Source organism: Cucumis melo, chromosome 6 (genome assembly GCF_025177605.1).
Source record: "Cucumis melo cultivar AY chromosome 6, USDA_Cmelo_AY_1.0, whole genome shotgun sequence".
In the NCBI taxonomy this organism is placed as follows: Eukaryota; Viridiplantae; Streptophyta; class Magnoliopsida; order Cucurbitales; family Cucurbitaceae; genus Cucumis; species Cucumis melo.
In genome coordinates, this window is record NC_066862.1 from 32747592 (window position 1) to 32819680 (window position 72089).

At 32.3% G+C, this 72089-nt stretch overlaps 2 protein-coding genes across 2 annotated transcripts; both read right to left on the minus strand.

The window, feature by feature from the left end:
• Positions 1–33581: 33581 nt before the first annotated feature.
• LOC103491100 (GDSL esterase/lipase At5g55050) lies at positions 33582–37840 on the minus strand. The gene is made up of 5 exons (XM_008450931.3): positions 37425–37840; positions 34959–35104; positions 34645–34878; positions 34170–34419; positions 33582–34031 (listed from the first exon to the last, which is right to left on the minus strand). The coding sequence occupies exons 1-5, from the start codon at positions 37675–37677 to the stop codon at positions 33817–33819; spliced, it is 1098 nt and encodes a 365-aa protein (XP_008449153.1). The 5' UTR covers positions 37678–37840; the 3' UTR covers positions 33582–33816.
• An 11272-nt stretch (positions 37841–49112) lies between these two features.
• Positions 49113–52513, minus strand: LOC103504354 (lactoylglutathione lyase-like). Its single transcript, XM_051085681.1, has 7 exons — positions 52389–52513; positions 51679–51743; positions 51260–51474; positions 50725–50772; positions 49985–50095; positions 49743–49897; positions 49113–49368 (listed from the first exon to the last, which is right to left on the minus strand). Coding segments are annotated over exons 3-7 (441 nt in total). The 5' UTR covers positions 51386–51474; positions 51679–51743; positions 52389–52513; the 3' UTR covers positions 49113–49367.
• Positions 52514–72089: the final 19576 nt, after the last annotated feature.

Consider the following 72089-nt stretch of genomic DNA (forward strand, 5'->3'; position numbering starts at 1 on the left):
TGTGGCCTGTACCCTCCATTCAATAAGTGTTCCAGGATTGGTATGCTTCACCATATACAACCACCTGGTAATAATTTGTACGACTCATCCCAATCGCCAAACACTTTAGCTACTGCTTTTTTTTACCATCCCAAGCCCTATGTTAAGAAACATGGTAGCCAAACTTTTCCTTGATCATGGATTGCAGTGACACAATACTTATTGATGGTTTTTCTCTGATAGATTCAAAAAACTCTCGTGCAAGCATTGAAGAATCTAATTGCACATAACTTTGACTAAGTTCTGAGTAAAAGCAAGTATGTTGGTCAGATAACTTTGTGATCTCAAATAAACCATGAGATTTTTTCATTATTGCACGAAGTCTCCATTTGCAATCTTAGTTCGACTTCTTACAACGGATGACCCACTTTGTTGGTGTAGACTCTACTACTTCATATGATGCATGACTCTTAATAGCAAAGCACTTAACCATATGTTGCAGCATTTCTTTATTTTCACAAATCATTCCCGTGTACAATTTGGTGTTGTCGATCACCATTAGAACTATAATTGGATCGTGTTCTTGAATGCCATCTACTGCATTCATGTCTAAATCAGTGAATGTATTGGATGGAACTTCATATTCACAACCATCGAAATCCATCTCTTCAAGTTCGTCATCAGTTTCTGTTCTAAACTCAGTGTATTTGTTGGTAGCTACCATTTCTTCTTCATGGCACACTGGTGGTGCATCTGATTCTGGGTCAACATCAACATATTCTTCAACATATGTCGGTTCTACATTTAAGTTTATGGCCAAATCTACCATACTCACAGTCACATACAGATGCACCATGTTTGGAAACGGCAGTGCAATTGAAAACATGGTGTTCATTTTTTGTTCGTTTAAAATAGGGAATTACATAAACCTTAGGGGGTGTTTGGGGTTAGGGTTTGGGCTGTGGGGTTGGGTTAGCCCAACCCTAACCCCCGTTTGGGCCCAATGTTAAGGAAACCCTAGTGTTAGGGTTTCCTTAACACGATTTCATTTCTCCTTCGAACGCCGATAACGCGTGTTCGTGAATCCGGTTTCCTCCTTCAGCGCAATCCGTCTTCGATTCATTCTCAAACCGATTTCATTTCGTCCTTCAGCGCAATCCGTCTTCGATTTTTCGTTGAAATCGATTTCATCTTCTTCTCAACATCAAATTCCTCGATTCGATTCATCCTCAAACCGATTTCATTTCGTCCTTCAGCGCAATCCGTTTTCGATTTTTCGTTGAAATCGATTTCATCTTCTTCTCAACATCAAATTCCTCGATATTTTTCCTTTTTCTTTGTTTCTGTCATTTCCCGCATGGAAACCACGAACCGTTTCGTCTTCTACCTCATGTCTTCTAGGGTTTCTGTAGATTTTACTAATGTCCGGTCGATTTTTGTTTTTTTCCTTTCATCCTCTAATACACTCGTTCCGAAAGGGTTTCTCCCTCAAGTTTTGTATGGTTTCTGTTCGTAATACTTTGTCCGGTCGATTAGGGTTTTTTCCGTGGAAATCCTTTAATCCATTCGATGGTTTCGTCTTCTCCCTCGATTAAACCATTATGCCCTTGCGTTTTCGCGATGAAACCGGATTTCGTGACGCCGAATCTCTCTCTAAATCTCTCTCATCCGTCTCTCTCACTCCGAAAGGGCTTCTGTGTTCGTTGAAGCCGACGAATTCGTTGGCTCCGAACACGATTTCCTTTTTGGAATCGTGGCTTTTGACTCCTTGAAACCTTCTTGCCGCCGTGGTGTTCTGTATGCTCTCGGGTCCTTCGATTGGCAATAGGACAGATTCTTCACGTACCCATTGGAGCTTGGTAGGGAGGTTTGGAGTTCTCAATCCACTTTTTTTTAAAGCCGATGATGAGTAATAATTTTTGCTGAATTGTTCTCTATTGTTTACCAATGTCTTATGTGTTCTGTATTGTTACCTATGTCTTATGTGTTGTTCTGTATTGTTACCTATGTCTTATGTGTTGTTCTGTATTCTTACCTATGTCTTCTGTGTTGTTCTGTATTGTTACCTATGTCTTCTCTGTTGTTCTGTATTGTTACCTATGTCTTCTGTGTTGTTCTGTATTCTTACCTATGTCTTCTGTGTTGTTCTGTATTGTTACCTATGTCTTCTCTGTTGTTCTGTATTGTTACCTATGTCTTCTGTGTTGTTCTATATTCTTACCTATGTCTTCTGTGTTGTTCTGTATTGTTACCTATGTCTTCTCTGTTGTTCTGTATTGTTTACCTCTATTGTTGTAATACTCTTACAATTGTTGAGTTCATGATGAGTTCAAATTTCTGTACAATTGTTGAGCTCTATTGTTGTAATACTCTTACAATTGTTGTTACCTATGTCTTCTGTATTGTTTTGTCCGGCCATGATGAGTTCAAATTTCTGTAATACTCTTACAATTGTTGTTTTTTGTTTACAATTGTTTTAGTATTAGCTCTCTGTGTACAAATGTTTAATTTCAAATTTGTTACATTAATTTTCAATTCTTCTATTGTTCTGTATATGTATTCTTTCTATAGATTTTTAGTCTATGGATTTTTATGCTCTCTATTGTTCTGTATATGGATTTTTAGTCTATGGATTCTTTCTATCTATTGTTCTGTATATGCTCTCTGTTGTCTCTTCCATGTATTTTTAGTCTATGGATTTGACTTCACATTTCCTTACAAAATTAATTTCACTCTTCTATTCTATTTAATTGTTCTGTTACAAAATATATTTTAATCTTCTCTGTATTCTTTCTGCCCAGTGTTGTCTCTTCTTCCTTTCTGTCCAGTGTTGTCTCTTCTTCCTTTCTGTCCAGTGTTGTCTCTTCCATGTTTTTGTAGGGTATGCTTCTGTTATAGGTTTTAGTATATAGGCTTTGACTATGCTATGCTTTATGTCAGTTGGTCTTTATATTTTTGTTGACCTCCCTCTAAGTCCTATCAACTTGCCCCATCTTTCCCCTATATATTGGCACCTTTCCTCTTTTCATTCACTGCATTCTTCTTCCTCTTTGTATCATCTCTGTGCTTTTAAGTTACATTCTGTAAGTTCTCTTCTTCTTTACTGTTACCATGTGTCTTTTGTACCCTCTATGTGCTTGTAACTTATCTTTTGTATTCATTACCGTTACCATGTACGTTGTCTCTTCCATGTCTTTTTAGTCTATGGTTTTTGCTATATGTTTTCTATACATTTCTGTCCTTTATTTATTTTCCTATAACTATGATGGAATTCCATTCATTTTTTTGGAATGGAATCAAAACTCTGAGGCTACTAAATTAAAATGAATCTTGTTTTTACGGTTTCCCGATTCAATCTTCATTTGGAGTTAAATTTATCGTCCTAAAAAGGTATGTATATTTAATTTTTTTTCATACGTTTTCTATTGTGTTTTAATTAGAAATAATAATCATATTCTTTTCTTATGTAGGACGTTGCGACGAAGGAGTTCGAAATTATTTGAAGAGGTACTCTTGTAATAGCCGTTTGTAGGCTTTGATAATGTATTTTTTTTTTTTCGTTTATTTCCGGTTTTGTATAATTTTATAATAAACATTTTGTATATAGAACATTCGGGTTAATTTGTTACATAATGTATCCTTTTAATTTTCTGTTTTTTAACAATTTTTTTTCTATATAGTAATAAAGTTTGTACAAATGTGTTTGAAGCTTTCAAAATTTAGTACACACGTTCCAACGTTTAATCACATTTTTTTTTTCGTAATTTATTCCAAACCGTTTTAAACATAAATTATAACTTTTATTTTTCTACCAACAAATAATTAAAAAGTGTAATAAAAACTATTGTATATAGAATTCAGAGTTCGTGGCCAAAACTTGTAAGAACTATAAAATGGACATAGTTTGAGAAAATAGAGATAAAAAATATTTTGTATTTTGTTAATTTATATTTCAAGATCAAATGTTGAGATTAGTAATTATGAGGAATATAGAAGTCATAAAAAAATTCCTATACATTCTAAATAATTAGGTTATGTAGCATATTGTGAAATAATTAGGTTAAAAAAAAATATACATTGAAAATACGTTTTTTCCTAAAAAGAAAAAATAAAATACGTTATGTAGCATATTGTGACGTTAAAGAAAGAAAAAATGTTGGTGATTTTCAAACTTTTTTCCCATTTTCGATTATAATGTTCTTAAGCCTCATTTTAATAAATACCAATTTTTATATTTAATTTCAAAGTAATGAAACTTCAATTTTTTATAAAGTTATTTTATTCTCACACATTTGTATGAAATTGTATTTTAACAACAAAGTTATTAATATGTTTTGACCACATACTTTTTTATTTTATTTTTACCTTATTTATGTTTCGTTCAATTTTGTTTTCCAACAAATTTCATTTCTATTTTTAAAATACTTATTTTACAACTAAAATAGATCGTAAAAATTGTTGAAATAACCTTCTTTATTGTTTGGATTTCAATTGTTCAAATAATCTAATTTTTTTGTTCTATGTTTATAGTTTTACTAAATAGGGATATTACTAAGTTTACATATTTTTTTACAATATATCGATATTGTACTAATTTTAAATAGTACATGTTTTTAGGGAACTTTACATACATTGTAATGGATGAACAAACACTTATTGGAGTTCTAACTGCATTCACGTTGGCCCAACGTCAGATTTTACTAACGTTGGAGCTATTAATGAACAACAATAAGCGTCTCCCACATACACCGCCCGATACACGCCATAGAATTAGGGAGCTTGCTTACTTTCGCATGATACACGAGTCAGATCTTGTGTGTCGGCAAAGCACGCGGATGGATAGGCGAACATTCGCAATTCTATGCCATTTACTTAGAAATGTCGCTGGTCTTTCTTCAACTGAAATTGTCGATGTTGAGGAAATGGTAGCAATGTTCTTGCACGTCCTCGCTCATGACGTGAAGAACCGCGTCATACAACGAGAATTTGTACGCTCCGGTGAGACAGTATCTCGACATTTCAACATCGTATTGTTGGCTGTTCTTCGACTGTACGAGGAGTTGATAAAAAGACCTGTTCCGGTAACAAGTAACTGCAATGATCAACGTTGGAAGTGTTTCGAGGTGGGCATCCTACAAGTTCACTATAATTGACCTTTAGGTACATCGCAGTTAATTCATTGTGTTCCTTTCAACCTGCAGAACTGCCTTGGCGCGTTAGACGGGACGTACATAAAGGTGAACGTCCCCGCAGGAGATCGGCCTACTTTCAGAACGCGTAAGGGGGAAATTGCCACAAACGTTCTTGGGGTCTGTGACACGAAAGGGGATTTCGTTTATGTCCTCGCCGGTTGGGAAGGATCTGCAGCAGACTCGCGGATCCTACGTGATGCGATTTCACGAGAAAATGGACTACAAGTGCCAAAGGGTATATCATGTTTATAATAAAACACCGTCGCTTCTTACTTACCTATTTAAAGTTCATAAACAAACCATTTAATAACAGGATATTATTATCTGTGCGATGCTGGATATCCAAACGCGGAGGGGTTTCTCGCCCCGTACAGAGGCCAGCGGTACCATTTGCAAGAGTGGCGTGGTGCTGCAAATGCGCCAACAAATGCAAAGGAGTACTTCAACATGAAGCACTCCTCGGCAAGGAATGTTATTGAGCGCGCGTTCGGTGTTCTAAAGGGTCGTTGGGCCATTCTTCGTGGAAAGTCGTATTATCCCCTGCAAGTCCAGTGTCGCACCATTCTAGCATGTGCGTTGCTTCACAATTTGATCAACAGGGAAATGACATATTGCGACGACGTTGAGGACGAGGACGAGGGGGACTCCACGTACGCAACGACCACCGCTTCAGAAGACATTCAGTACATTGAGACAACAAACGAGTGGTCTCAGTGGCGCGACAACCTAGCCGCATCGATGTTCACCGATTGGCAGTTCCGTAACGCTTAGCTAAGACATATTTAGATAACAAGTTTTTTATGACTTCGTCGCAATTCTATCGTCTCTAACATGTACTGTAAAAACTAATATGGGCTGTTGCATATGTATTGTACGCGTGCCATAATTTGTATCATGCCTATTTTACTTTGGAGTTTAATGGTGAAATTACTTATGTACTGCATGTATTTTTTCTAATTTCTGATTCTCAGTATGTCAACCTCAAATCGTGCACCGAGACATGTTTGGACGAGGGAGGAGGAGGGGACTCTTGTCGAATGTTTAATGGAGCTAGTGTCAATGGGGGGCTGGAAATCAGATAATGGTACATTTCGCCCAGGATACCTTGCGCAGTTGGTACGCATGATGGCAGAGAAACTACCTGGATGTCAGGTACGAGCAACAACTGTAATTGATTGTAGGATCAAGACACTTAAGCGAACGTTCCAGGCCATTGCCGAAATGCGGGGCCCAGCGTGCAGTGGCTTTGGGTGGAACGATGAAGAGAAATGCATCGTTGCGGAGAAGGAATTATTCGATAATTGGGTTAGGGTATGGAATATAATTTAAACGTCACACAACGTTAACAATTTACATTTAGTAAACAATTTTTAAATTAGTACTCATACGTCATATTTTTTTTCTGCCCGCAGTCGCATCCTGCAGCGAAAGGACTCCTGAACAAACCATTCCCGTATTACGACGAGCTTACATATGTATTTGGTCGGGATAGGGCGACCGGTCGGTTCGCTGAGACATTCGCGGACGTGGGGTCTAACGAGCCAGGTGGCGGATATGACAGATTTGATATGGGGGATGGAAACGAGGACTTCCCGCCCGTGTACAGCCAGGGAGTTGACATCTCGCAGGACGATGTACGTGCATCCCGACCTTCTCGCGCTTCAGATGGTAGGACCGGATCAAGTGGATCGAAGAGGAAGAGGGGAAGTCAGCGAGACTTCGAGCTTGAAGCGATACATGTGGCGCTCGACCAAACAAACGAGCAACTCAGGGAGATTGCGCAGTGGCCAGCACGCAACCTTGCAAATGACAACCACGTGCGCACGGAATTTTTCCGCATATTGCGTGAGATGCCAGAACTTACGAGTTTGGATAGGGCGTTATTGCAAAGGCATCTTTTGTCTCGTATGGACGACCTCTGGGGTTTCGTACTCATGCCTGAGGATGAAAGGGAGGGCTTCTGTAGAGTCCTCCTACGAGACATAGAGAGATAGTTTCTGTTTGTAGTGACCTGTGTTGCTTATTATTTCGTTACGTATTTTTCTGTATCATGTATTCGATGGTTTATGCATTTTGTATTGTCAAGAACTTCTTTTGTTCATTCCTAATGTTTATTTTAAATGAAAGAAACTAGTCAGAATTTTCGAAAAGCGTTATAACGGCTATTTATATAGGTTTAAAATTGGATGACTTCGCTATCGGCCATTCGAAATATTGAATAATTTTTTTTATCTTTATAAGAAATTAATTGTAATAAATTTATCACAATATGTTCAGAAATTAATTTTAATTTGGCAACTGTATATATTAATTTAATAACATTACACATACAATAAATAAAATAGGAGAATAATACGGATTCGAGGATTTCGTAAAAAAATATGCAATAATTTTTTTATGATATTTACAATTGAATTTAAAAATATTATACAACATAAAAAATTAATTAACCCACCCCATTTAACAATTTTTCCAAATAAAATTTATCACAAAATCCACATAAACCTACCCACTTAACCCTTCCCTCAAACACATTTTATCATAAAATTCCCATAAAACTACCCACCTAACCCTTCCCCCAAACACATTTTATCATAAAATCCCCATTAAACTACCCACCTAACCCTTCCCCCAAACACATCTTATCATAAAATCCCCATTAATCCTCCCCACCTAACCCTTCCCCCAAACACATTTTATCATAAAATCCCCATTAACTCTTCCCACCTAACCCTTCCCCCAAACACATATTATCATAAAACTACCTTTTTAAACCCTTCCCCCAAACAAGGGTTATGATAAAACTAGGTTTAACTTAACACTAGTTTTATCTTAACACTAACCCTTCCCTAAATCAACCCTTCCCCCAAACGCACCCTTACTGTTCCGGATGTGGTTAAATTATGGTGCCTATATATTATCTCTATCTGGCTTGAACTCATATCTACACCAAGTGATAATCCTACCATTTGGAGGAATTATTCGAACACAATTCTACTATTCAAATTTATGCTAAAATTTACACATGGAGGTTGATCGTAATCAACCCCATCAACACTGTCAATCATATGACCATTTGTAAACAACAAAAATGACACATATTTGTTTGTCATTTTCTATATAGAAATAAAGACAAACAATAAAAATAATTAATTATTATAAAAAAAATACAATATCATAATATAAATTGAACCTAAACATAATATACATATGATAATTAGAAAAAAAAACAGTTGTATACAATATCATAATACAAATTAAACCTAAACATAATATACATATGATAATTAGAAAATAAAACTTACATATGATAATTATAAAAAAAACAGTTATATACAATATCATAATATAAATTAAACCGAAACATAATATACATATGATAATTAGAAAAAAAAACAATTATATATAACATTATATTACAAATTAAACCTAAACATAATATACATATGATAATTAAAAAAACAGTTATATACAATATCATAATATAAATTAAACTTAAACATACATATTAAATACAATAATATATTCAAATAAAAGTTACATTTACAAATAAATTTCATACCTAGATTTGTGGAAGAGGAAGATAATGAAAGATATGATGGAGAATGAAATATATTGATAAGATGATTTTTTTTTAGAATACACGAGAGGAGGTTGAGTGGAGAAGAAAAGAGGAGAAATTTTTTGTGAAGGAAGAATAGAGGATATGTGAAGGAGAAGAAGAAAGATCACATATTTAAAAGGGTTGCAAAATGATCTCCACCTTTCCTTTTTCTGGCGTACTATCCATCTCCACCCCTCCTTTATCCATCTCCACCGCTCCTTTTTCTCTTTTTCTGGCACGCGTCAGTGTCACGGGACTAAAAGGGCGATTTTTTTTTTTTTTTTTAAACACAAAAGGGTGAGTCTGAAGACTTGCCCAAATTTCTCATTTTTTTTCTTTTATGAGGGTGAGTTTATTTTCTTTTCTTTTTTTCTTTTAAAATACATGAGGGCGAGTTTAAAACTCGCCCTCCTAAAAAAATTAAAAAAAAAATAAAAAACCTTAAACAACATTATTTTGGTAATAAGTTTGAAAACAAACTTATTTTGGTAATAAGTTTTAAAAAGGACAATACTTTGGTTATTAATTCGATAAGATTCATTATTATTATTATTATTATTATTATTATTATTATTATTATAAATAAGCCCCTCGTTCTGTGTGCCTTCATCTTCTTTATTTCTTTCTTCTCCAAACCCTAGCTGGCTCTCCAACCACCGTTGCCAGCTACGTTCTTGTTCGACTCCATCTCACGCTCAGGTCAACAATCGATCATCGCTTCCAGTCGTCCTCTAGCATTTGTCTGCCGTACAGTCCACCGCGCCAATCGTTTTCCCCGCAAAGCTTGTCTCTTCACGTCGCTTGGCTCCATCCATCGTTCACATCATTAAGTCGCACAAGTTGTCCGAACCAAGTCGTTCTTCACGTTGAGCCACCCACCAACCGTTCGAGTCGTTTCTTCGTGAATCGCGCAAATCAAGATACACGTAGACGAGCGAGCCAAATCTGGTCAGTGAGCCACTCTCCCATCCGAGCCACTATCCCATATGAGTCTCCTTGTAAGCTGCGACCCGGGCTGCCACTCCCTTCAGCCGTGCGCGCCCAGCCAAGCCTTTAGTCGAGCCATCCAACAATTTCTTTTACACTTATTTTAACCTATTTGGACCTATTTTGGTAAGTTTAAACGGGTTTCGGATAATACCCATTATATGGAAATTTTAGACTCTAATTAATTTAATTTGGATTTAATTTAGAATTTTCCCTTTAAGGTTCAATTGGATAACACTTTGGAAAAATAATATGTGGAATTCTTCCAATAAGGTTTCAACCTTAACTCTGAGATTTTTATTTTGGACAGCTTCGACTGTGCTAGATAGAGAATAAACATTTAGCAAATTTTGAGGTAAGAGACTCTACTACTAGACCTTCGAATTAAATTTAAGAAACTGCATGTATTTATGATTATGCATTAGTGGTAATTAAGATGAACGTTCTGAAAAATTGTATGTCATATATGAAATGTAGATATTATATGTATACTTATTTAAAAACATATATAACATATTTAGCATAAATAAAACGTAAAACATATCAAGTGTAAAACCCGAAGGCTGATTTATTATTTTTTTTAATATAAATTAATTTTAGATTATAATATTACTATATGGTATGGATTTCGTGACAAACACAAAAATGGAAGAGTATAAATCCACTTCTTTTGAACTAATCATATCTAGAAAGATAATTTAAAATATTTCAATTAGATAAGGAAATATTAAATATTATATATATATATATATATATATATATATATATATATATATATATATATATATATATATATATATATATATATATATATATATATATAGATATACATATACATATATACATACAATTGGAAGTAATAAGTGTTTTTCAGAACTACAACTTTTCCTATGAAATAATCACTATGTAGTGCATATCTAACCATTTACATCAAAAATCGATTATCAAAACCTATATCTCTCAAATTGGTCGCACTTAAATCTATTTTGGATTTAATTTTGTTAATTATAATAGTGTTTGGTTAGTGTGATTCATACTCCACCAAGAGGTTGTAATTGTCTTCTTGTATGTATAGATATTCACAAATTAATTATGACTTTGACACTAAATTTAGTTATGTTATTGACATTAAAAATTAGTCATGACACTAACACTCAAATTTATTTTATGTTTAAATGGTTATGATGACGCATCTATGTGTAAATTGAAATCATGTGTTATTTCTGCATCCCTCGATAGCTTCATGTAACCATCTTCTCATCATAGAATTTCTCATGAATTTTTTAAGATGTAATAGTGGGGGCGTATACCCAACCACGATCATGTCGTGGTTCTTCCTCTCGAATGGTTTACGATACATTCCATAAAATCAATTGTAAATTCTAAATCAAATCAATTAGTATATATAATGTTAACTTATCTCGCTGTAAATTACAAAATCAACGTGGTCGATTTTGACTAAGACAAGCAAAGGTTGACATTTTAACATAGGGATAAAGATCTACTCGTTTTCGCAAATAGAAACTCACAATTTTTAGTCCTTTTTTATTCCAATTTCTAGAAGTTTAGGCGAAGATAGTTTTCACACGAGATTTCTAGAGAAATTTAATTCGTGGAATTGAACTTTGTATATTGATTGATATGTTGTGTTGTGGATACAATCTCTAGTATTTACTCCTTTGATTCTTTCTCTCGAATACAAAAATAAAATTTAGAACTTTGTGGTCTTCGATCTTGAAGAAATTGTAGTTGGAAGTCAATTCGAGCTTGAATCTTCTAGAATTCAAGGAAAATTTGATCTTCCAAGTTTTCGATCTTTCAGAAAGATGATCTCGGAGTTGATAATAACTTGCATGTCTTGAGAGCCTTCAGAGATTTTTGTCTTCAATTTTTCAGAGTTCCGATTATTCCTTCAACCCTAGAGCTTTAAATGAATGGTAGATGTCTCTATTTATAGAGAAATTTTATGGGCTTTAGGTGGGCTTGGGCTTGGACCCATTTGCTTGGTGGGTTTGGGCTTGGGCCCACTTGTTTGACGGGCTCGATCCATTATTTCTTGGCTTAATTAGATTGGGTACGAGAAAACTTAATTATCCAAACCCAAATGAATTATAATTATCACAATCTTTACTGTGATGACGTGGCGGAATTTAATTGACCAAAATTTATTGCTCAACAAATGCCCCTTTTCGAGATTTGTACACATGCATGAGTGGGTGAATTTCGAAAACAATAATCTAAGAAAAAAATACAAGTGATTTGCTCTTGATTTTGGCTCCCATTAAAATGTCAAATTAATCAATATGCATTTGGATATGAGTGATTAAAATGTTATATGAAATTTGGTTAAATTTTTTATATTCCCAATTTTTTAAAAAAATAATAATTGGAAGATTGAAGCTTAAAAGTAATGAAATTGAAATATTGTCAATTCATGAATGTAAGCCATTGTTATTATTATTATATTTTTTAAGTTATATCACAATTTTTTTTTTACTTTTTTACTTTTTTTTTAAAATCTGTTTAGATTAAAAAAAATGCAAAGCTATTTATCTTTTTATATATATTTTTATTCTTGAAATAATTTTTTTCATGTTAGTTTCTCTCCTTAACAGAATACTCAAATATCTTCCTCTTTTAAAGATTTATTTATTTATTATATATATATAAAACAATCTCATCTTTCTCTGTATCTTAACAACTTGAACTTCAAATAACCTCAAATTTCAACAATATTCTAGATATGATTTATTTTTACTCCTTATAAATACTTGAAGCTAAAATGCAAAGAGGAAGAACATTCATTATTTAAAGGAAGAAGGGAACATTCATTATTTAAAGGAAGAAGGGGATCTTTTTTTTTTGGTCATTGCATTATCAGATTTTTTTTCTCCATTCCACTACAACGCGGCACACCCTCTGTCAGTCTTCACCGCCGCCGCACCATCATACGAAGACTGATTGTTTGTTCGTTGTTTTTTTTTTTTTGAATAAGTTGCTATCGAAAAAAATACAAAAGAGAAGGAGAGCAAAGAAAAAAAAATGGGATGGGAAGAAGAAAGAAAAAGTATATACAGAACAGAAGTAGAGGAGAAAAAAATAATGGGAAGGGAAGAAGAAAGAAAAGAAAGAAGAGAAAAAGAGGAAGAAGAAAGAAAAGAAAGAAGAGAAAAAGAGGAAGAAGAAGAAGCACATAAGAAAGAAAAGAGAAGAAAAAGGGAGAAAAGAAAGAAGAGAGAAGAGAAGGAAAAAAATAGGAGGGGTGGGGGCGGCGGCATGACCCTTTAGGTTTTTTTTTTTTTAAATCTATTTGAAATATTGTTTACTTATTTATTGATTTATAATTCTTTTCCTTTTCTTTTTTATTGATTTTTTTTGTTTTCTATTTTTTTTTTATGTTTTCTAAAACAAAGTCTTTTTATTTTTTTTGTTAATCTCTTCTTTTTCTTTCTTTTTTTCTTTTGGTTTTTTTATTTATATATTATATATTATTTTTGTTATTTTCTTTTTTTTTTCCTTATCTTCCATAAATACTTATTTATTACTATTTTTTTAAAATTAGTTTCTTCCCTTTTTTTGTTGACTTTTCTTTTTGTTTGCTATTCTTTTCTCTCTCTCTCTTTTTTTATCTCTAGCTTACTTATATTTTTTTATAGCTTACTTAGATTTTTTTAGGTTCGCATCAACTTGAAGCTCTATCAAAGGTTGTTCCTTTTTTTTGTTTATTATTAATGACTTTTTTTTTAATATTTTTTTTGGAGGTCCCATGTGAGTATATATGAAGTTACGATCTCCTCGATGTCCTGTTTCTTTGATTGTCTGACGTCCTACTGTTTCATCGACGCCTGGGGTTGGTTTATGATAGACGATGCAACTCTATCATGACGGCCTACTGCTTCATCGACGCTTGGGGTTTGTTCAGGATAAACGATGCAACTCTATCATGACGCCCTACTGCTTGATCGACGCCTGAGGTTTGCTCATGATAGATGATGTAACTCTATCATGATGTCCTACTGCTTCATCGTCGCCTGGGATTTGTTCGTGATAGTCGATGCAACTCTATCATGACGCTTTGTTGCTTCCTCGACGCCTGAGATTTGTTTGTGATAAATGATGCAACTCTATCATGACGCTTTGCTGCTTCATCGATGCCTGGGGTTTGTTCGTGATAGACGATGCAACTCTATCATGACGCCCTGCTGCTTCATCGATGCTTGGAGTTTGTTCGTGATAGACGATGCAACTCTATCATGACGCCATGTTGCTTCATCGACGTTTGGGGTTTGTTCGTGATGAACGATGTAACTCTATCATGACGCCTTACTATTTTGTCGACGTCTGGGATTTGTTCATGATAGACGATGCAACTCTATCATGAGGCTCTATTGATTCGTCAACTTCTGTGGTTTGTTCATGATAGACGATGCAACTCTATCATGACACCCTGCTGCTTTGTCTACTTTGCTTTCATATATTCTTTGTTCCAAGATAATGTCATCGGCACTAACTTGCTTCTGGTGATCTACTTTTGTAGAACGATGGTTTACTTCACAGAGCGATTCTTGTCCAGAGTTCGACACCTCGTAATACTTTCTGATAGAAATCAACCTAGAGAAGATGGACTTAGTCTCCTTGTAGAGAAGCCATGTGTTGGCTCTTTTGCATATCATTGGCCACGCTTAGACAACAACTTAATTCTTCCCAGATTATCTGTTGAGATACCTTTGTCTGAGGGAAAAAACGCATGGATCTTACAGTATTCTATCCATAACGAGGCTTCTAATTCTGACAGAGCTCTTACTCTTGGACAACGTTTAATTGAAGGCCAAACACATTGGGGTATTGTGACCAAGGTCCCTAGAGAGTTCTGCTTTACTGACTGCTATTGAGAGTGGTTAGAGCTTGTAGTTGGTCGAAATACGCGACTTCTTTACAATACTCATTTATATGGTGCCATAACAGCTTCTTTGTACACTTATGATCGTAACAGTGATGTTGTACGAGCATTTTGTGAAGCATGGTGTCCTTCGACTAATACTCTTCATATTATGGCGGACGAGTTATCCATTTCTTTGTGGGACCTATGGTCCTTTGAGGGTCTTCCCATTAATGGAGATTTCTACGAGGAAAGGATCCCTTCCTTTAAAGAATTAACCTCCACATCGCGGGATAAGACGAAGTGTCTCCCGACGACCTGTCAATATCTTTTTCAAGCGTATTACTCAATAGGTTGTACACAGAGGAATGTCTGCTCGACATCTTCTAAGAATGACTCCCAAGTGACTATTAGCTCCTGGATTTCGTTCTGGTATCTTGGGTCTAGAAGCTATAATAAGCCAACAACGCAGAAGCAAAAGAAGGTGTCGCGTTCCAAATCTACTCAAAACCCTGATGGTTCGAAGATCCAAGCTCGTGAATGGTCTTGTAGGGAGAGCATGTTATTTGCAGAACTTGAAATCAGGGCATTTGAAGGATGAAATGTATTTAGCTGCCTTCTTATCTTGCTGGTTGTGTCTTTTCGTATTTCCCCAAAAATGATCATTTATTCGTCCTGGAGTATTTAGAACTGAAAGCCTAATGGCCGCTGGCACTATTTATAGTCTTGCAGTTCCAGTTTTGGCGAACATATACCATGGGCTAGATTTGATAACCAAAACCTCCAATCCAATAGGACGCATAGACTTTCACTTTCGCATGCATTACGTCCATGGCTGGTTAGCCCATTATTTTGGCACGCATTATCCACTTCCCACGAAAGTTCGCAGCCTCAAGATGACTAACTTTTCAGGTAAAGACGAGTCTATTTATTTTGGCGAATATGAGACACGAGAATTGATCCATAATGGTGCAAGAATTCAGTGGCACGCTAACCTCCAGAACAAGAATGAAATGAACGCATGGTTGATACCCATGATTCATCGTTTCTGCAAACTTCATATTTCGTAAGCATGCGTTCCTGCTACTTGTCCTCTTGTTATAAAAATACTAGGATCATAACATCATACAATCCGTATCGATTTTGACGACAATTTGGCTTTTACTAGGATATCCCTAATGATATAAAGGGCATGCCACCTTCGATCACACTGGATAATATATTATATTACTGGAGAATATGTACGAGGCGTAACACTTTATCTCAGCTATACTTGCCCGTCCATTCGCTAGAGCCTTACAAGCATATGACGCAACGATTTACAGACTGGTGGACCACGAGGCACGAGACCTATTTTGAGGATAATAGATACCATTTAGTGAGTAATGTCATTCCTCCCCCTTCACAGCCCAAACTACCCAAGAACCGAGGGAGCAACCTGGGTGGTAAAGAAATTCTCTTGGTTGAGGCGATAGCTCCTACTCTTGAGGAGGAGGTAAATGAGCATAAAGATGAGAGCAATAGCAGAAAAAATGATCATCATTGGAAGAGACATTTGAAGAAAGCGAAGGTATCAAGTGATAATCCCGACGGAAGGGGTTTAAGTGCTTTGGGAGTCCCTGATGTTCCACTACTGGTTTGCACATTTTCCCTTTTTAATTTTTTTTTTGTTTTGTTCATTTTCTTCACAAGTGACTTATTAATTGTTTACTTCTGCAGTCACCCTTGAACGATCATCTTGAAGGACTTATAGAGCTAGGTAGTGATAAATCTTTGATGGGACCTCACGCAGTTGATTCGACCTTTGAGAAAGTTGGTACCTTGAAAACTCCCGTCAATAAACCAGGCGAATAGTCCTTACGTCCATCTGCTCTTCTCGAGGAGATTCGTCGAGGTAAGATGACAGTGGGAGGAAAAGACCTTGAGAGCCCTTCATCCAAAGGAGGTGCCTATCCTAAAGCACCCTTACAAAAAGTCAGCTCGACACATGCTCCCCTTAAGTTTTCTGAATTGCCATTAGGCGCTTCTAATAAATAGACTACGAGAAACTCTAAGCCTTCTCAGTGGGTTGATGAAAAGGTGGTTTCAAACTTCTTTCAGTAAACAGTCTTATATATGTGGGAGGATATTCAAGATAAGATCATGCGAATTCCTTTTGAATATATCTCAAGACTTAGGTCAGAAATAGCGACGGTTCTCTCGGAGATTGAGAAGATCCATGCAGATGGCCTGACTTCTCTTGAAGAGTATCTAAATAATTACCTTAAGAGGGTAGACAATTTCAACGATGTGCAATCTTCATATTCTGCACAGTTGTTGTCAACAGATAAAGCTCGTCAATTAAATGAGAAGACATCTACGATCAAGGAAGTTTTGACTTTGATTGAACAACTACGAGGGGATGCCAAAGTTATTCAGGAAAGAACTGTAGAGTTATCTTTAGAAAAGAAGGAATTGGAGAAGAGACTTCAGAGCATAAATGCTGAGTTTGAACAACTGTCGATCTTATCTTGTGAAAAAGCGAAGGCCATAGACCAACAAGAACTAGAAATTGTCAAGCTCCAGGATGAAGTCAATACCCTTGGAAAGCACCTATACTATTACTGAAGAAGCGATTGAGGCACTATCTACGGTTCACAAGAGCACGGAAGCCGTATGAAAAGAATTTAAGGACATCAAGTGGAAGCTTTGATTTATGCCCCCTTTGCCCCATTTGTGCCATTTTCTTTTGCTGCAATCCTTGTAGATGTAAAAGAAAATTGTTGAATGATAATGCAGACAATGAAACGTGATTTTTTTTACATGTGACTGATAAAGTGAACTTTAAGCTACCTACGTACCCTTTTTATAATATAGGGATCAAGTCATAACGTAGTTCAAAATTTATTTTATTTTATTTTTATTTTTTTACATAACTGGATTAGGCATAAAACTTCTCGAGAAATTTACCGTTGATTGGACCAATTCGTAATCCGTCTTGATCGATGATTTTGTATGCTCTATTTGTGAAAACTTCTTTGACAAATGTAGGGTTCGTCCCATTTAGGTATGAACGTATTTCCCGTATGCCTTGTCATGATGATAGGTCTTCTAGCAAGCACTAAATCACCAACTTGAAATGATTGGGGCCTTACATGTTTGTCAAAGGCTTTTGACATTCGTGCTTGATAACATTGGAGTGCTTGTTGAGCTTTCGGTCTCTTTTCGTCAAGTGCTTCTAACTCTTGAAGGCGTAATTTAACATTGTCTTCAGTAGTTAGCCCTTCTTGAATTGCCATTCTTAAGGAAGGAATTTCTCTTTCTAGTGGGAGTATTGCTTCAACACCATAAGCCAAAGAAGGTGTAACACTTGTAGGAGTACGATGGATAGTTCTTTAGGCCCACAATGCTTCCCCAATCTCTTCTTGCCAATCTCTTTTTGTCTTGGAGACCACCTTTTTCAGTAGACTGCATAAAGTTTTGTTGAATGCTTCTGCCAATCCATTTGCTGCGATATTGTACATAGAAGACTTGTATTGTTTGAAGTTAAAATTTTCACATAGCTTGTCCATCAAAGTGTTAGCGAATTGTCTTCCATTATCAGTTATGATACGATGAGGAATACCATATTTGTAAATGATGTGTGTCCGAACAAAATTTACAATGTTTTCCTTTTTTACTTCTCTTAATGGCACGACTTCAGCCCATTTAGAAAAATAATCAGTTCCTGCAAGGATATATAAATGACCAGCCGATGATTTAGGCGTGATAGGTCCAACCAGGTCGAGTCCCCAAGCTTTAAAAGACCATGAAGCTATTGTTGGATGAAGCGGCTATGGTGGTTGATGTATAAAATTTGCATGGAATTAACAAGCCTTACAATACTTCGTAAAATGCATCGAGTCGTGGATCATGGTAGGCCGGTAGTAACCCATTTTTTTCAACTGGTATTGAAGCTTTGGACCAGATTGGTGGGCACCACAAATACCTGAATGAGCTTCATCTAAGTCCTTTGTCGATTCCTCTTTTCCTAGGCATCGCAAAAGAAGTCCTTCATATAAGCGTCGATAAAGTGTGTCTTTGTAATAAATAAATCGCGCAGCTCTTCTACGTATTTCAGCTCGATGTCGAGGATCGGTGGGAAGTTTTCCATGCTTCAAATAGTCTATAATGGGCTGACGCTAATCTTCTTCATCAATTGCATACACAGATATCATATTAGCATCTTCGTATTGACTTTCAATTGAGGGCACAATCCATTTTGGGCAAAGGAAAATGTTTATTGGTATGTCTTCTAAGACTGTTAAAGTAGTGGCCAAGTTTGCAAGCACACCAGCTTTCTTATTTTCTGATCTAGGTATATGCTCTAATATTATGTCGTCGAATTTGTCCATCAATCTTCTAGCATAAATAAAGTAGGGCTTCAAGTCTTGATGCTTTACCTCATATTGATAGGAGAGCTGATTTATGATTAACTTCAAATTGCTAAATATTTCTATGTACTTTATCCCAAATTCTGAAGCCATTTGCAGGCTAATGATTAGAGCTTGGTAACCAGCAACATTATTTGAGCACAACTCATCGAGTGTGAAGCTATATGACAACATATGTTTTTCAGGAGAGATGAAGACAATGCCGACACCAGCTCCACTTCTTCATGCCACACCATCAAAGAACATGATCCAAGGCTCCATGCTTTTAACAAACAATACTTCTTCATCAGGTAAGTCGTCACATAATTTCCAAATTGATGGAACTGGATGATCAGCCAGGAAATCTGCCAATGCTTGGCCCTTTCCTTCTTTTTGGGGGATATATACAATATCATATTGTTGGAGTATAATAGCCCACTTCACATGGCGTTCTGAGATGACTGGCAGATAAGATATATTTGACAGGATCAGCCTTTTCCACCAAATGTATAGTGAAGACTTGCATATAATGTCTCATTTTATCTATTGCAAAGAAGAGGGCGAGACACATTTTCTCAATTGGAGAATAATTTAATTCAGCTCCCGTAAGAGTTCTACTTAGATAGTAGAGTGCACATTCCTTATCCTTATCATTTTCTTGTGCAAGTAATGCCCCGAGCGAAGTCTCTTGAACCGCAATATACAATGTCAATGGTTTTCCAACTGCAGGTGCACTTAAGATCGAAGAGTTGAGCAAATACTTCTTTATGCTATCAAATGCATTTTGGCATGACTGGTCCCAATCAAAGACTGCATCCTTCATCATCAGTCTCTGGAATGGTTGACATCGACCTGTAAGATTAGATATAAACCTTCTAATGTAAGCCAAACAATCTTGCAATCGTCTCAATTCGTGTAGGTTCTTCGAACTTGGCATCTTTTGGATAGCATCAATTTTAGAGTGATCAACTTCGATGCCACGATGTCTCAATATAAATCCCAAAAACTTCCCTGAAATTACACCGAATGCACACTTGAGAGGGTTCATTCTTAGTTGATATTTCCTAAGGCGATCAAGTACAAGCTTCAGGTCTTTCAAGTGATCACATTTCTTCTTGGACTTGACTATGAGATCGTCAACATAGCATTCAACGTGTTTATGCAGTATATTATCAAAGATCCTTTGCATAGCGCGCTGGTATGTAGCACCTGCATTTTTCAATCCGAAAGGCATTACCTTATAACAGTATATACCTTCTAGAGTTCAAAATGTTGTTTTCTTCTCGTCATCTAGAGCCATTCTAATCTGGTTATATCCTGACGACCCATCCATGAAAGATAAGCTTCATGCCCTGCAGTTGCGTCTATCATGATTTCCATGATAGGCAAAGGAAAGTCATCTTTTGGGCATGCATTATTTAGGTTGCGAAAATCGAAACAAACACGTAGTTTGCCATTCTTCTTTCTTACTAGAACAATATTAGCTATCCATGTTGGGTACTTGACTTCACGAATAAATTCAGCCTCAATGAGCTTATTTACCTCTTCCTCGATTTGAGAAATGAGCTTTGGTCGAAATCGTCGTTGGGCTTGCTTGACTGGCTGATGCTCTGATTTGATCGCTAAGCGATGAATAGCCACCTTTGGATCGAGTCTAGGCATTTCCTTATATGACAATGCAAAGACATCTTTATATGCTTTGAGTAAGTTCATATACTCATTTTCATCATCGTTAGAAAGTTGGGCGCTTATGAAAGTTGGACAAGGTTCTTCTTTCGTACCAATATTGACTTCTTTTAACTCATCAATCATTAATTTGACCCCCATCCTCAAGTGATAACGGAGTAACTTCAGCATCCTCTTCAAATATATCATGATCAGATGTCTCTTCTATTGTAACATGGCAACAACCTGCCACATCTACTTTATCTTCTGGTTCATTATCTTCAAGTTGAGTAAAAACAACATCATGTCGCTTTACTTTCAATGAACCCTCCGTATTTACTAAGATGAACATCTTTCTTTTCATTCTTGACGAAACTGCACTGCGAATTTCCTCGTCCCTTGTCACTAGGCCAGATTTACTTGGGACGGATCTGAAGGCTTTCTTTTGGCCTCTTGTTACCGACAGGCTTAACCTTTTGAAGGTAGATTTTTTTGTGGTCAGAGTTGGACTAATAGATTGTACCTTCTTTGCAGTTGTGTTTAGCTTTTGAAAGGCAGAAAGTCGAGTGGAGCCGCAGGTTGAAGCTTGATTTTTGTCTTCCGCTGTCAATGTACTCACCCTCTGAAAGACTGAAGGACGTGTAGCAGAAAAAGTAATGTGATCAAAAACTGAACTTCTTTGACTTCTATCTTTTTCGCCTTCTTTAGAATCTTTGTTTTCTTCAACTGTAATGTGGCATGTATTAGCAACTTTTACTTTTCCTTTACCAGCTATTCGAACTGGTTCAGAAGACTGATATCCAACTCCAGCTCTGGAATTAGGTATAAAATATCCTTGTTTCTGAAGCTTCTTTTGAGTAGGGGAAAGCCCAGGCCTTTTGTTAAATATTTTCATGCTTTTAAGCTTAGTACGAGTTGTAAAGTCGTAACCGCCTTTGCCATCAACTTATATGCCTTTGGGTCGAATCCCTCCACTGTTCGTCTTTCTGGAAGGTATTCCTCTAAGCCCTTTTTCTTAATTTTTTTTGCTTCTCCTTTTTCTATCTTGGTAAGCGACGGGATGAAATTTTTCTTTAATATCTTGGTGTTTTCGACTGTCAGGTTTTTCGAACATTCTGCAAATGGTAATTCTTCCTTCTTACGTTGGGACAAAGGAATATAACGTAAAATAAGGGGATTTAAGACTTCTTTTTGTAAGATTGCTTTTTTTTCAGTCTCTGGCGCCCTTGACTTAGTTTGGGTCATTGGTTCATCATTTGTTGACCATTGAGTGCATCCCCTTTATTTGATTTCTTCGTTGTGATCATTTCTTACTCGTTCTTAAAAGTGCCCTTAGTCACTAGAACTTCAGTTGATATGACTTCACTCACGTCTTCACTTTTTGTATAAAATTTTGCATCAGCAAAGTGAGACTCAGCCTTTGTAAATGGCTTAGTGTCAACATCAACCTTCCTAATTCCCTGTTTATAAAATTTAAAGCATTGGTGGAGCGTGGATGTTACTATTCCATTTTCATGTATCCACGGACGCCTTAATAACATTTTATAAGTAGTCCTCGAATCGATCACATGAAATATTGTGCTTGCCTGCAAATCCCCTATGACGATCTCCAAACGAACAGTGCCTATTGCCTGTTGTGCTCCTTGATTAAAGCCTTGAATCACCAGTTTACTATTTGATAACACTTCCACTGAGATACGTAATTGATTCATTGTTGACCTAGGTATAATGTTGACGGCGGAACCATTATCTATGAGAATTTGATTAAGCTTTTGCTCCCAAACGTATCCTAACACATATAAAGGTCTATTATCAAGCTTTGACCCAAGTAGAAAATCTTCATCATTGAATGATATCGACATACAACAGGAATCACACGCCTTCGTTGGTGATGTAACAATAGTCGAGACATCATCATTTTTTAATATCTCGATGATTGTATCCTTAACTTCTCGCGATAGTGTCAACAAATCATTTATGCCTAAAGGAAGAAAATCCTCTGGCTTGGGTGTCTCCTCCATCGCATTTGAGGGAAAAACATCATCCTCCATCATACTAATAGTATGGCACGATACTATTTCCATTGAAAAGTTTTCAGGAAATAAGTCCTTTAGAGTTATCGGTCGTCATGGTCGAGAAAGCCCCTCGCTTTCTTTAATAATCGGTAGAAGCTTTCTCAGGTTCTTTCTTGTGTTTCTTCTTTGAGACTTACCCTTGCTCCTGTATTTTCGGTACGGACGGGATTCTTTTTGGGAAAAACTTTGCTTTCGCTTTTTTCGATGCGTTACAGCGTCAATCCCTCTTCAACATTATCTACTTGTTTTTCTTCTTCCTTGGGGCAAACAGTCTGGAAGTCATTATTTTGTAAATCCTCAGGTGAAGAATATATAACAACAGGTTCCAACGATCTAAATTGGATTAGACTCCCTATAACAGACAATCGACTATCTGGCTATATGATTACTGCGGCATGATTTGTTTGTACCACATCATCAAGATCTAGCTCGATCTTTTTGTCCATAGCTAACTTTAGAATCAACTCCTTTAACACAAAACATTTTTCGCTGCTTGGTTGCAGTTAACTCTATCATGCTAACAATACATGGGTGCTGTAGAAACGATTGAGAAAGTCCCTTTCAAGCTGCTCTCAACTATTAATGGATTCAGGCTCCAAGTCGGTGTACCACTCGAAGGTGTTTTCTTTGAGAGTTCTAACAAACTGCTTGACTAACAAATCTCCTCGTGTACCAGCAGTTTCACAAGTTTCGATGAAATGAGCAACATGTTTTGGGTTGCCCTTTCCATTGAATTATTGAAACTTTGGTGGCTGGTATCCATGTGGCATCCTCATATTGTCAATCCTTTTCGTATATGGTTTGAAATATAAAGAGAAGGTTTGAGCAGGTCCACCGTATTGAGTTTTGATGGAGTTTGCAATCATCTCTTGTAGCTGCTGGATAGACAACGATGCGATTGAGGAAGAATTTTGTGGTTGACTTTCTTGCATAATTGCCTTCCCTTTGTTAACATTTTTTATAGTGTGTGTGTGACTTGATTTAGTAGCGTCACGACTTTCAATGTGATTCTTCATCGATGCAATCTCAAAATCCCTTTCTTCAGCCGCCTTAATGAGCATATTAACATTTTTTTCGAGCTCTGTCATTCTGTCTTCGCTTGTATCCACATCAGTCACCATAACTGACATTATATTTGGTTACGGCACCTCATTGTTTGAGCGCTCAGACGATGAGTTGTGTTCGTCAATTGTAGGATTCTCTTTGATTACAATTCCACCTTTTGGTGGCTAGGAGATTTGCTCCCAAATATTCTTTGTGACTTCAAAAGGAGGCATATCTTCAGATGACTGAACCTTCCTTAAGTGGCTACGAGTGTTTGGCCGCTTGTCGATGTCACTGAGAGCTTTGGAAGTGTTGCCTTGAGATGTCATGATTTTTTTGGATGTTCTTAAAAAAGAGAAAGATTGGGCGTGCCAAATAGTTTACACGAGATTTTTGGAGAAATTTAATTCGTGGAAGTAAACTTTGTATATTGATTGATATGTGGTGTTGTGGATACAATTTCTAGTATTTACTCCTTTGATTCTTTCTCTTGAATACAAAAATAAAATTTAGAATTTCGTGGCCTTCGATCTTTAAGAAGTTGTAGTTGCAAGTCAATTCAATCTTGAATCTTCTGGAATTCAAGGAAAGTTTGATCTTTCAAGTCTTCGATCTTTCAGAAAGATGATATCGGGGTTGATAATAACTTGCATGTCTTGAGAGCCTTCAGAAGTTTTTGTCTTCAATTTTTCAGAGTTTCGATTCTTCCTTCAACCTTAGAGCTTTAAATGAATGGTAGATGTCTTTATTTATACAGAAATTTTATGGGCTTTAGGTGGGCTTGAACCCATTTTCTTGTTAGGCTTGGGCTTGGGCCTATCTATCTATTGGACTTGGGCTTGGCCCCTTTCCTTGTTGGGCTTGAGCTTGGGTCCATTTCCTGGCGGCTTGGGCTTGGACCCATTTGCTTGATAGGTTCGGGCTCGGGCCCACTTGTTTGACGAGCTCGGTCCATTATTTCTTGGCCTAATTTATATTTAGGGCTTAATTAAATTGGGTACAAGAAAACTTAATTATCCAAACCCAATCGAATTATAATTATCACAATGTTTATTGTGATGATGTGACAAAATTTAATTGACCAAAATTTATTGCTCAATAGATAGTATCTCAAATCTTGTGCTCGGATTAGTTTTTATTTGAAAAAGTATAGTAAATACAATCATTTACAAAATAAACTAAAAGTATAGCACAATAATAAAATGTTTAAAATAACAAACATTAACTAATCAAATGTTATACTTTTTTAAAATGTCCAAGTCTGTCCTTAAATGATTATTATCACTAATAAAAGTTATCACTGATGGTCCATATCAATCGTACTAAGTGATATATAATACATGCATTTCTCAAATTGAAAGATATCACTGATAACATATATAAGTGATATCAACTTACAAAAACTAACCAATTGCTATCATTGATCGTTGGTATCAATTTCTATCAATGACACTTTTAAATTTGAGGAAAAAAAAGCACTCAGAGTGGTGGAAAGTAGATAGTAATCATTAACAGTAACTATTAGTGATAACAATTGATAACAACTATTAATATCTTGAGAAATCCAAAATGGTGGATGCATGTAGATTTTTTAGGCAAACGGTTTATAGTAATTTTACTTATAGATAAACCTAAATACCCTTAAGAGGATTGCAACTAATTTTATTAAATCTTTTGTTTCTTTCTTTATAGAGAATTGAGATTTAGTTAGTAGAATCTTTGTCTTTAAAGTTATTTGCACAAATTTGTTATCAACTAACAATTTTTTGAAGATTTCATATTTAACCCTTATGGCTATTCAAATATGGGGTATCTTCATCTACAAATTTCAATAAAAAAATCAATTCTTCGCACATATCCATTTACAAATTTCAATAAAAACTCGATTCCTCACACAATTCTTTTAAGAACTTTGAGATTTATCGTCGCAAGACAAATGTTGTTTATGGAGAGCAAAAATTATTTGGATGAGACTTATTATTCTAGTAGAATTTTTGGGATGCAATTTGTCAAACAATATTGAGTATCTAGTGTATCTACACAATACAACTTATCAAATATCACTAAAAGCTAAGTAATTCAGTCAAGAACATTTCTATCACAATTGATTTTGTTAAGACTCTCTTAGCTTGAAAACAAACAAATATAGGTATTGTTAGAAGGTAAGGTCGATCAGAATTATTGCTGTGCCGTGACGAACCACTGTCCTGAAAGTAATTTCGGCTGACCGTGGTGTTAATCGTTATGCCGTTTGCTCCCCAAGGTTAACACAGCTTCCCTGGTACGAACGTGCACCCGTAGCTGCCAAAGAATAAAAAGTAAATTGTGTGTTTTGATGGATGAGTGCGTTGAAATGTCTTACACGTGTCCCTTAGCTGCCAAAGAATAAAAAATAAGATTATATTCCCATCTTTCGCACAAGCGCGATTGCCAAATCACGTGTGTGACAGGGTTATGCTATCACCACTAAACTTGGTTTGTAGTCCTCTTGAAAGATAGAAGTTTATATTTCCTCATCCTACTTCAAGATTTATCCATGTGGGACAAACTTGATGGTTTTGCTATTTGGGCCAAGCCCAATAAGTCATTTCCAATAGGTATTTGTTTAGCTTAATTTTTTTTATACTCAAATATTTTGTGTTAGTAGGTTTTGATGGTGAGAATTAAAGTAATTTTATTTTAATTTTTTTAAATAATTAGATTTTTAGATATTGTTAGAATCCTGTTTCTTTACGAAAATTAATTTTTAAATAGTTAATAGAATCTTAGTTTGTTTAAAATCTTTAAAACATTTTTTGTAAACAAACCTTTTATTATATTTTTTAGTTTTCCTTTAAAAATCTTTGAAAAAAATTATGTTCATGTTCTCAAATGGATCTTTTATTATAAAAAGAAAATATTTAATGTGTAATCTTTTGTAAAGTGATCGAAAGACTATGGAAGAAACAAATCAAAATTCTTTGACACTTGTTTTAGTTATTGCGTATTTTTTTGTGTAGTTGTATCAAATTGTTTTAGTTACAATGTATTTTTTGGAGTTCCATCAAATTGTTTTATATTTTTTTTTATAGTTATTAAATTTTGTAGTTTTGTGGAATAAGGTAAATAAAAATTGTATATCTTTATTTAGTTATGGTGTATTTTTTTTTTTTGTAGAAGAACTAAATTTGTATAATTAATTTTCTATTACTGTCTCCGATTAAGTAGAATGAAGAAAAAGTTAAATAAAAACTTGTTAATAATGACTCAATTAGAATAATTTATTATTGATTTTTTAAGTTATTTTCTTATATTTATAAATTAGTTAGATTTACGTGTTAAATGTCATTTCCATCTTTTACTAATTAGTATTGTAGGCTTGTAGGGTATATTTTCCTCTTTTCCTAATTGATGTTTTCTATTTTTAAAATTTAATTTGCTATTTTTACTATTTTGAAACTTTTTTGTTATTTTCTCAAATGAACTTCTAAACTAATAATATCCTATTAGATTCACGTGAGAGAAGATAGTTGATCCAAAGGTTTTAGTGATTAGCGCAATGATTCTATTGTCATAGTTGCTACTTGTTTACATGCTAATAATCAAATTTAATTCTCTTACCTTTCTTTAGACAGCTTGTTAGCATGTGTATTTGAAACTTTCATCTTAATATATATATATATATATATATATAATTGCAAGATATTTTAAAAAAACAAAAACAAAAACAGACTTATACTTACATCACAGAAAACTTCTTAACATGTTACCCTACCTTAAATCACATTGTTGGAAATTCAACCAAAGTCTCACATCGATTAGATATACAAGAGAATAATCACGTAATGATACATAAAACAAGACCACGATGGTGTATGCTCAAAGTAGACGATATCATACCGGTTCATTGTCCTAACACACCAGTAACAAATCAATTTTTAGATTGTATGCAGAAAGTATACAATGAATTGTTAGTCATTTTAAGATCTAAGTTATTGGGAGACAAATTTTAAAAGCAAAAATCACTTGGTAGTTGTATAGGTTGATGTAAATATATCTATATTTACCATAGGACACACATACTTGAAATGAAAAAGATATTCATTGTTAAGAGGGTTGTTGGGGATTCTTCCATCTAAGTTAAAAGGGTCAATTTTTCATTGAAATAATAATAAACCACTTTTAGTTAAATGAGCTTGCTTGAAAATATCCATGAATACCTTGGGGCATAGTTAGACTGAAAAAAAGGAAAAAAAAAAAAAAAAAAAAACAAATGCTCACACTTTCACCCTTACGATCTTGTTGGCTATAAATACCTTCTTAAACCCATACTAACTAAATCTCTTATTCTAACTCCTAGCTTAACATTTTCAGTCTTAAGTTTTCAAACTTTCATGCCAAACTTTTCTAATTAGATATGTCATCTCTCTACCTAAATTAAATACTTTTTTACTTCACCTGTAGGATCTAATCAAACTTGAAAGAAAGATTAAGAGAGAGAAACACAAAAAATGTTAAGATCACACTATCATGGACAAAGGTATCATTCTAACTCATATATTATTATGAAAATTATCTAATTCAACAATTTTATTTTTTATCGATTTATACAATCCTTTTGAGTATTATTGTATAGTTAGGCAAGTCTTACCTGATGACTTGTTGACCTTAAAGGAGTTATTTAATTGGAGAACTAAAATGTAATCATGATTATACTGGGACTCTGAGTTGTATGGAGATGTGTGAGGAATTGAGAGCAAAATGAAAATCAATCGTGAAGTATGAAGATGATAAAAGATGGAGGATTGGATTGAAAAACGTGAAAACATAATAAGTTTTGTATTATTAGAAGATATTTCAGATCCACAAATCTATCCTTAATTTTCTCCCCTCTAATTAGGCCTCTAATTGTAAATTGATTTGATTGTATTTTACCATATTTATATTCTTGTAACTTGTGTAAATATTGATATATATTAATGAAAAGAATCATTAAGCAATACAAAATTATCTTTATTTCTTAGAATTTTCATGTTATCAGAGAAACCTTCAAATTAATTTTTTTTACATATCTCACATCTTCAATGGCCACATCTAGCTCTCAATCTGATCTCACTCCTACCAATCCCCTATGAACCCCATTCCCACAAAATCCTCACCTTCAAGAAACATATATGTTCCCACCTTCACTCTCTTCTTGCTGTCCAACATTTGTAATCTCATGTCAATTCGTCTTAACTCTATCAATTATGTCCTCTAGAAGTACCAAGTCTCCTCTATACTCAAAGCTCATTCCCATTTTTTGTCATATGACGATTCCCTTCCCTGTCCTACAAAACATCTACCATCATGCACCAATTGTTGAAACTACTCATGCAATCAACCCTGAACCTCTATAATGGCATTCTCGTGACCAAGCCCTCATCACTTTAATAAATACTACATTGCCATCCTCTGCCCTTGCTCATGTCATTAGCTCAGCCTCTTCCAAAGATTTGTGGCTTTCTCTAGAAAAACGGTACTCCTTCAGCACTAGATCCAACATCCTTGACTTAAGATCTACCCTCTATATCATAAAAAAAAAAAAAAAACTCCTTCTTAAACCATTGAACAATATACCTCTCCCATTAAAGCACTTGTTGACAAGCTTGCTACCGCCTCTAACTCGGTAGAAGATGAAGAAATTTTGGTTCACAATTTAATTGATCTCCCCGTTGCCTTTAATGCTTTCGCACCTCCATTCAACTCGCAGTGACACTATCTCCTTTGAAGAACTTCATACCTTGCTCATCGCAAAAGAATCAACCATTACCAAGAATTTTGCCATTGAAAACATTCTCATAGCCATGGCTACTTTCCAGCCATCCCAAAATCGCGTAGATATGGAGGCAACGCACAGACACAACCATTTTGGCCCAATTACAGTTTCGGCCCATTTCACCCAGCCTCTAATTTCGGCCCAATCAATCCTCATCAATGTGGTCTTATTGGATCTGCACCTGCATCTAGACTTGGTTTTAGGCTTGGAACATTTTTTGGGCCTCTAGGCCGCATATCTTGTCAAATATACCAAAAACAAAGACATGAAGCTCTCAATTGCTATCATCACATGAACTTCTCTTATCAAGACCGTCATCCACCCTCTTAATTAGCTGCAATGGCTGTAAACTCTATGAATTCTCAATCTTCTAGTGAAAATACTAATAATTTATGGTTATTTGGCGGTGGATGTAACATTCATATGGCAAATGAATTCTCAACTTATCCAACAATTATAATGGCGAGAAAATTGTCATAGTGGGAAATGACCAAATTTTAAATATTCAAAATACTAGTAGTGGTAAATTCTAAAATCCCTCTCATACCTTTAATCTTTCCAAAATACTTCATGCTCCAAAACTTGTTACAAATCTCTTATACCTGTTCATAAATTTTATCTTGACAATAATTACATTTTTATCTTTGATACTGACTGGTTACTTATTCAGGATAAAGTCACTGGCCGAACTCTATATACTGGTGAAAGCATCGATGGTCTCTATTCCATTCCCAACACTTCTACTTTATCCACTTCTACCATGCACTCCCAAACTTATAATTTTCATGCAAAACACGAGGGTTCATCATTATGGCACTTTCGTTTTGGTCATCTCGATTCAAAGATTCTTAGCTCTTTTTCTTTTTTTTTTTTTATCTCGTATTGGTCTATCTGTGTCTTCTTCTCTTTTTACTTGCAAATGCATTAGTTGTTTAAAAGCAAAAATGACAAAATTACCTTTTTCCTATGTCTTTACCTACTTCTCTTACTCACTTGAACTTGTTCACATCGATGTATAGGGACTTTCTCCAATAATTTCTTCTAATGGAAACCGAGATTATGTTAGTTTTATTGACAATTTAGCAAATTTACTTAACTTTTTCCTATTGCATACAAAAAATATGTTCCCTCTATTATTAAAAAAATCCATTTTATGAAAAATCAACCCTCTCAAAAATTGAAAATTTTTCGATCGGATGGTGGTGGCGAATTTTGCAACACTTCTCTAAAATCCTTCTTTGTTTCCAAAGGTATTTCTCACCAAAAATCATGCGCTTATACACCTGAGCAAAATGGCATAGTCGAACGTAAACATTGTCACATAATTGAAACTGCAGTATCTCTACTTTTTCATTCCTCTGTTTCCCTAGAATTTTGGCCTTACGCTTTCTCCACTGCAATTTTTCTTATTAATCGAATGTCTTCTTCCTCATAAAATATTTTCACCATTTGAAATGCTTTTTGGTTACACTCCTAATTTGCATAATTTAAAAGTTTTTGGGTGTGCATGTTATATTCCCTTCTCAAGTCTTACACCAAAAATAAACTTGAACAAAAAACTACACAACACATATTTTTAGGTTATCCTCACAATTTTAAAGGTTATATTTGTTATAATCTATTAACCAAACAAATTGTTTCACGACGCGTTATCTTTCATGAAACAATTTTTCCTATGAAAACTCCCCAACTCCTTCCTCCATCCAAACCCCAACCCATTTCTAATCCAAGCTTACTACTCTCCTTACTAAACATTCCACATCATATACCCTCAAATTCTGCCTCCATTCCCAATATACAATCTCCACCTCCCAACCCTCCCATTATTGACACTACTTGCTCATCTTTTATGGATATTAATGCCACTTGTGAGTCATTATATGCTTCTTCTACCGTAGATACAGGAAATAAGATAGATGCCGCCGCACTTAACATACTAGTTCCACCTTCTCCTTGTAACACTCATGCTATGCAATCTTGAGCAAAATCAGGTATTTTTAAACCAAAAGCATTTCATATCACAACTACTCTCCCAACTCCCACATCATGCACTAAAGCCTCCAAGTATCCCGAATGGTGAACTGCAATTATGAGGAATTTAATGCTCTCCAAGCACAAAGTACCTGGTCATTAGTACCCCGACTTCAATCTATGAATGTTGTTGGATGTAATGGGTTTTCTGCACAAAATATAATCCTGATGACTCTATTGCTCATCACAAAGCACGACTAGTTGCTAAGGGTTATCATTAGGTGCAAGGTTTTGATTTTGATGAAACTTTTAGTCCTGTTGTCAAGAAACCCCCTATACGAATTATTCTTGCTCTTGCTGCTCAATACTATTGGTCCTTAACCCAGTTAGACGTAAAAAAAATGTCTTTCTTCATGATATTCTCCAGGAAACAGTTTACATGTCTCAACCTATTGCCTTTCAGGACAAAACATGTTTAAATCACGTGTGTCTCCTTCACAAGAGTCTTTATGGCCTCAAACAGGCCCCTCATGCTTGGTTTGATAGTTTTACATCTTATTTATTTACTATAAGTTTTGTTGCTTCTGCTGCTGATTCCTCATTATTCATTCGATCAGTCGGATCTTCACTCACTTACTTACTTTTGTATGTAGATGACATCACTGTCACTGGACCTGACTCTTCGTATATTTCTCTTCTCAAACAATAATTGACTCTTGAATTCCAAATATCTAATCTTGATCCTTTATAGTACTTTCTTGGTCTCGAAATACATTCCTCTACTGATGGCATTTTTGTTAACGAAGCCAAATATCTCACCGACCTTCTTCAAACCTCCAAAATTTCTTCTACAAAATCTTGTGTCACACCAATGTCTACTTTTATTGATCTTTATACCACTGCACCACCATTTAATGATTCATCCTTATATCACAAACTTGTTGGTTTCTTACAATACCTTACTTTTACTCGCTTTGATATTTGCATTCTTCGTAAATTGAGTTAGTCAATTCATGCACAAACCAACTGTGATTCACTCCTCGATAGTTAAACAATCCTAAGATATCTATGTGGTATTCCGACCCTTGGAAATTTTTTTTGCAATGGTTCGATATCTCTACAGACCTTTTGTGACTCTAATTGGGCTGGTGACACTTCTAATCGACGTTCCACCTTCAGATTCATTACCTTCCTTGGTTCTAATCTAATCTCTTGGTCTTCTAAAAAGTAACCTACAGTCTCATGTTCCTTCAAAGAAGCAGAAATATTGCTCACTCACCACTACTACAACGATCTTTACTGCATCCGCCAACTTCTCTATGATATCCGCGTTCCACTTAAGTCCTCACCAACATTATAGTGTGACAATGTTTCAACTATCTCTCTGGCTCATAATCCTATGTTTCATGCTTGAACAAAACACGTTGAGATTAATTATCATTTTGTTCAGGAAAAAGTTCTTCGCAAAGACATCTCAATTTGTTACATCTCTTCCAAAAAACAACTTGCTGATATACTCACAAAGCCACTCTTGTCTCCAACATTTCTCCAACTTCGAGACAAACTACTAACTAAATCTGAATCATCCATTTGAGGGAGGATATTAGAAGATATTTCATATGCATAAATCTCTCCTAAACTTCTCCCTTTTAATTAGGCCTCTCATTATAAATCGATTTGATTATATTTACATTCTTGTAACTTGTATAATTACTGATACATATCTATGAAAAGAATCATCAAGCAATACAAAAGTATCTTTATCTCTTAGATTTAATCATGTATTACAAATTAGGTCCAACATGCCCAATTCAAACATTAGTTTTGGATTACATTACATTTCCAAACCCATTTCAATACAACCCCAAACAATCCAATGAGTTTTGGATAACCAATATTTATATCTTAAGTAAAATTTCATTTGTTTTTTCTATCAACAAAACAAATACCACAAAAACCATTCACATCTCTTTCAATTACTTCATCTCACAAAGTCGAAAGTTCAAATTCTCTCCCTTTGTTTTATTTAAAAAACTAACAATAAATTATACAACCACGACTTTCTATTGTCCTTCGTAACAAAACAATACATAAGAAATAAGATAAGACATGTATAATTGTCTCAAGATCACACTCTCTTAATTTTCTTTCTCTATTGGAGTGATTAAAAAGAGATTGAAAAGCTGAACCGACCGACCAAAATCGATTGTACGTGTGAGAGGGCATTTGTGTTCAAAGAGCAATGAGTTGGTTGAGATTGAGTGGGTATGTAAATGGACCATCAAATATGTAATTAGCAAACATGCGATGAGCTTCTTGGGTAGGATGATAAAGATCCCAAAAGAGATGATTGTTTCTATTTGAGCAAAATTTCGCTATTGGTAAACAAGGAACATCTGCATTCAAATTCCCAAGCCCACAACATGCACTTTTTATCTCTGTGAATCCTGATCATCACACAATAACATCAAACATATATATAATTAGCATTTTGTATGCATGTAAACAGAAGATCAGAAAGTGTGTATGATGTTATTATTGTTGCAATAAAAAACCTATAGAAATAGAGAAGAATGGGGTTTTACCATAAGAAGATGGTGAATGAACAAAGTTGGACATGACTTGATATACATCAAAGAAGGAGAATGAAATGTCATTGAGCTCCATTTTTAGTGTCTCCAACTTTGATTTTAGAGCAGTGTTGTAAATTGCTGCCCAATTATTGACTTCTTCATCACATTCTCCTGTTTTGCTTCTCTTCCTTTGCGATGGTGCACATCCCACTAATCCAATTCCACCCACCACATATTTTCTTGCTCCATATCCATGTAATCTCTGCCATAATTAATTCCATTATTCCGATCAAAACTTTTCATTCTAATTCTACCCTAGAGAGTCATTATTTGAACTTTTTTGTTGTGTCTCATCGTAGTGAAACGATGGCCACTCAAATTTTATCTTATTTTCCTCTTATCACAATAATAATTGTTTCGTTTGAAAAGAAAAAAGAAAATGCCATTTAATAATTAACCATAAAATAAACATTAGATTAGATTATACCTTAAGCTGAGAGTGAAGAGTGGAGGCCATGAGGTCAAGGTATTGCTGTGGTGAATATTTTTGACGGAGATCGGACGACTCATGATAGCCGAAAATGTCATTACTTCCAATCACAACCGTAAAAAGAGATTTTGATAGGTGCGCTGCCGCTCCCGACGACCCCAGCTCTCCTACTAGATGTTTATAAACCCTCGAATATAACTCTATTTGTTGGTCCATTGCCACCGATTGTTTCTAAATAAATTCACAAAAAAATCAAACTCATTTATTTTTTCTTTTTGATTTTAAATATATAGATGTGTGTGTGTACTTACAAAAAGATTATTTGTTTCGTTAAAAATTCCAGCTCCTCCAGAAGCAAAGCTGACGCCTGTTTTAAATGGTGTTGTGTTGACGGTCTTTCTAAACTTTGATATCAGAGACAAATATGGTGGTGAGGTCGCCAACCCCACTCTTTCAGCTGCTCAACGTTATTATTTCATTTATTACACATCAGTTTCAATAATCATTCAAACCAAAATGATTGAGAGAAAAAAAAAAAAAAGATTTGTATTTTTAGTCAACGATATAATAAATTTTTTAACATTTTGCTTATTCTTTAGAAAGAAAGAGAGAAAAACTTAATAAGCTATAGGCTAGATAATGTTGATTTTAACTCGATGATGAGCAGATATAGACATAGATTGTGATTCAAAAACTAACCAAAACTGGCGTAGTTTTTTTCTAAAATGTGCCTTCAACTAATTCAACGATAAAACTTAAAATTCAAATATTATGTGTGTATAATTATTAAGTAAATAGATGAAAATATGTGACAATGAGAGAATAGAAAATCTCCGTTTAATTATGGGAACCTTTTTCTCCTTATTTGAAATTGATTAGTCGTTCTTTTCTCTCATAGTTACAAGAGGATGTTTGGTGATTCATAATCAAATATATTTATAATGCAATATAATCTATGTTTTGGGTTCGATGTATAATATAAGATTCATTTATTTTCTATAGTTTTCGATCATTTTTTATTAAAATTTTATTCTTATTGTTTTTACTGTTCACAATTTTATTTTCATTTTCCCTTCAATTACTTATTCTTTCAAACAAACGGTATCCTACATAGAATAGTATCAATTAATTTATTTTATAAATAAAGAAAAAAAAATGGTATGAACATAAAGAATAAACAGAGAGCTTAGTAGAGAATTTAATTTCTTTAATATAATGTCAGAATCATACGTTCGTTGGGTAAACGAACCAATGACACGTGTGATCCCCGTAGAAAAAGAGAGAACGCAAGTTATCTCCTAATACAAAACTTAGAAAGGGGTGAAATTTTCTTGTAATAAAATTTATAATCTTCATTAAACATTCTAAATAATTAACAAATATTTATTTAAGGAGGTGTTTGGCCAAACAAAAAACAAAAGAAGAGAAATTAGTAAACCCAACTCTTTGGGTTATGCACAAAGTTTGTTACGATTGAATTTTACGTTTGAATTTTTTTAATATTTTTTGAGTGTATGGTAAAATAAATCACTAAACTCTATTTAATTTGTTTATCTTGTTATTTAGAAGTAAACACATGATCTATATATATATATATTAATTAATCATGATATTTGTATTATTAATTTTTAAATTAGCGGTTTAATTTAAACTAATAATAAGAATATATATATATGTGTGTGTGTAATGTACATGTGTCCATATAAACATGATTTATTTTATAATATAATACCAAATTATGAAACCTATCCATTTAAACATTATTTAGTCAATATAATATTAAATTATCCATCTTTTTTTCTATAGTTGCACACATTAATAATAGATATCAATTCTCTCTCTCTCTTTTTTTTTTTCTTTTTCCTGAAAGGAATCCTAATGGCATATATATTTTTGGTTTTTCTAATTTTCTAAAAGACTGAAATGGCATAATTTAATTGGTCAACACTTTTCTAGTAATAACTTTGAAGAACTTAAAATATTCTACCCGAAATAACACGAAAATGAAAAAAGAAACAAAGAAAAAAAAACCAATGTGTTGATATGTAAATGAATATATATATATATAGATAAGAAATAATTGGAAAATGATTTTAAACTATATTTTACAAAACTAAACAAAGTTAAATAAATTGAAAGAAACAAAAATAATTAATTAAAGCTACCGGAACAACGAAACAAATATAATCAAGTTGAATTAAATGCAACCAAATATTATCTTGGATTTAAGCTCATAGAAGTTCATTTCATAATTTTACTATATATAAAAAAAAAGATTATAAAAGATCATATATGTGGTGAAAAGAAAAACTAAATCAATATGGATCTTTTTCTCCCTTTTATCTAAAGTAAATTATCGTTGTATCTAAAAAAAAATTAAAGTTGATTAGTCCTTAGAATAGATTTAATACACTAAATGCAATAATATTTTTCCTCACTTGCCAACTTAAAAATTATTTTAAAGTCTAACAAATAAAGTTTAATATTAATTTAGAGGGAGTAGTAATTAACATGTTAAAGAGATTAAAATCATCATTTAATCAAAAAGCTTAAATTAAAACTGGAATTCAGCAAGTAACTTAACTAATACATGAATGTTAGATGATATAATAATATTAAATTTATTTTCACTAATCAACTAATTTAACATAAAAAACCACAAGTTTTATAAAATCTATCATAATGATTAGATATGAGGTCATTTTTCTACATTTTTTGATGTGAGATTCACGACAACGGCGGACGAGCAAATTTAAGATTTAAGCAGTGGAACTTACCAACAAAATCGGCAGCATTCTTGCCATTAGAGAACCTTCCGGTAGGCTTTTTGGTGGGAAAGTCAAGACCATTGTGGGGAAAATTGGCTTTGGCTAATGAAAGCTTCAAGTGGTTGTTATTTCCAACATCCACTAATGAGTCTCCAAACACATAGATTGCAGGAACCAAGGAAGAATTTGAAACCCCCATCAAAATTGAGAAGAAGAAGAAGAAGAGGAAGAAGAGGAAGGATAATAGAACTTGGGAGCCCATTTTTTGGTTCTTGGGGGGGTTCCTCAATGGAATATGAAATGGAATGTAAGAGAATTTATAGAGGCAAAGTGGAGTGGAGAGAGAGGGGAATTTAAATTTTAGTGTGAAAACTAGAAGGAAGAAGTGCTTTGAAGGTGTTTTCCTGGGGACCCATTTTGGGAAATCGTGTGTTTGATGTATTTGTTGGTTAGTGATTATTTATTTGACTAATTTAAGTTGTCACACCTACGCGTTTATTGGGTTTTATTCTCAAATTTCATTTATTATGAGTCAAACATAAAGGATATGAAGAAACTCCAACTAAAAATAATATATGTATTCCAACTATACAATGATTATTATTCATTTTTCAATAATGGAAAAATAGCTTTTGGTAGTGTTGCAGCAAATGGATATGAATAAAGTATGATCATGCCAATTCCATCTCTATGTGACAATAGTCATGAATAATTTGTAATTTAAAGAATATGTGACATGCAAAACAAAGAGAATAATCCACAAACTAGTGTGCTACTTTGGCACAATGTCCTTTGATGTCTAAATGAGCTTTTGGTAGTCGTTATTGAGAATCTCACGTTGAAAAAATAAAAATGATTTAAAGTTATTTAAACTATTTATAAGATAGATATTGAGTTACTCTCCTCATTGTTAATTAATATTGGTTTTGAGATAGAATCTCATGCTATTAAATATGGTATCAGAATCTATAAAGTTCAAATTGTGATCAGATCAAGATGGATGAACTTAAAAGCGACATGTCTTTTTAAGCGGACATGCTTTGAATAAAATTAAGGAGGACTCAAACTTCTTAGAAAATAGATGAGAATAGAACCTCAATACTATCAAATATTAGAAGTCATAACAATGCATTTAATTTTTTTTTTTTTTTTATGAAATTAAAGTGTCCATATCACGGTTTCTAAATCTTATTAGATCAATACTAAAACCAAATGGGTTAGGACATGAAATTAGCATGTCATGTTCGTCAAATACGAAGACTTAGCCTTGCTCAAGGTCGAAGGAGGTCAATTTGGACATCAAAAACGGCTATGCTTGGCCTTCTTGTTCAAATATAATCTATCCATAAAGTTTGCATCTATGTAACGTCTATCTATTTATGATTTCCCATCAAATCTCGGATATGCCCTTAGAAATTAAGGAATGGAAGAGGAGGGGAAGTAATTTTACAAATGTTATAAGATTCGCCTCAAAATGCTTTTAAAAATCCATGTGAGGGTCACGTTTACAAAAGGCTGTAATTTGTGTAGTGGTGTGTTAAAATAATAAATACAAAAGCAAAGTGTAGGTAGTAAAGATACAACAAAAGATGGGTCGAAAATCGAAATGGAACATGGGATAGTGCTACCTTTCTGTTATATATATATATATATGTGTGTGTGAGAATGTTTCATTTATCTTTTAAGCCTATAAAAATAAAGAATATGGATTAAATAACATTAAAAATTATTGTATACGAAGAAGAATGGTTGAAATATTTATAAAATATAATAAAATTTTATATTCTATCAATGATAAACAATTGATATACATCAATGTCGTCATTGATAGACACTAATAAACTTCCTTCAATTTATTAGTGTCTATTATTGATAAAATATAAAATTTTGTTATATTTTATAAATATTTTTTATTCATTTTTGTATATTTGAAATATTCTCTTAAAATATTGATATATTACTTGTCACATGGATTGTGATCCTACTTTATTACTATTATTATTAACATTTTGATATGTTGACTTTTAAATTCGATTAACATGTTAAGTGGATGTCTAAGTTAAACATAATTTAAGCCCAGCACAAATGTCTAGAATGCTTAATTTTAATTTATATAAAGAAATAGGAGTGATCCCGTCTAGAACATAAATTTTGTAATAAAATTGATCAAAATCTAGAAGATGTATTTTTGTTATAGTTTTTTTTTTTAATACACTAAAATGAATGATACAAATTAAAGACCACTGGATTATTAACATATTCGTATGTTGTTTAAGTTAGGTAGTGTATTAATTATTACTTTTAAACTTTTTTTTCTTAATAAATTAGTAAATGCAATTAATGGATGAATCAATAGTTATGATTGTATTAAAAAAGTAATTATATATATGATTAAGCTATGTGGGTCAATCAAGTCAATTCTAGAAAACTATGTAGGTCAATAAACGTTACTATATATAAAATTATCGATTATGAGTATAATTAATCATTATCTATTTTAGTTATAAGCTTACACACACACACACACACATATATATAAGAAAACCATTTCTTTAATCCAACGGTTCAAAGTGAAGATTAATCATTCAAACAAGAAAAAAAAAAAGATTTTGGTCTTCTTTATATCAATTTTATAATTTTTAGTTTTATGTTTTTCTTTTTTGGGTAATTTAGCCTATAACATCTCTTTCCTTTTATTTTATTTTTTGTGTTTTTTTTTTGTCTATTTTTATCTTATTATTTGAAAAAAGTTAAGCCAAATGATTATAGAAATTATTCTAACTTTTAAAAATGAAAAATAAAGGGTTAAAAGTTTACGATAGTTTAATGTCTACCTGAAAATTAGCTAATTAAATGGTTTAGGTTTTTAGAGTCATTAATTATTAATTTATAACATGTGACACTTTGAAAATTAATAAGCTACTTAAATTTTTTTTTAATGTAATTTAAATCATAGGTAAGTAAATCGTACATCACCATGAGTTAATAATTAATTACATATAATATGGTGATGTACGAGGAATAGGATTATACATTAATAGTATATATATACGATTCAATATTGAATTGTATATATACACTATTAATGTTTAAATTCTGTTCCTCGTACAAATTAAGAACCTAACCTAAACACATATATCATCAACCACTTTGGTGTGCTAGTTGTGTGCCATTGAACCTCATGTATACGAGCTAATATACATGAATTTGGGGTCAAAACTTTTTGAATAACTATAAAAGTAGGTTAAATTTTGTGTCACTTACAAACCCATAACAGCTATGGTGTATTGTATTAGAATTACTTAAAAAAAATTAAATAGATTTTGCAATGCAAATGTGAGTATATATATATACTATGTAAGCAACTTTTAGTCCGGTATCGATTAGTTAAATTTCTTTGCCAATTCAGTTAATTTTAGTTGCTACTCACACAACTCCTTATCCAATTGTGTTTTGAGGTTAGACCCTTCCATAAATTACCAACTTTGAACAATCTTCTATTTGAAGTAAAAAGTTAAACTTTAATCATAGTTTGGATTCATGTCCACGTATCATCAAACTTGTTTGTTGTCACATGTATAATCACAACACCAAATACTGAATGATTGATCATAAAAGCTCTGCTTTTTTTTTTTCTTTTTTTTTTTTTTCCATTTTTCTGTCAACTAAAACGAATTAAATTTGTTGAACAAAAGCTTTTGTACAATGGTAGTGAGTATGGAGGAAATAAGATCCCACGCGTTTGTAAAGCCAGCTAAGAGTTGACTTTTATTTCTTCACAATCGACTAAAACCAATATCCTAAAAATACAAAAACAAAAGACTAATTTTACTAAAATGGACCCCAATTCTTGTGAAAATCCAAATATAAATATTATCCACTTTTATCAATTTTATTCCTTAACTTTCCAAAATGTCCACTCAAATATCACCACATAATATTGGATATATAGATAAATTTAAATGCTGTTTTATTTTATTTTATTTTATGAGTTTTATATTTGTTGCATTTTAGACTGATTTTTTTTTAAAAAAAATATACAATTTTGATGTCTAAACAGTTAAAAGGTCTATTTTAGTTGTTTTAGAAATTAATCATTTTCCTCCTTATTATGTCACATTTTTCTCTAATGTTTGTTTCCATCTTATATGGGTTGAAATCATGCTTTTATATATATATATATATATATATATATATATATATATATATATATATATATATATATATATAATCGTACTAGTTTACATAATAAATCAATACCATGTTTTTGGTTTATTAAAAAAAAATTAATAAAGGTAATGATCAAAAGAGGTATTTTTAAGTTAGTGAAATAGATAATTTTTTTTAAAGATTTAATTAAAACGAAAATAGATAAATTAAAAATTTATGGACTAAAAATAAAATTAATATCAAAGTTCGCCATGGACATCTTACTGTGTTTATTTCATAATAATGTAAGATGTTCGGATATCTGAAGGTTCTCATAGGATTCCTTTGATGCCCGTTATAATAAGAGCATCTAGAGTGTTTTGGATGCTTTCCTAGATTTCCATATCAAGGGCATCCACATTTTACTTTTTAACATTCTTTTTTCTTTCATATAAATATAAAATTCCATCATCTTTTATTTAAATTTTATAATTTTATTTTCTTAAAACACTACAAAAATATAGGGGTCTGCCGACGCAAAGATGTGTAGGCTGATGTTAGATCTACATCGGGGGCGGCTATGCCGACGCATAAATGGACGTCGGCAAGAGCGTTGTGAGAGACGCGTCATCAAGGGCATTTCCAACGCGCAAACGGGACGACGTCGACAAAGAGTTACTATCGACACATTGTTCACCGATATGGACAACACATCGACAATGGAGAACTACCGACATTTGTTAACAGCGTCGCAAATACCTTACTGCTGATGTCATCTAGTACACAACATCAATAGTGTTATCTGATTTAAATTCATTCTAAAAACACAATTAACGTAAAATTAATAACAAAGTATTAAAACTCCAAATTGAATTACAATTAACGTAAAATTAAAAAGAAATTATTATACCAAATCGGATTTATATTAATATTAATTCAAATATTAAAAAAGTACACATTTGTAAGTTCTGAAATTATATGAATAGTAAAAAGTAAAAATGAAAACTTAAAACATAATTCTAAGCGTTGACGTCAGTTTCTCAACTTTTGCACATTATCTCATCATGACTGTAGCTAGTATGATCATAGAGACATAAGCAAAATGTGAAAAGAGGAAAGTGGAACATTATTAAGAGGTCCGTCGAGAGAAATATGAGGTTGCTTGAAATGGAAACAACCCTTACTCTAGTAGTTCCAGAAAATTGATTGGGAAAAGATGAGCAATAAATGACAAGATCAATAACAGATTAGTAAGCCATAGAAAGTTTCTCACTTGCATATTAAGTAAATGTGATTGATAGCTTTTTTAACAATCAATCATATTTACATAATATACAAATGAGGAACTTTCTGTGGCTTACCTGTTTGGTTCTCGATCTTGTTATTTTCTGCTTCTCTTTTCTTAATCAATTTTCTGAACCACCAGAGTAAAGGTTATTTTTGTTTGAAGCAAGCTTGTATTTTTCTCGATGTAGCTCGTAATAATGTTTAACTTTCCTCTTTGCACATTCTGCCCATGTCTCTATAATCATACTAGCTACAGTCCATGTTGAACTCTTAACTACTACTATTTGACTTTCTTTAAGCTTCTCTATTGCACATAAACTTCTTTATAGACTTCTCATATTATTCCTTTTCTTTCTTTGCTGCTTCAATATAGTAGATTGTAATTATGAAATACACAACAAATTTGATATCAAACATACATACAATATACATTCATTCATTAGTAAAAGTACATCCCACTCTAAAGGTAATTTTTTCTTCTTTACAATTAGTAACTTTATCGTTATTCACCTAAGCATGCAATCATATTAGTATTATGTATGTGGCTATCACTTTTTCACTTTTAGATGTCAGACTAAATTAATATCTAAATACATGGCTGGCAGAATGTGATATTGACAACTTCAATCTTACATCCTAACAACATTAAATTTAAATGCAATACTAAAACTACAACTAAATCAAAATCTAAAACTTAAAACTAATTTGAAATCTAAATACTAAAACTAATTAACTAAAACAAAAGTAAAACAAAGCAAACCACTTATTGGAATGAAGAGCGGCGACGACAGATGATGAAGAACAGAATGGAGCGAGCGAGGGGCAATTGCTCTCCTTCTTGACCTCTCTCAACTCTCTCAGTTCTGTGAATTACAAATCGTGAAGTTGGTTTTTTATAGAGGAACTCCCGATGTTTCACTTATGATGTGGGCATAGGATCCCCAACTCGTAATGCAATCACTTATGGCGTCGTGAGAATCCTGTCAAAGCAGTCAAAACGTCACACATCTCGCGACGTTACCTATCCTACATCAGCAGAGGTTCGACCTCTCATGATGCCATGCAATCTAGCGCCTTGATATAGTTGTTATAATTTTTTAAATGTTCAACCTTTGCCGACGCAGTCAAAGCAATGTCGACAAAAGGTCGACCTCTCACGACACCTGCATGCAACGTCGGTAGTTATGGGAGCAACGGTGACGCGTACATGCATGACGTTGTGAAAATTATATATTATTATTAATTAAATGTTTTTGTGACGTGTCTTCGCGCGGCATCGTGGAAGCCCCACCTTTTGTCGACGTTATTTGTGCGACGTCACCAGAGCTCCATACTACCGAAACTTTCTTCGATGTCGCGAAAAGGTTCTTCTTATGACGTCCCTTTTTCGGCATTGGAAGACCTTTGATTTTTTGTAGTGTACGTGAAATATACCATACTTGAAGACAACAAATTTCATAGTAAAAATATACTGTAAGGTAACTATGATTACATATAACACAAAATAAAACAAATCTTGTCCCTAAATGAGAACATAAGTCTTCAAATTTCGATTATCAAAACATATAAGAATTTAATTGCAAAATAAAGAAGGTTAAATTTAATATTAATAAACTATAGTATAACTCGCAAAGTAGTTATGCTTCCATGACTCCTAGATATATAAAATACGCTGGAATTTAATGACTTCGAGACAAAACAACATATACCAAAGAGAAAAATTGAAAAGACATAATCTTCCATTATAAGAATGGAGAAAAATAAAAACTTTGCTAAAATTTTGAATTTTATTTAAGAAATATGAAGTTTGATGGTTCTGACCTTATTTATTTAAGACATTTTATTTAAGAAATTTAAAAATAACCTTAGTTATAAGGTGTTTATAAAGTTTATTAATGAAATATTTTGAAAATAAAAGTGATTGTGTATTTTTTTTTACCTTATTTTGAAAATCCAAAATTTATGTATTTTGAAAAAAAAAAAATCCAAGATGGTGCTTCCTCTAATAGTTTGCCATTTTCAAATATAATAAAAATTCATCAATGTATGTGTGGTAGAATTTAAGCAATGTCGAACATTTATCTTATTTGATTGAAATAATCTAAAAATTATGTATTTTTTAAAAAAGAATAAAATAATCCAAGATGTTGCTTCCATTATTGGTTTGCTACTTCCAAATATAATATTAAATTTATTAAATGTATATTTTGTAGAATTTATAAAAATAAAGAACAAAACTTGTATGTATTTTTGTCAAAGTAAAACTATCCAATTCTATTCAAATATACATTTAAAAATAATAATAAAAAGGAATCTAATCTAAAATATATATATTATGCATTTACTTTATTATATAATTCCAAACTCTAATTTAAAAATATATAATATATATTATTTAATTATAAATTATCAAATTGAGAATCTGGAAGATATATTTGTCATTATTACAGAAAAGTTGTTGCAGTCTCATCGAACAATAAAATCTCAAATTTAGTTAAGATTTATTAGAGTTGAAGCTGGTTTATAAAATACATTCAAATGCACCATATTTGTATCGTAAAACTATTTTCATTTGATTCAATTAAAAGTCTTCGAATTTACCAAATTAAAATACAAATATTTTTAATAATATTATTAATAAATAGAAAGAAAAAAAAAAAAAGAAGAAGATGAATAAATGATTTTTAGATTGAGTCAAATACGATTGATTTGTAGAGGTGGGAAGGGTTAGTTGAGAGTTCATACGTGTGGCAAACAATTTCAAAACGGAAACAAACAAAAGTGTAAATCGATGCAATCATAAAATATTGAAAGTTTGGGTTCAAATTAATATAATTATTAGTTTAGAGTTTAAATTGATACAATCCTCAAAATGCAGAGGAACAAATTGATATTTTTCTTAAAAATTACTTTGAATGGTTACTGAACACTTAAATTTTTTTTTTAAAATAACGTATTTTCAAAATTAAACACTTGAAAAAGTTAATTAAGCTAAATACTCTAGAGTCTCGATCTATGTTTCATGAAGTAGAAATTAATATATAAAAAAAGAAGAAGATAAGAGTAAGTGTAGTACTTTGATTAAATAAATGTTGCATGATTGTAAAAATGAACGAACAATTAAATATTATTTTGAAGAAAATAATCCAATTGGACTCAATAGTAGCATTTTGAACATCTTTAATTTACTCTGTGTATTAAATTAATAAAAAAGAATGGAGATGCGGGGTATCGATCCCCGTACCTCTCGCATGCTAAGCGAGCGCTCTACCATCGGAGCTACATCCCCTTGGTTGGAGAATTGAAGAGACACAATGATATTTCAAATATAATTTCTTCTATATTAAAAAAGGTTATAAGAGTGGAATTTTTTTCACTTCCCACTTTGCTCCTGCTATATTAAAACTGTAAACCACATAAAAAGAAGAAAATAAAAACAAAAAGGTATAGAAAAAAGTTGTGTGGTAGAGAAGAAAAGGCCGAAATGGATGATTTTTGAATGTGAAATCACAAAATTGGAAATGTGGAATATTGATAGCCATTATTGTAGTCGACGCCACCTTCCCCAACTTTCCTATTCCCACTTTATTTTCATTATTTCTCTTTGCCTCTTCAACAAAATACCAACCAATATATTGGGATCCGAAGAAAAAGAAAAAAGGTTCAGCTATTATTGTGCAAATTGTTTAATTAGTTGTTCTATTCATGGTAATCCATTTTTACAACATTACATTGCATGATTAAATAATAACCCAAGATTATAACATAATAATAACCCAAGATTAAAGCATATGCAGCAAAATTAATAAATCATTTAACCCAAGTACTCTTTTTCATCGACTCTTTCTCTATCTAAGGGTGTTTATGTTTAACCTCGGGGAGCAATGAATGTGAGACGATTAGTATTTCACAATTGTTTTCAAAGCAATAATCATTCCACAACATAATAATTGATTTTTTTGATAATTTGTCCGTAGAAATTCAAAGGTTTTCTTTCCTAGTTTAATTACCTAATTATCGAAGAATATTTGAGTGCATCTTCGGTATCATCCATTTTTAATTTATGCATCCTTTCTCACTACTTACATAAATAACTATTTAACACAAACAAAATTTACCAAATGAAAAATTATCATCTTGCTGTTTAGTGAGATACACAAAAGATAAATAATGTAAGGGATGCTCCTAATTATTTTGTTAGACTATTTAAGATTAGTTAGATATGCATTCACGCATATTAATACTAAATTGAAAACATGATGATAATGCAAACTTACCTGTAATAATGGAGGTTGAGATCTCTGCAATGTAATGTTAACTCACTTAGAATTAAGAGATTGAGTTACAAAGGATCATGATCTTGAAAAATATTGGTTTTCTCAATTAGAGAATTATAAAAAGAGATTAAATAAAAGATTAAATGTCACCTCTATTTTTTTTGAATTAACAAGAGTAATAGAAAACAATATTCTAAGATTGGCCACAACTAAATACCATACATTTAATATATTATTATCTGGGGAACTTTAAAATCCACCTAACATGGGTTTTCTAATATCCTATAAAAATGTGGGATTTTTAGGTCTCAAAAGCAGAAATATACGTTAATTAGTTTGTAAATTAATATAAAATATTTATTACTATTAATTTTAGAGGTGTTTTTACAAATGGAACAAAGTGGCAAAATATTTATAATGTGTATAGAAGAATTCTGAAAACGGAAAAAGCCCACAAATCAACTATGTAAAATACAAAAAAATGTCTCGTCAACAACGTGTGTGTGGTACACGATCGTATAGATTTGACTATTGTTTGGTGCGATCGTTTAGATTTGGTCATTTAATTTGACAATTATCTTTTTAATTCTATAGTTTAATTTGGTTATACGATCGTTTAATTTGTTACATTTAAAATTGGTTACACGATTGTTTAGATTTGGTAGGGTAGGCAAATCGTTTTTCTTTTGGTATATGATGGTTTAGATTTGGCTAAACGATTTAATTTTTTTTTGTACGTGATTGTTTACTTTTTTTACACGATCGTTTAAATTTGCCTATACGATCATTTATTTTTTCAATATTCTTTAGTACACGATCGTGTAGATTTGGATAAACGATTTTTTTTAATTATTTTGGTATGCGATCGTTTAGATTTATCTACATGATCATTTATTTTTTTGCATGATCGTTTACTTTTTTTACACGATCGTTTACATTTGGCTATTTCAATCTAAATGATTTTTTTCATTATTCTTTATACACGATCTTTTAGATTCTACTATTTTTTGTACAAAGAAAGACGAATGAAAGAAATCGCAGAGAAAAAAAGAAAAGGAAAAGAAGAAATACGATTGAAAGATTAAACAACGTATAAAAAGAAGAGAATAAGAAGAAAGACGATGGAAAGAAATAACAGCGAAAAAAAAGAAGAGGAAAAGAAGAAAGACGACAAAAAAATGACAGCAAGGAAGAGAAGAAAGACACAAGGACAAACTTGAAATATTTAAAGAATAACTTATTTTATAGACTTTGTTACACAGCCGCAAATAATTTGATAATTTGATGTTTTGTTAAGAAATTTTTTGTTAATTTTAATTAATTATTAAATATAAATATATTATTGGTTTATACTTAATGAATTTCAACTGATATTATTGCCCTATATATTTTATACTATCTTAACTATCTAATATAAATTATCGTTAATTATTAACTTTCTAATTAATTTATATTAATTTAAATATTTTTAGTAATTAATTCAATTGTGTTTAGTTAAAAATTTAAAAGTTGCTAAAAGTAGCAAAATATTTTTAATTTATAAAATATAATAAAATTCATCTCATATATTTATGTTATTTTTAGATTTTTTAAATAGTTTTAATATTTTACTAAATAATTTCTCTAAAATATATTCTTTTAATTTTTATTTTATAACTAAGTAACTAATTACCATAACAATAAATTATTTAGGTTACATTTACTTTAACTCTAGCATTTAGTTGAGTAATTATTTTATTTTATTTTTACAAATTATTCAATTAAATAAATATTTAACTTTCAAACATTAATTATCCTACACATCCAAAACGTTAATCATTTCAAATATTTAAAATCTAAATATTTAAATTGTAGATATTTAATATTTACACTCATGAAACAATATCTGCGATCCAAACCGTCCTTTACAATATATAAATCGCATTACCTAAGAAAAAACTATAAGAGTTTAACCTTGGTCATTATAAAATGAAAAAGAAAATAATAAAAGAATAACATCAACTTTATTTTATTTTATTTATTCAACAATAATCCTAATTAATCAAGAATTGAAAAGCTTAAATATTACCATGAAAGTTAAAAATGGAGAAGATGGAACAATAATATATATTAAACATTAATTGCATCAAAAGAAGAAGCTCTTAAATCTCATAATGTCCTCTAAATTTGAACATTATTTTCTTCTTTTTCCCTTCTTTCTAAAGGGTTCCTCTTTGGTAATCTTTATTGTCCACCATAATCTGGAAAAAAAAAAAAAAAGCCATTGAAACACACAGATTGAGAATCATTACCTTTTAGGTTAAAATAATATTCTGATAATTACATGCTTATTGTTGAACTTTTTTATAATTTTTATTCTATTTATCAACATTTTCACTATAAATTTTGAAAACTACATATTACATTATTTCTTACATGAAGATTATTATAATGATTTAGGTCAATTTCAATTAATTTTTTTTGATGGATTTAAAATGAACAAATCTCAAAATAGATATTAAGGACAAGATGATATATTATTTTGGTTATTAATTGATTAATATTTTTGAAAGGAATAATTTGTTTTTAAAGAAAGGAAAGGAATTATGAAAAAGAATAAATATATAAGAATTACCATTCTCCAAGAATCAGGGTCACACTAAATCCAGTCATTTTGACATTAATGGTTGGCACCAAAACAGGCTCCATTATTATGTTCCCACCAAGCTCTTTTATTACCAATTTGGCTGCTTCATTACTCTTCTTTACATTGTCTGTACTAATGTATAGCTGATAATAAAAACACCAATATAATTGGGATAAGAATTATAAGAAAAGAAAGGAACAGAAAAGAAGGGAAAGAAAAGGGTTTATTACCATTGAATAGCCATCTCCTCCATCATCACGAGATATGTTATTTCTTGTTTCCAATTTAAGCACTGTTGTCTCACTTTCATTTCTTCCATATCCCATCATACCCCATCTTAACTGCCATATTAATTATCAATTATTAATAACAAAACCCATATGCTTTTAAGAATTAATTATATCTTCTACCGTGAGTATGATAGACCGAAAACAATCCATTAGAGATGAGGAGAGGTTTGGTTGGTGTCGGGTTTGGAAAAAATCCAAAACCTACCACACATTTTAAAAGAATTTCAAACGTACAAACCGACTTAAACCAACTGATTGACTAACCAACTATTGATTTGAACATTGATTAAAGTAGTCGTCAGTTCGATGTTAGTTTATGGTTGAAAAACTAACTCCGACCGATCGATACTCACCCCACATGTTATTACAATTTTAGCATTGACAATCACAATAGCACATGAACTCATTTTTAATAATAATATATAGTATGTAATATATTACCAACTCAAACGTTATAATTCAATTGATTAAGATATTTGTTAAAACACATTTATGATTCATTAACTAACAATTTAGTTTTCTAAAACTTTAGTCGGTAATAAATTAGTAATATATTATTATTAATTTTTTTTGTAATAGCAATTTGTATATTTTATACATGCAATTAACTTAAATGGTAAAAAGAAAAGAAAAAAAATGAAATATTAGAAGTTAAGAGAAAAGTAAAAAATGAAATATACCTGTGCTTGTGAATTGTTTTGGCTCTTGAAGAGTTTCATCCCTAATGCCTACAAATCCAAAGTTTAGCCGATTAAACATTTTCCATTATATGCTTCATAATCCAAATAGCCCAATATCTTATTTTTACAACTTCCATGAACTAATTTCAACATGTTTTTCTTTTTTTTTTTGTTAATTATATATAGAACACTATAAAGGTAAAAATAAAGAAAAATAAAATATTTTTTTATTCAAAAACAAGTTTGTGTGTATATATAGTACAACAAATTAAAAGATAATCATGGAAATTATCTCCTAAATGCATAATCGTTAGAAAGTATTTACAGAATATTACTACAATAATCATGGTTAGATGTTGGCAATTTACAAACAATTATCTCGTAAAGTTTACCGTATAAATTTATATTATTTTTCTATTTTATTTTTTGTAAATTACTTGTTCTCTTACCAATATAATAAATTTTTTTAAAAAATCAAACTCCTTAATTTTACTATATATATATGTATATATATTATAATATATATATCGTGTACCTTTGAATAGAAGTTGGTAGAGATATTCAAATCTTGTACACGAAGCATTATTTGAGAGAGAGGATCAATGGGAGCTGAGATGCATTGGATGAACTTAAATTTATATCCATTTTCATCTTCCACCATTCCACTCCACTTATAGTTTGGTTAACTTTTTCAGGTTCTTGAATTACCACTGCTCCATTTCTTCGAGCTTGTTCCACAGACTTGTAGACCTAAATTCAAGTTTACAATATCCATTATTACAATTTAATATATTATATTAAATTTACTTGATCCCTATCTATAACTTTTCAGTACGATCAATATGTGATTTGAGAATCATTTATTTAATTTATCTTAAATTTTTGAGTCATTAGGTGATTTTTTTTAATACATGCAACGAGCATATAAACTATATTTTAAAAGACAATACTCACATCTTGAGTGGAAATTCCAAAGTATCCAAACTCTGTGCCAATAAATACATTGTTGGATTCATCCCCTGCAAGAAATAATGAAATATAATTTGGCTTGCGTAAGAAAATATACCATACTAAAATGTCTTTGATTTAGAGTTGTTTTGGGATAGTTTCAAATACATCAATCAATAATTAATCATTGTCAAACAAATTTCTTAAATCAAATTATTTCTTAAATCAAATTAATTTTGAAAAGTCCTAAAAATATTTAAAAGTATGTTTGAGAGTGATTTTGAAAGTTGATGACTATCATTTTTCAAAATCTTATTTTTTTTTAGACAAATATTGAATTTGATTTCACAAATAGTTAAAATTATTTGGTTGGAAAATAATTGTAGTAGAGAATTAACTGCGATAATTTCTCAAAATTTTATTGGAATTTTACTAGATAAATTTCTCAAATAAAAAATAGTCAATTTAAGAAAATTGGGTAATTAATTCTAAAATCACTCTTAGACCAAAAATAAATATTAAAAAATCATTTCTAAATGTTCGTAGCCATACATGAAAATCTATTTCTCAAAATTAATGGTTTCTAAATATCTCTTTTTTCTTTAATCATTATTTCAATCATCCTTTCACAACGTACACTAAAATATGTTTTAAAAAACAATTTTAACTATTTGAAAAGGACACTCCAAACGTACACACTAACAGTTTTTACTTACGTTGTCTCATTTCTAATAAAAAGTGAGTGTTTTCAGGTCCAAATCCAACAAGGGCATCTTCATATCCTCTATCATTAAACTTCCTTCTCTTCAAAAGCTTCATTCCAAAGCCTTGTGTGTAAGTTCTACATTTTTAAATTTTTTTCTATCAGCCATGAAAATCGACGAGCTAAGATAAACACAATTTCAAATTACATCAAAATCAAAATCATGTGTCATATTTGATAGAGTTGTTAAGATTGGAGACATGAATGACAGCACGAAGAAAACGACGATGATCCTTCTTCACCCATTCTAACACGTTTTCATTTAGGTTACGAGCTGCAAAACTCGTTTTGATGATCTGTAATTCATGTTGTAGAATAACTTTTCACATCATGTTAGATATTGGCACAAATTAGAAAAGCTCAAGAGATTGAAGTTGAGGGGTGGTTTGATAATGTTCATGTTTCCTTGTTTGTATTTTGTAGAAATAAATGTGTTTAGTAACTATTATTACTTTCTTGCTTTCTTGTTTCACAGTTATTATCGTAGTACAAATTTCATTTCTTGTTTGTATTTTGTAGTTGCTTTCTTATTTCACCGTTATTATCTTATTTTGAAGAAAAAGCGGTTATTAAGGTATTTGGCATACAAATTTCATTTATTTTTATTTTCACAGTATAAACAAATTCTTCCATTTGGTTGGGACTGTAATTTATTAAAAAAGAAACAATTAAATAATTTTTTTTGTTAAAAAAAAGATTTGAAATATTATGAAAGGCAACTTTATTTTCAATTTTAAGAAAGAAAAAAGAGAGAGATAAAAATGAAAAAACAGGAAAAAATGAAGTTAAAACTTGAAAAAGATAGCGTACCAAAGAGAAGATGAGAAGAGAGCAAAGAATTGAGGATAGTCCCAACTTGTTAGCCATTAATTCTTGAAAGTTGAAAGGAGATTAGGTATGAATGAATGTTGAATAATAATGTAATGAAATGGCAATGGTAGCATCCTCTATTTATATTGAAACTTATAATAATAATAATGTAATGAATGTTGAATAATAATGTAATGAAAATAGATTTACTGAGTATCAAAATGGTTTTATACCCATTAATATTTCAAATTTTCTCATAATATTAAATTTTAAAAAACAAAAGAAAGATCAAGACCAATTTGAATAAAATGATATGAATCTCGATTCTCATCATCCGGGGCAAGATTTTACCAATAAATTAAAGCATGAAATTAAGCTATAGTTTGGATATAAAGTACTCCAAAAGATTAACCTTTTATGTAAATTATGTCGATGGTTGATCTATAGGTCCCATACCGTTTCTAAGGAACAAATTAGAAATAAAGCTTCAATTTTAAAACTTAAAATACTATTTCAAAACATTAAAGGCCAAATGAAAACCAAATCCAAAATCTTAATTATTAATTGAATAAGTTATCAAAATATAAAATAAAATTTGTTTTAAACTGTATAACTGTTGATATTTATAAAATATATTATATTAACAAAATGTCATTGTCACGACGTGACGCGACCCGGAGCGATCAACGTTTTCAGTTATTTAATCTTAATAAATAATAGGTTCGAAATCGCCACCAATCATATTATGGTCTGATTGGTTACCAAAAACATTCATCTACGTAAATTTAGATTTAGGTTCGGAGATCAGTTGTGTGTAGGGAAGAGGTATTAACACTCTACAATATTTATAAAAATGGTTACCAAAATTTATCTTTTAAACTAAATTATATAGGTTCACAAAACAAAGTTTTCTATTTGGGGTTTTTAAATGTCCCATGGTTATCAATTCACATTTAAAAAAAACTAAGCATGATTGATAATTATATGTGTGGCATGAGAGCCATTAGAAAATTGAAATTTATTTTTTGTTTCAAAAGATGATTTTTATTTACTTCAAGAATATCAAAATATCAAACTTTAATATTTTGATCTCCATCATAGGCATTTAATGATAAACGTGAGGTATCTAAAGAAATAATAAATTAAAAAAAAAACACTACTTGACCCTATTTTAAAATATAAAATTGTTGATATATTTTGTTTAAAAAAATTAACTAATTAATTTTTTAAAAACTAGAAATTTTATGTATTTATGGAATTTAAACCATAAAATCCATAAATGAACATTGCATCCTTCCTGTCTCAAATTTTTATATTCATACGACAAAAAATAAATGAATTTTTCATACATTTTGCAATTGAAAAATTAACAACAACAACAACAACAACAACAACAACAACAACAACAACAACAACAACAACAACAACAACAACAACAACAACAACAACAACAACAACAACAACAACAACAACAACAACAACAACAACAACAACAACAACAACAACAACAACAACAACAACAACAACAACAACAACAACAACAACAACAACAACAACAACAACAACAACAACAACAACAACAACAACAACAACAACAACAACAACAACAACAACAACAACAACAACAACAACAACAACAACAACAACAACAACAACAACAACAACAACAACAACAACAACAACAACAACAACAACAACAACAACAACAACAACAACAACAACAACAACAACAACAACAACAACAACAACAACAACAACAACAACAACAACAACAACAACAACAACAACAACAACAACAACAACAACAACAACAACAACAACAACAACAACAACAACAACAACAACAACAACAACAACAACAACAACAACAACAACAACAACAACAACAACAACAACAACAACAACAACAACAACAACAACAACAACAACAACAACAACAACAACAACAACAACAACAACAACAACAACAACAACAACAACAACAACAACAACAACAACAACAACAACAACAACAACAACAACAACAACAACAACAACAACAACAACAACAACAACAACAACAACAACAACAACAACAACAACAACAACAACAACAACAACAACAACAACAACAACAACAACAACAACAACAACAACAACAACAACAACAACAACAACAACAACAACAACAACAACAACAATAATAATAATAATAATAATAAGAATAATAATAATAATAATAATAATAATAATAATAATAATATTATTATTATTAGAAAATCAATGTGAAATAGGAGAAATACATGTTGGGAAATAATACAAGTAAAGCAGGTTGACAAATGATTTGACAAATAATAACAAACAATAGAGGTTGCCAAATAATATTTGAGAAATAAATACAAAATTTAATATGCATAGATAAATATCAAACCTAACAAACTATATTGTCATTCAATAAGTCTCAATCAAATAATATCAAACATGCAACATATTTGATAAACAGTAAACAAAAATTAACAACAAAATTAAACACTAAATTTAACAAATTTAAATCAAATGACTTAAACTAAAAAATTTAAAGCATATTGAAATCGACCTAAATTTGATGCAAAATACATTCAATTTGCCTAAACCTAACAAAATTTAATCACAATATAGACAAAATTTGATGCAACAATAAATTCAATTGGCGTAAATCTAACAAAATTAAACACAGTAAAGTAGAGCAGAGGTAAAATTTGATACATTAATACATTCAATTGGCCTAAACCTAACATAGTAAAGTAAATAAACTCCAATTGGCCTAAGCCTAACAAATTTAAAGTCATTGTAAAAACAATTGGCCTAAACTAACAAAATTAAAGCCACCATAAAATCAATTCAAATTTGAAAAAAAAATCCACATTATAATTGATCACAGTCTCAAAAGGGAAAGGAAACAAAAAAACTTACCTTGACTAGATGTATTACTAACATTGAGTCACCCAAAATTGTCAACTTTTTAATACTCATGTCGCATGCTACTTGAAGTCCCATAATGCAAGCTTCATATTCAACGATATTGTGAGTGCATTCAAAACATAACTTGGTCGTTAGGGGGAAGACCTTTCCTTCTTAAGAAATTAGTACAACTCCAATCCCATGCTCCAACTCATGTGAGGCACCATCGAAAGTATAATCTATGTCTCATGATCTGCAGCATCATTTTCAACTAGAAATATGTTTTCATATGGGAAATAAACCCTTATAGGCTTGTAATCTGCTACTGGTCAGGCAGCTAAATGATCAGCAATTACGCTTCCCTTTATTATTATTTTAGTAACATAAACAATATCATACTCTGATAACAAAACTTGCCATTTTGCAATCCTCCCAAATAATGACGGTTTCTCAAAAATGTATTTTATAGGATCCATTTTTGAAATAAGCCATGTCGTATGGTATAACATATATTGCCTCAAACGACGAGCGGTCCATACCAAAGCACAACAAGTTCACTCTAACATTGAGTATCTAGATTCAAAATTGGTGAACTTTTTGCTCAAATAATAAATGAAATGCTCTTTCTTCCCTGATTAGTCATGTTGTCCTAAAACACCACCCATAGAACTTTCTAATACTGTTAAATATAGGATTAGTGGTCACCTTGGAGCTGGAGGTATCAATATAGATGGGCTCTATAAATACCGATTAATTTAGTTAAAAGCTTCTTCACAATCCTCATTCCATTTTTTTGGGTTGTTTTTACGTAAGAGCTTGAATATTGGTTCTCATATTAGTGTTAAATGCGAGATAAATCTAGATATGTAGTTCAAGCTTCCAAGAAAACCTCGAATTTCTTTTTCTGTTTTAGGGGATGACATTTCCATGATAGCCCTCACTTTATATGAGTCTACTTTGATCCCTTCTTCATTGACAATGAATTCCAATAGCTTTCTCGAGGTTGCCCCAAATGTACATTTGGATGGATTTAATTTCAATTGATACTTTCTCAATCGATCAAATAATTTTTGGAGTATGACGTATGATCTTCATCTACCTTGGATTTTGCAAACATATCATGAACATACACCTCTATGTCCTTATGCATCATATCATGAAAAAGTGTAACCATTGCTTGCTGATATGTTGCCCCAGCATTTTTCAAACCAAAAGACATTACTTTGTAGCAAAATGTTTCCCAAAGGGTAATGAATGTCATTTTTTCTCTATCTTCTTCAGCCATTTTGATTTGATTATATCCTGAAAAACCATCCATGAAGGAGAAAGTTGAGTATCCTGCAGTGTTATCCACCAACATGTCGATATGAGGTAAAGGAAAGTTATCTTTTGGATTAGCTCGATTTATATCTCTATAATCCACACATTCTCACTTTTCCATCTTTTTTGGGCACTGGAACAATGTTTGCCACCCATTCCGAATATTTGGAGACTGTGAGGAACTCTACTTCAATTTGCTTATGTACTTCCTCCTTTACTTTAATCAGTACGTACATCAGACTTCATTTTAGGTAGCTTTTGTCTCATTGGGTGGCATTCTGTTTTTAAAGGAACACGACGTACTACAATATTCGTATTTAATCCTGGCATATCCTAAAAAATCCAAGCAAAAATATATGAGTACTCATGTAACAAATTGATCAGTTTTTTCCGAGATTCACTGGTCAATGATGTGTCCATTTTTACCTCTTTTGATTCCTCTTGAGAACCCAAATTGATTACTTCAACTAATTCTTGGTGAGGACCTAGAACCTTATCTTCTTATTCTACCATTCTTAACAATTCTGAGGATATTCCCACGACATCTTCATCGTCACTTTCCTTATTAGCTTCATAGTGTATGTTAAGGTATCAAGGGTAGAACTGGAATTACTAACGTCTTCATTCTTATGACTATTGTCTATGAAAGAGTTTGGACTTTTGTGTTTAATTTGAAAGTTCAAGAAAGAAAGCAGAGAGAAGAAGAAATTAGAATGAATGAAATGAAAATACAAAAAATTTATTAAATAACAAGAAAACAATACATCAGTGTTGTAAAGTAAATAAGATACTATGACCTTGGATAGAGTCGTTAGAAAAATAAAAATTTTAACAAATAAAAGCTAAATCATTACTCTTGAAATTCTCTTGAAAATGTAGGTAGATCTACAATATCCCAATTGTTAAGCCCAAAATCAGGTGGACATGCATAAACTGTGTTGCCTTCAAATGATGCTTTTGTGCCACTACTGCAATCAATAAACTCTCCATCATCGTTAATAGATCATTCAAATCAGAGCCATGTGATGAGTAACTTATACCTGCACTTTTAAAAGTATCATATAATGCTGGTATAAATTCTAGACTTGGATCAAACTCCTTCATATATGGGGTTGAGACCGATTTTGTTATTAAGAAATCTTTCTCTCCCATCATGAAAATAAACTTAATCCCAACAATAAATTTCAATTTTTGATGCAACGTGGATGACACCACTTCTGTAGAGTAAATCCAAGGACATCCTAATAAAAAACTGTATGTGGATGTTATCTCCATGACTTGAAAGACTATATTGAAAATACATGGCCAATTTTAATTGGTAATTCAACGTCACCCATTACTTCTCTACGTGACCCATAAAAAGCTTTCATAACCATAGTACTTGATTTTATGTGTGACATGTCCACTGAAAGCTTTAATAGTGTAAACTTAGACATTATATTAAGAGCTGATCCATTATCCACTAAAACTCTTGCGATGACGTAGTCTTTGCACTTCACTTGAATATGTAGTGCTTTTGTATGGCCTAAACCTTCAAGAGGAATTTCATCATCCGTGAAGACTATGGAATTTGAAGATGTAATGTTTTCAATAATTTCACTGATTTTTTTCACTGAAATGTCATGTCCGACATGTGCTTTGTTCAAAATATCTAATAACACTTTGCGATAAGGCTCTGAATTCAAAAACAAAGATAACAAAGAAATTTGAGCTGAAGTATGATACATTTGCTCTATGATCTTATACTCACTTTGTTTTACTATTTTCAAGAATTCATTTGCTTCCTGATCCATAAAAAGCTTTTTGTACTCTACATCTTTTGCAATAATAGGCATCTCGGCATCCTGCTCATTGCAATGCTCCTTCACATTTCTTTTCTCATTTTTCATCCCTTACCCCAGTATCAGACCATTTGAAGAAGTTGTTAAATTATCTAGTTTGTAACATCTTCCACTTCGGGTTATCCCACTGATTCTTGTAATGTTATCAACTGAAGGACCTGTTATCCCACTGATTTGGTTGTTCGAACCTTGTCTCTTTTACCCTTTCAACTACTTCCCTTGAGGTAACTATTATATTCTTCTTTCTGTTTGCCTCCCATGCCTCATACCCACTAGTAACTCCTTCGTAGTGTCCTTTGTTTTTTTATCTTCCTCACAGATTTTCCATGCGCATACTGCTCGGCGTTTTTTCCTGAACAATCTTCAGAAGCGTATGAAAAATCAGACTCTTGTAGATTATGAGTTGGTGGTATAAACTGTTTGAGCCACACATAACGTAAAACTAACAATGGTGTATAGTTAACACCTCCCCATGGTCCCAACAATGGCACACTATAAAAATCTCCACATCTATATATGACCGCATTCAAAGGCATCCATTGAGCCTTCCATATGACATTTTCAGAAGTCATTTTTGCAAAGAAAGACACCCAAGCCTCTTTTCATACTCATTGGCAGTAAATCACATGACCCAAATGTGAAACAACCATATGTTGGATCCCAAAAATTAATTATGGCTCTTAAGGCAAAATAATTCACCGGTATGTACATCAACTATGATATATGTCCATACTTCTTCGAGAACATGAATATAAACTGAGGTGTCAATACTTCCTAGATCATCTTTAGATTCACTAAATCATTTTGTGTAAAAGAGAGTTGGCACTTGGATAGTACTGGTACTTGAGAAGAACTGTTTATACTATTTCCAAATTTTTGTTGCATCTCTTCAGCCAATTTAAGAACATCACTTGGCTCATCAAACTTAGACTCAAAAGATGAATGCATCGACATATTGGACATCTTAGTGTTTCACAACTGTTTCATCTTTGCACAATTATGACAAAGAGAAATACAAAAAGAAAAAAAATAGTCATTCACCTTGTACAAAATAAAATAAAAACAAAAAAAATAAAACAAAAAAATAAAAAAATAAATAATAAATAAAAGAACACTACTTAGTCTTTTAAAATATAAAATTGTTGATATATTTTGTTTAAAAACAATTTACTAATTAATTTTTTAGAAATGAGAAATGAGAAATTTAATGTATTTATGGAATTTAAACCATAAAATCCATAAACGAACGTTACTTATTTTCTGTCTCAAATTTTTATATTCATACCACAAAAAAATGAATTTTTTCATACATTTTTCAATTGAAAAAATAATAATAATATTAGAAAATCAGTGTGAAATATGAGAAATACATGTTGGGAAATAATATAAGTAAAGTAGACTAGCAAATGATTTGGCAAATAATAACAATTGGCAAATAATACAGGTTTAAAATAATATACACATGTTGGAAAATAATACATTGGAAATAATATATAATATTTGAGAAATAAATACAAAGTTAATTTGCAGAAATAAATATCAAACCTAACAAACTACCTTTCAACAAATCCAATCAAATAATATCAAACATGCAACATATTTAATAAACTGTAAAGAAAAATTAACAACAACCAAATTAAAATCTAAGTTTAACAAATTTAAATCAAATGACTCAAACTAACAAATTGAAAGCACAATAAAATCGACCTAATTCAATTGACCTAAACCTAACAAAATTAAAACACAGCACACAACATTTGATGCAATAATAAATTCAATTCGCCTAAACCTAACAAAATTAAAACACAGTAAAGCAAATGCAATAATAAATTCACATTAACTCCCAATTGTCCTAACCCTAGCAAATTTAAAGTCAACGTAAAATAAAGCAAGACAAAATTTGATGCAACAATAGATTCATAGTAAACTTCAATGGGCCTAATGCGAACAAATTTAAAGCCACTGTAAAATTAATTCAAATTTGAAAAAAAATTCACATTATAATTGATCACAGTCTCAAAAGGTAAAGGAAACAAAAAAAAAAAAAAAAAACTTACCACGAAGACCAATTTGGCAGAATAGTTTCTTTGCTTTGTTTTTTTTTAACCTTTTCAATGTTGGGGTTGATGCCCTAAATCTCGTGGTCTTGTAGTTTGTAATTGTATATATAATACAAACTTTTTATTTATCTAATAAAATAAAGTGTTTTATTTTATTTGATATTTAGTTGCATTAACTCACAAAACCAATAAACTAACATCCAAGGTTATCTTCTGTAACCTAAACATGTATGTAGAGACATACAAGTGGATCATGTTTAAGTGATAACCTAAATGGTCTGTAGTAAATGGATAAGGCTGGATACCTTATCCTGGTGACACTACGAATACGGTCTGCTTTGTAGTTGTTACAATTGTTCTAAAGTGCTACAAATGATTTGATCCTAATCATTTATGTCGAGACATTAGAGCGGGGGTATTCTATACAAAGAGTTTGTATAAGACCGGACCATGAAATGAATAGTCTCTCTTATTAACACCGTTACTAGTTGAGACTACATTTCACCAGGATGACTATAGGTGACTTGACCTGAATCTTGAGTGAGTTGTGAACTCCTGCCTATGTAGGCGATCCTTTGATTTGTATGGGTGAGAGTGGCCTATGTAGCCGACTCAATATGCCTACCATTTTGGGGATTCGTCTGAATGGGGAGCTGGGAACGCAGCTACACAAGAAGGAATTCACTCCTTCTCTATAGATGGAGTAAGTAGAGAATTTGCTCTCTTAAGGGTTGATTTCAGGGCTTGAACAATGTGGCGCCACACCCTCTCTTGGCCTGAGAGGAGTTCAGTTATAGTAGGACTATAATTATTGTTCATTAGAGGAATCAATGGTACTTAAGGAGTTAGATGTAACTACAGGGGCAAAACGGTAATTTTTGGCCTAGCTGTACTTACGAGCAATTTGTGAAGGGTCATTGCACTGTTGATTGGTTATATCTAATGGACACAAAAATATATCTACAGTTAGAAGAGTGCAACTATTAGTCTTTAGTGGAATGACTAATAGTTAATGAATAGAGATTAAATTTAATTAAAGAGTTTAATTAATTAATCTCATTTCATTAGAGCTTCAATCTGTAGGTCCATAAGGTCCCCTTGTTAGCTCAATAAGGATAAATGAGAATCAAATTTATTTTGGTTTAATTTGAATTGTTCAAATTGATTAAAGGGAATAAATTGTATATGATACAATTAATATAATTTATTTGATACATTATAATGTAAAGTTTTTTATGAGAGAAGTTAATATTTGAATATGATTCAAATAATAATAATAATATGAATGAAATTCATAAATAAACTATAGGTTAAAATTGAATTCGATTCATATTAGAACTATAGATTATATGAGAGATCTAAATCATTGGTTATATTATATATGATATAATATAAAGTTTATATTATATGAGATATAATATATTTGTAATTAAATTTATATTAATTTTATGTTATATGAGATATAATATATATTAATTAAATTTATATTGATTTTATTTAATTTAATTAATATATATATATATATATATATATATATATATATATATTAATATATTTAAATAGAATAGAATAACTCCCTTGGGAGTTATTCTACGTGGGAAGGATGGGGAAGTTATTTGATAACTTCCCCCTCCATTGTTGAGATTTGTTTTAAAAGAAAATAAAAAGAAAGTTTTTTTTAACAGCGAAAACAATCTTACGATCTCTCTGTATCCCAACAAAAGAAAATTCTCTCAAAAGCTTCTTCCCTCACCAAAATTACAGAAGCCCACAACTCTCTGTGATTCTTTACTTGGAGAATAACGAGGAAGATTTTGTGGTGCCAAGCTTGGAAGAAGAATTGAATTGGTTCTACAAAGGTCAGTTTATTTTCACTTTTTCCATGAAAAGCATGTTTATTATTTTTCTTTGAATTTATTGGTTTCATAAATTGAATTTCACTCGCACGGGCGTTCATAAGCTTTCGCTTTAGGAATTCCATTCCTTTAATTGGTATCAGAGCCAAATCGTGCAATTGTTTTTTCAATTTTTTTTGAAACAAAATTCAAAGAAAAGGCGGGTATTTTTTCTCTGCATTGTTGTATGTGGGTTTGCAAACTAGATGTTTTCGATTTTGGCACCTTAGATTACAGTTTTTTTTTTATTTTTCATTAATTTGATTGATGTAAGGGGCTGTTGTTTTGGCCATTTTAATTCTGTAATCGAGTCTGTAAGTCCATGTCGTTCGAGGCAAGTGTTGCTGGGTTGATGAACGATTTTCGGAGGCATTACGGAGTTTTTTTTTCCAGTTCGTACAGATTCAAATCTGTACAGAGTTGCAGCAGATTTTGTTATTAAAAAAAAAAAAACAACAAAACAAATATATCCTTTACGCGCGTCTTTCAAACGTCGAGGATTGCTTCCTGGTGCAGTGGCTGGTTGTCCATTTCTGTTGCAAGAGGTCGTGGCTTCGAGTTCCAGGTTGTGCAGTTTTTCATTTTTTTTGGTTTTAATTAATTAAATTAATATAATTTGATTATATTAATTTGATTATTTTTTTAGGAGTGCCAAATTCGGTCTATTTTGCTTTTAATCTTTTATTGCATGTGATGTTTTATTAAACTAATTATATACATAATGTATGTCATATAGTTTAAAATCCCACCTTAGGATTATAATTATCATGCATCATACTTAAATATAAGTGTTGTATTTTAGTTGCATGATTTTCTAAGCATGCTCATGCATCATATTTAATATAATTGTTATATTATATGATAGCATGTATAATTAATATATCCATGCATCATCCTATAATTTAACATGTTGTATTATATAGTTTGATTGATGGATGTTTTTATTTTCATTGCATTAATATAATTGTTGTATTGTGTGATGAAAATGAAAATGCATTGAGCATGTCATTACTTAGAGAATATATATATTAAATGACATTAGAATTGCATGTTTATAGATTTTAATTATTTTCTTTCCTTATAAGTGTTATAAGTTTATGAATTTAGAATTAAAATCTATAATAAAGAGTTGCATGCTAACATAAGGTCACAATTAGTTTTAAATAGTTTAAAATTAATTCACCTAGACCTTAATGAATAATATTTCTAATGAGATTAGAAATAGGGTTAATCTTTTCTCGTTTTATTAGGATTAAAATGATATCAATAAAAGATTAAATTTATAAAATATTTGTCTATAAGGGACCTTTGTCTAAGGAAGGTTCTGTCTAGGCTGGGGTACTTAAGCTGACGGTAACGGAACACCCCTACCTGGGAACTGACCTGGAAGGTGAATTAGTCAAACATTTTATAAGCATACAATACATGATTATATTTATCAAAGTGTTTGATGAACAATAATCATATATTGTTAAACTATCCAATATAAGAGTTATATTGGGCCAATTTAACAATGGACTTAGATAAATAATTAGCCGTATTTTCTAAGTTGTTTTTTTTAAGTAAAACACTAAGTGGGAGGAAATGAGGTATATGATACTTCATTTTTCTTTTCATGTTTCTCCTTAAACATTCACACCGTGAGACTTATGCTCGGCCTCGAGGCACCTTTGCTTGTGTCCCCCTAAGGATGGTGTTTGTGTAAGTCAATAACAAGGTGAATGGAGATAGTGTTTATAGTAAGTGGGAGAGGGATGTGTGTCAACACATCCCGCGGTCTCTTTCATTAGTTTTAAGTAAATTCTCATGCTTGGCCTTGAGGCACCTTTGCTTGTGTTCCCCTACGGAAGGTGTTTGCATTAGATTTTACTCAAACTCCAGAAATGGATAAGATTTCTTTAGTTTTTGCTCCAATCGGTTTTTTCCCTACGGATTACTTATTGGGGCGGAACTCTAGAATCTAAAATGAAAGGTTACACTTACAAGAAATTTTTAAGTAAGTTAATCATTTCTTGACTAAACAATGATGACTAACTATTATAGGAATAAGAGTTATTCTAGTGTAATATTTAGTTGAGATTGTCTCAATTTAGTGAAGGGATAATTAATCACCCTACGGAGATTTTTATCCTACCTCACTGAAGCATCATTGCAAAATAGATATCACTTAGGATACATTAAAATTTTGCTAAATTGATTGGTTTTATATGGAAAATGCTAGTATAACTAATATAAATAAATTGTATGTTTTCAGTAATTTGATAATGACGAGTGCTACTTTGAATATGCTGGCTGCTGATAAACTTAATGGCAATAATTATGCATCTTGGAAAAATACTATCAACACTGTGCTAATCATCGATGACCTTAGATTTGTCCTAGTTGAGGAGTGTCCTCAAGTCCCAGCTGCTAATGCAACTCGAACTGTTCGAGAACCATATGAGCGTTGGGCCAAGGCAAATGAAAAAGCCCGAGCATACATCTTGGCAAGCTTATCTGAAGTATTGGCCAAGAAACATGAATCAATGCTCACTGCTCGTGAGATTATGGACTCCTTGCAGGAGATGTTTGGTCAGGCCTCTTATCAGATCAAGCATGATGCTCTGAAATACATTTATAATGCCCGTATGAATGAGGGAGCCTCAGTGCGAGAACATGTTCTCAATATGATGGTTCATTTCAACGTGGCAGAAATGAATGGGGCTGTCATCGATGAAGCCAGTCAGGTTAGCTTTATTTTGGAATCTCTGCCAGAGAGTTTCCTGCAATTTAGAAGCAATGCTGTTATGAATAAGATTGCTTATACCCTTACCACCCTTCTCAACGAGCTACAGACTTTTGAGTCTCTGATGAAAATCAAGGGACAGAAGGGAGAGGCAAATGTTGCTACTTCCACAAGAAAGTTCCATAGGGGTTCGACCTCAGGAACTAAGTCTATGCCTTCTTCATCTGGCAATAAGAAGTGGAAGAAGAAGAAGAAGGGTGGCCAAGGAAATAAAGCTAACCTCGCTGCTGCTAAAACGACCAAGAAAGCCAAAGCTGCAAAGGGAATATGTTTCCATTGCAACCAAGAGGGACATTGGAAGAGAAACTGTCCCAAGTACTTGGCAGAAAAGAAGAAGGCTAAACAAGGTAAATATGATTTACTAGTGCTAGAGACTTGTTTAGTGGAAAATGATGATTCAGCCTGGATAATAGATTCAGGTGCCACTAATCATGTTTGTTCTTCATTTCAGGGAATTAGTTCCTGGCGGCAGTTGGAGACTGGAGAGATGACGATGCGAGTTGGAACTGGGCATGTCGTCTCAGCAATTGCAGTGGGAGGGCTTCGACTTTGTTTACAGAAATCTTTTCTTTTATTAGAAAATGTATATGTTGTTCCTGATTTAAAAAGGAATTTGATTTCTGTAAAGTGCTTACTAGAACAATCTTACTCGTTAACTTTTAATGTAAATAAAGTGTTTATTTACAAAAATGGTGTTGAGATTTGTTCTGCAAAGTTAGAAAATAATCTTTATGTGTTAAGATCATTAACATCTAAAGCTCTTCTTAATACTGAAATGTTCAAAACTGCAATAACTCAAAATAAAAGACTTAAAATTTCTCCAAAAGAAAATGCTCATCTTTGGCACCTAAGATTAGGGCATATAAATCTCAATAGGATTGAGAGATTAGTAAAGAATGGACTTCTAAGTGAGTTAGAAGAAAATTCTTTACCTGTATGTGAGTCATGCCTTGAAGGTAAGATGACCAAAAGACCTTTTACTGGAAAAGGTCATAGGGCCAAAGAACCTCTAGAACTTGTACATTCAGATCTATGTGGTCCTATGAATGTTAAAGCAAGAGGAGGATTTGAATATTTCATCACTTTTACTGATGATTATTCAAGATATGGGTATGTTTATTTAATGCAACATAAGTCTGAAGCCCTTGAAAAGTTCAAGGAATACAAGGCTGAAGTTGAAAACGCATTAAGTAAAACTATTAAAACATTTCGATCGGATCGAGGTGGAGAGTATATGGATTTGAAATTCCAAAACTATTTGATGGAATGTGGAATTGTATCTCAACTCTCAGCACCTGGTACACCTCAACAGAATGGTGTATCAGAAAGGAGAAATCGAACCTTGTTGGACATGGTTCGGTCTATGATGAGTTACGCTCACTTACCTAATTCGTTTTGGGGTTATGCAGTGCAAATTGCAGTCTATATTTTGAATTGTGTTCCATCTAAAAGTGTTTCTGAAACACCTTTAAAATTATGGAATGGTCGTAAAGGTAGTTTACGTCATTTCAGAATTTGGGGTTGTCCAGCACACGTGCTTGAGAATAACCCTAAGAAATTGGAACCTCGTTCAAAATTATGTTTATTTGTAGGCTACCCCAAAGGAACTAGAGGTGGTTACTTCTATGATCCTAAAGATAATAAAGTGTTTGTATCGACAAATGCTACATTTTTAGAAGAGGACCACATAAGGGAGCACAAACCGCGTAGTAAGATAGTATTAAATGAACTTTCCAAAGAAACTACTGAACCTTCAACAAGAGTTGTTGAAGAGCCTAGTGCATTAACAAGAGTTGTTCATGTCGGTTCATCTACTAGGACACATCAACCTCAATCGTTGAGGGAACCTCGACGAAGTGGGAGGGTTACAAACTTACCTATTCGTTATATGAGTTTAACTGAAACCTTAACTGTCATATCTGATGGCGACATTGAGGATCCATTGACTTTTAAGAAGGCAATGGAGGATGTGGATAAAGATGAATGGATCAAAGCTATGAATCTTGAATTGGAGTCTATGTACTTCAATTCGGTCTGGGATCTTGTAGATCAACCTGATGGGGTAAAACCTATAGGTTGTAAATGGATCTACAAGAGAAAAAGAGGTGCAGATGGTAAGGTACAAACTTTTAAAGCTAGACTAGTGGCAAAGGGTTATACCCAAGTTGAGGGAGTTGACTATGAGGAGACTTTCTCACCTGTTGCCATGTTAAAGTCTATTCGAATACTTTTGTCCATTGCTGCATATTTTGACTATGAGATTTGGCAAATGGATGTAAAGACTGCCTTTTTGAATGGCAATCTTGAGGAGACCATCTATATGCAACAACCAGAAGGATTCATAATTCCAGGTCAAGAGCAAAAGATTTGCAAGCTTAATCGTTCTATTTATGGATTAAAACAAGCTTCTCGATCTTGGAACATAAGATTTGATACCGCAATAAAATCTTATGGATTTGATCAAATCGTTGATGAACCTTGTGTCTACAAAAGAATCATCAACAAATCAGTAGCTTTCTTAGTTTTGTACGTAGATGATATCCTACTCATTGGGAATGATATAGGTTTACTAACTGACATCAAACAATGGCTAGCAGCCCAATTTCAAATGAAAGATTTGGGAGAGGCACAATTTGTTCTGGGTATTCAGATCTTTAGAGATCGTAAGAACAAAATGCTAGCTTTGTCTCAAGCATCGTATATTGACAAAATAGTTGTTAAATATTCAATGCAAAACTCCAAGAGAGGCTTACTACCTTTCAGGCATGGAGTTACTTTGTCTAAGGAACAGTGTCCTAAGACACCTCAAGACGTTGAGGAAATGAGACATATCCCCTATGCATCAGCTGTTGGCAGCTTGATGTATGCGATGTTATGTACTAGACCTGACATTTGTTATGCGGTGGGGATAGTCAGTAGATATCAATCTAATCCAGGATTAGCTCATTGGACTGCCGTTAAAACTATCCTCAAGTATCTTAGGAGAACGAGGGACTACACGCTTGTGTATGGTTCTAAGGATTTGATTCTTACAGGATACACAGACTCTGACTTTCAGACTGATAGAGATTCTAGGAAATCTACTTCAGGTTCAGTGTTCACTCTTAACGGAGGAGCTGTAGTTTGGAGAAGTATCAAGCAAGGATGTATTGCTGACTCCACTATGGAGGCAGAGTACGTTGCAGCTTGTGAAGCTGCCAAAGAGGCTGTTTGGCTTAGAAATTTCTTGATTGATTTGGAAGTAGTTCCAAACATGTCAAAGCCAATTACTCTTTACTGTGATAATAGTGGGGCTGTGGCTAATTCTAGGGAGCCCAGAAGCCACAAGCGTGGAAAGCATATTGAGCGCAAGTATCACTTGATTCGAGAGATAGTGCATCGAGGGGACGTGATCGTCACACAGATAGCTTCGACACACAATGTTGCTGATCCGTTTACAAAGCCCCTCACGGCTAAGGTGTTTGAGGGTCACCTAGAGAGTCTGGGTCTACGTGACATGCCACATTTAACCTAGGGCAAGTGGGAGATTTACTGGGTGCATATTGTATGCCCTAGTTTCTTGTTTTGTGTACTATTATAGTATTTTATTTTTTATTTTGTACACCCCACTAGCTTTAGGACAAGTGGGAGATTGTTGGGGTTGATGCCCTAAATCTCGTGGTCTTGTAGTTTGTAATTGTATATATAATACAAACTTTTTATTTATCTAATAAAATAAAGTGTTTTATTTTATTTGATATTTAGTTGCATTAACTCACAAAACCAATAAACTAACATCCAAGGTTATCTTCTGTAACCTAAACATGTATGTAGAGACATACAAGTGGATCATGTTTAAGTGATAACCTAAATGGTCTGTAGTAAATGGATAAGGCTGGATACCTTATCCTGGTGACACTACGAATACGGTCTGCTTTGTAGTTGTTACAATTGTTCTAAAGTGCTACAAATGATTTGATCCTAATCATTTATGTCGAGACATTAGAGCGGGGGTATTCTATACAAAGAGTTTGTATAAGACCGGACCATGAAATGAATAGTCTCTCTTATTAACACCGTTACTAGTTGAGACTACATTTCACCAGGATGACTATAGGTGACTTGACCTGAATCTTGAGTGAGTTGTGAACTCCTGCCTATGTAGGCGATCCTTTGATTTGTATGGGTGAGAGTGGCCTATGTAGCCGACTCAATATGCCTACCATTTTGGGGATTCGTCTGAATGGGGAGCTGGGAACGCAGCTACACAAGAAGGAATTCACTCCTTCTCTATAGATGGAGTAAGTAGAGAATTTGCTCTCTTAAGGGTTGATTTCAGGGCTTGAACAATGTGGCGCCACACCCTCTCTTGGCCTGAGAGGAGTTCAGTTATAGTAGGACTATAATTATTGTTCATTAGAGGAATCAATGGTACTTAAGGAGTTAGATGTAACTACAGGGGCAAAACGGTAATTTTTGGCCTAGTTGTACTTACGAGCAATTTGTGAAGGGTCATTGCACTGTTGATTGGTTATATCTAATGGACACAAAAATATATCTACAGTTAGAAGAGTGCAACTATTAGTCTTTAGTGGAATGACTAATAGTTAATGAATAGAGATTAAATTTAATTAAAGAGTTTAATTAATTAATCTCATTTCATTAGAGCTTCAATCTGTAGGTCCATAAGGTCCCCTTGTTAGCTCAATAAGGATAAATGAGAATCAAATTTATTTTGGTTTAATTTGAATTGTTCAAATTGATTAAAGGGAATAAATTGTATATGATACAATTAATATAATTTATTTGATACATTATAATGTAAAGTTTTTTATGAGAGAAGTTAATATTTGAATATGATTCAAATAATAATAATAATATGAATGAAATTCATAAATAAACTATAGGTTAAAATTGAATTCGATTCATATTAGAACTATAGATTATATGAGAGATCTAAATCATTGGTTATATTATATATGATATAATATAAAGTTTATATTATATGAGATATAATATATTTGTAATTAAATTTATATTAATTTTATGTTATATGAGATATAATATATATTAATTAAATTTATATTGATTTTATTTAATTTAATTAATATATATATATATATATTAATATATTTAAATAGAATAGAATAACTCCCTTGGGAGTTATTCTACGTGGGAAGGATGGGGAAGTTATTTGATAACTTCCCCCTCCATTGTTGAGATTTGTTTTAAAAGAAAATAAAAAGAAAGTTTTTTTTAACAGCGAAAACAATCTTACGATCTCTCTGTATCCCAACAAAAGAAAATTCTCTCAAAAGCTTCTTCCCTCACCAAAATTACAGAAGCCCACAACTCTCTGTGATTCTTTACTTGGAGAATAACGAGGAAGATTTTGTGGTGCCAAGCTTGGAAGAAGAATTGAATTGGTTCTACAAAGGTCAGTTTATTTTCACTTTTTCCATGAAAAGCATGTTTATTATTTTTCTTTGAATTTATTGGTTTCATAAATTGAATTTCACTCGCACGGGCGTTCATAAGCTTTCGCTTTAGGAATTCCATTCCTTTATTCAATTGATCTCCCTTTTTAACGTCCCTTCCAAAAGAAATCATCCTTTGTGTTTTATAGAGTAGTGAGATGGTAGTTTTTTTTAAGAAGGGCAGGATCGTGTTTTTGAGAGTGGAGAAGATAAGGAGATTCGTGAAGAGGAAGAGAAAAAAAAATTGTGGGAGAGAAAATTGGGTGAGTTGGAAGAAAATAAAAAGGAGACGTGAGATTCATTTTTTATTATGTAGCTTTTTTGTTTTTGTAATTTTTTAAAAAAATTAAATTCAAATTCAAATGAGTAATAAAATAAAATAAAATGAAAAAGTAAATAAATGAATAAAAATATAAAAAATAAAAATAAAAGACAAAATATGGTATCTATGGTCATAGTCTAATTTGCGATAAGTAATGATAGATTACTATCTAATACTTCTATTGTAATTGAGATTGTAGCCTATCACGATCTATTGCAAATTGAAAGTAAAATTGTTATATTTGTA

What these genes read in the sequence shown, in the direction of transcription:
- LOC103491100 (XM_008450931.3), bottom strand. Translation starts at nt 37,677, where the DNA reads ATGGGCTCCCAAGTTCTATTATCCTTCCTCTTCTTCCTCTTCTTCTTC. An exon ending in ACGAAACAAATAATCTTTTT is followed by an intron (nt 34,879 to 34,958) that starts GTAAGTACACAC and finishes GAATTTATTTAG; the next exon opens with AAACAATCGGTGGCAATGGA. An exon ending in CTCTTCACTCTCAGCTTAAG is followed by an intron (nt 34,420 to 34,644) that starts GTATAATCTAAT and finishes TAATTATGGCAG; the next exon opens with AGATTACATGGATATGGAGC.
- LOC103504354 (XM_051085681.1), bottom strand. Translation starts at nt 51,385, where the DNA reads ATGGTGGAAGATGAAAATGGATATAAATTTAAGTTCATCCAATGCATC. An exon ending in AAAACAATTCACAAGCACAG is followed by an intron (nt 50,096 to 50,724) that starts GTATATTTCATT and finishes TTAATATGGCAG; the next exon opens with TTAAGATGGGGTATGATGGG. An exon ending in GAGGAGATGGCTATTCAATG is followed by an intron (nt 49,898 to 49,984) that starts GTAATAAACCCT and finishes TTTTATTATCAG; the next exon opens with CTATACATTAGTACAGACAA.